This window comes from Falco cherrug, chromosome 3 (genome assembly GCF_023634085.1).
Source record: "Falco cherrug isolate bFalChe1 chromosome 3, bFalChe1.pri, whole genome shotgun sequence".
NCBI classification, from domain to species: domain Eukaryota; kingdom Metazoa; phylum Chordata; class Aves; order Falconiformes; family Falconidae; genus Falco; species Falco cherrug.
In genome coordinates, this window is record NC_073699.1 from 94,925,302 (window position 1) to 94,976,966 (window position 51,665).

At 43.2% G+C, this 51,665-nt stretch overlaps 1 protein-coding gene across 3 annotated transcripts; it reads left to right on the top strand.

Moving 5' to 3' along the window:
* The first annotated feature begins 226 nt into the window (after positions 1–226).
* DSP (desmoplakin) lies at positions 227–40,269 on the top strand. Of its 3 annotated transcripts, none has more exons than XM_055706006.1 (24): positions 227–805; positions 10,106–10,208; positions 11,886–12,034; positions 12,387–12,561; positions 15,290–15,418; positions 16,615–16,665; positions 17,644–17,805; positions 18,709–18,813; positions 20,098–20,193; positions 20,445–20,570; positions 21,437–21,589; positions 23,139–23,293; positions 23,698–23,824; positions 24,350–24,554; positions 25,058–25,275; positions 26,054–26,220; positions 26,541–26,679; positions 28,026–28,219; positions 29,092–29,254; positions 29,869–29,952; positions 30,867–30,974; positions 31,596–31,694; positions 32,531–34,822; positions 36,360–40,269. In XM_055706006.1, exons 1-24 carry the CDS (start codon positions 612–614, stop codon positions 39,552–39,554), a joined length of 8,589 nt encoding a protein of 2,862 aa, XP_055561981.1. In that variant the 5' UTR covers positions 227–611; the 3' UTR covers positions 39,555–40,269. The 3 variants fall into 3 exon arrangements, with proteins under 3 accessions (XP_055561981.1, XP_055561983.1, XP_055561982.1); XM_055706008.1 differs by having other exon boundaries at positions 229–805; positions 32,531–33,028; XM_055706007.1 differs by having other exon boundaries at positions 513–805; positions 32,531–33,496.
* Positions 40,270–51,665: the final 11,396 nt, after the last annotated feature.

Sequence of the window (51,665 nt, forward strand, 5' to 3'; positions counted from 1 at the left end):
CCAGGGCCCGGTACGACCCGGGCCAGCAGGCCGTTCCCAACGGGCTCCGGGCGCCGCCGGCCGCGTACGAGCGCAGAGCACGCAGCCGGGCAGGTGGAAGCACCGTGCGAGGCTGGGGGAGACCCTGCGGGGCGCGGGCGGCCACCGGGGAGCGACACCGCCGCCGCGGGGAGGCCGGGCCGGGCCGGGCCGGGCGCGGCGGGGCGGGGGCCGCGGCCCGGGAGAAACCTGAGGCGGCTGCCGGGGAGGCGCGGAGGGCGCAGGCGAGGCGGTGGCGGCGGCTCCACGCCCAGGAGCGCCGCTTAAAACGGCCGCCGAAAGGTGTGGCTTCGCCTTTCCTCTGCCGGCGGGGAGGGGACGGGACCTTCGCTCTCGCCGCCGCCAGCAGCCTCCGCCGCCCGCCACCGCGCAGCGCTCCGCGGCGCCCCTGCCCTCCCCTCCCTCACCTGCCGGCCGCGCCGATCCCCGGCGCTCGGCCCTTCCCCGGCCCGCGGCGGGCCCTGCCGGGGGTGCATGCGGTTCGCCCCGTCGGGTCTGGCTCAGGCTCCCCGTCGCTCCCCCCCCGGTCCCCTCTCCCCCCGGGCGGCGGCCCCCCGCGCTCCCTCGCCGCCATGAGCATCAACGGCGGCTCGCACCCGCGGATCAACACGCTGGGCCGGATGGCGCGGGCCGAGTCGGGCACCGACCTGCGCTACGAGATGAGCTCCCATGTGGTGGGCGGCGGCGGCGGCGGCGGCACCCACACCCACAAGACCTACTACTACCAGAAGACCTACGGGGGGGACTACGCCTCCGACGGATACGGGTAGGTGCGGGCCGGGCCGGGGCCGCGGGGGTCCCGCTCCCTCAGGCCGCCATCGGGGAGCTGCCCTGGGCCGCCTCGCCGCTCCCTTCCTGAGGTGTGCGAGCTTGCAAGTCTTATTTCCCCCCTCCATGAGGAGACTAACTTCTACAAGACTTTTAAAGGCGAGCAAAGAACTTTGATTTTCAAAAACTTTTACAACAGCCGTTGGTGGGGGACTCTCCGTGAGGAGAGTAACGGGGTGAAGAGCAGAACAGTACCTCAGCATCCCCCCTCGGCGCTGCGCGGGTCGTGGTGCTGGTGCAGGGCCCACAGGTCCCCGCCGGGCTCGGTGCCGCCGGACAGGCCGTGCCTCGCACACCCGGGCTCAGCTCTCACTGGCCTCCCCAGCAGCCACATAACTAGGGCTATAAAATGACTAGTGAAACCCGCTCTCTTACTCGTTTTTGAGTTTGTTGCTAGCTTGTGGAAGGCCTGGGAGCATGGTCTTTTCTGTAGTGATCCCTGACATTTGGTGGCTGGGGAGCAAAGATGTGTGACAAGCAACATCAGTTTGCTTTCCTCCCCTCTGCCTCTTCATTTTCTGCTTGTACTGTTGCTGCAAGCACGGTCGTGGTCCTGTAGGCAGGGTGCTGGCTGTGAATCCTCGTTTGGAGACACAGTCGTGGTCCTGTAGGCAGGGTGCTGGCTGTGAATCCTGGTTTGGAGAATACCTGCTTTCATGAATGCAGCTGTACCCGCAATCTGCGCAGATCAACTCTGGCAAAGACTTTTTGGAGCAAAGTGGTGCTCTGAATGTATGAAAAATAAGTGCAGTGGTCATGAAGACTTCTCCGTTAATCCTCTTGGCTGGGAGTTTATGGGACTGAAAAGCAGGCAGCGGTTACAGTCGCTGAAGGAAACAGCACTGGTGTATGTAAGGCACCTAGATACAATGCTGCTGGTGATTCCTTTTGGTTGGTTGTTTTTTTTGTTTGTTTTATTGTGGTTTTTTTTTAAACACACGGAATGGCTCTATTAAACCTGTTGGTCTGATTATTGATGCTACTGACATAGGAGTTGATTCAGAATGCTGTCCTGCAATTTGTGTTAGAACTTAAGCCCTAATTTTATGGACAGTACGTCATGATTAGGTTGCAGAAGGATGAAAATTAAGCATATCTAGTAAATAAACAGCAGATGAGAAGAGGCGGGCTTTATTATATGAAGCAGATCTATAAATGGCTGTAGAGAATTAGGATTACCCTAGAGGTTACAGGGAGCTCTGTTTACGTATGTCAGACCTGTTGCTAGAGGACCACTGAATGAAAGGCAAAACTTGTATTTTGCCTCTTTTTTTGTTTATTACTTTACCCAGTTCTTAGTTTTAGTTCTTCATTTGACTTTCGGTTTGATGTGTGCACAGGTAAGTTAGTTACGATGAACTGCAGCTATAACATGTCTACATACTATTACAGTAGTATGGGAATACCTATTTATTACTATATAATTAGAACAATTCAATACTTTACCTTGGGAAAATGTACATACTAGGACTCCAGAATGCTGTTTCTGTGGTTTGCATTTGTGAGGATTTGTTTTGCTGGTGGTGCTTCACTGGAAATACCTTTACTGTTTCTAAGAGACAGGCATGAAGAATTAATGGCAGAATATGCTACTTCCGGGCCGTTCTCTTTTCCCAGACTGTACTCTGGTGCAGCTGCATTACATTCACTAGAGTGACTTCCCTACTATTCCTGACTTTCACTAGAGGAGAAATACCTTCTTTTAATTTTGTATTCTTCAGCTTTTGTTACATATTTTAAACCAGCCCTTAGTTTGTTAGGCTCTTTTTTCTTTAGTATTCAGGGGTGGTGTAGCAAGAGTGGAAGGGACAGACGAGACGTTAAGGACCTTGTATCAACATCCTTTCATTTACTCTGTAACATAATATTCATATCTCCTTTTTGGGAAGGCATACATGGCAAGGAGGTTGCAATGAAGGTTCCTGTTCATTTTATTGCAAGGCTTCAGCATGGAATTAAAGAAGCCTGTTAATGAGGTTATAAATAAATAAAATTAAATTATGTATGTATATGTGCATGTTTTTATGTATAAATTTTTTATATGAAAAGATCTGACCATACAAAATACTTAAAATATGGTTTTGCAAAACAATATGCGTGTTTGCACCTTACTGAGTTGCAAAGGTTTATTTTTAACCAGTGCTGATTTGAATTAAAATGTGTCCCAAAATACAAAATGAGGATTTTGTTGCCAGTTAATGAAAACAGAAGTTGTGCCTGATCTTGCACATGCGCTGTGTGCAGAAAATCCACTAAATCCTGAGCATGTTGTTCTTGCAGGATCAGGGCCATCATTTATGGAATTGGTTTTAATAATTGCATTCCACCTGACATCTTCAGTGCCTAAGTTTAGTGGCAGCTACTGAACTCACAAAACCGAGGCTGCTTTTTCCAGTGGTGAAGATTAATGTACCTTAATTTTAAATGCAGTAGGATTCAACTTAGGGCCTAGTCTAGTAAGTTTTGGGGCGTATTCTGCCAAACAAGTCTGTGCTGAGTATTACATTACTCACAGAGCAATAGAAGACGCTCCCTACCCTTAGGGCTCAGCAAGGTGCTTTTACAACATTCCCAGTTTCTTCTGGCTTGGGAACTTGAGATGAGCTTGGCCCTGAGTACAGATACTCAGCTTGATGGTGAGTCACTCTCCTAAACTGCCAATTCATCAATCCAGTATTTATCAATGTCTTTGCTATGGAGAGATGAAATCTGATAAGCTGTGAGAGAATGAGAAGTGGAAAGTTATGCAGTTTTGTCATTGCTGAGATTGGGAGAAAAAATAGCCTAGGATTTACAGTCATTGTGTGATATGAAAATAAGGTAATTTACACAATTCTGCTGAAGAGTTAATTAACTTCTGTGCTTTAAGTTAAAAACAGAGTTAGACATTCACATCCCGTGCCCTGACATTACTTTCAGCGACTGACAAATGGAAGCTGGAGAAAACAGATTCAAAGCTGTGTTTTGCCCGTCCTGTCAGTCTCACAGGGATCTGCAGGGTCCTGGCTAAGCCAAGTGGCGGTAGTGCTGGCAAGGTAACATCCCCTTTGCGCTCCTCTGCCTCGGTGTTGCATGGGGGGAAAAACTGCCCTGGTGACAAACAAAACCGCAGGCAGACAGGGAGGGAGGAATGTGTCTGAGTTGCTGCCGAGTACCTGTCACGATGGCCTGCGCTGTGCTCTAGCTGGCCAAGAAACGGGTTTCAGCAACAGCTGGTGATGCTGCCACGCCATGAGGAGAAAACCAGGTTGTACCTTTCCCAGCTCACTGTTTTGTAGGTACGTGCATGAGATTTCAAGCTAGGTACCTCTGCAGGTGTGAAAAGCTCTGTCAGGCAAAGGGGTTTTGCTGTGTTTCAAGTGACTGCCCTCCGGCAGAGGTGTATTTCCACGGTCCAGGCTGGACCCTGCATTTGGCACCTCCCTCTCCCAGAGCTGGAGGTGGGAGACAGTGTATCTGCAGCCAGCTGCACTGGGCAGGTACAGCCTTTTGAAATGGTGCTTTTCCTCCTGGTGACTAATACCGGTGGGAAAAAGTGCAAGGATTTTCTGCAGATCGGGGCGGCGGGATCCCTTGTGAAACCGTGCTTCCTCTGAAGGCACTTAGCCTCAAGAGTCTTAAGATTTCACCAGTGACTACTAAATTTTTGCACATTTCTAATGTGTTTTAGAGCCTGATCCTGCAAGATGCAGGCATCTTGTGAAGTTTGCTGGTTTTGTGCCTTTGTCTGTGCATACTCAGCAGATGGGACTAGTTTGGCAAGGCAGTGTTGTGCAAAACCCGATTAGTAATAGCAGAGATGTATGGGGAGAACCCAGTTACGAAACTTTACAAATTCTGACACTTGCATTCGTGTTCTTTGAGGGGGGCAAAAAAGTCTGTTTATACTGTTTTAATTTCTGGTTATATTCTTTATGGATGGTGTGATTCACCACCTTTTGCCAGCATATGCCTGTGCATTGTCAGGGGCACACACAGCCAGCTGGCAGGCAATAGCAGCTGGGTGGTGGTTTAACCCTGTGGTATGCGCAGTCTTTGTGCTGGGAATGGAAATTCCAGGTCAGGTTTTTCTTCTGACTTGCCTACCCTGGGCATACCAGGTAATCCCTTGATGAATCTGTTGCTTGTTCAAACAAGTTGGGGGTGTGTGTGTGTATGTTCGTGGAGGAAAAGAAGTACTATTGTGTTGCTCTCATTGTTGAGTTATGGAGTCACTCTAGTACTTTGGATCTGCAAAAAGACATTTTTTTAAAGCTTCCTTTTTGAATGAAAAAAAAATGCTTTGAATTTTTAACAGGTAAATATTTTGTGGAGGAATCAGAAAATCTAACAAGGAGTATTTTAATTTGGTTTAAAACAGATCTTTGGAACAAGAGTGTCCCCTTTGTGCTTCCAAAGCTTTAAGGAGCTGTGAAGCGGCTGGAAGGCTCTGCAGAAGCTGCTGGATGTGCTTCTGTATGTCTCCTTGGCCCCTTTTCTCTAGAGGATAATCGCCCCCCGGATAACACAGCAGCCTCCTGATGTGTACTGACAAAGGCAGAAACCAAAGCAGCCTCATTGCAGGCGCTTAGGCTGGGGTGTGTGCAGGTCTTCAGCAGCAGGAGGCAAATGAGAAAGCAGAAGGTGGCTGGCTTTCTTCCTTGCCTCTCTGGTTCTGCAGTAATGACAACTTGGTTGGCCCTGTAAGGGTGCAAGCTAAGTGTTTACGGAGAATGTATCATTTATTCAAAACATATCACTTAGGAAATCTTTCGATTGCTTGAAGAAGTCAGTGGCAGCAGTAGTCAGCCCTGCTGTGTTCCAGGGACATGGGCACTGCTGCGTTTGCCGTGTGTCTCAACTGTCATAACTCATCATGTGGCCTTCAGCACATTTCTCAGTCCCGTTTACAAAAAGCAGGAATAGTTATTTCTTGTTTCTGTAGAGCTGGGGGTCTCATGAGGATCACCGGTGCTGCTTAACAGTTAAGTACAATCCTAATTCAGAAACTGAGGATTCACCAGTAAGGCAGCAGCTAGTTCGGGTGGGCTATATTTCAGTGGGGAGGTGTTGTCTGAACTAGCATCCTGCCCAGATCCCAGTGCCAACAGGGGCTGGGCTGTCCTTTCATTTCTCTGGGAGAGCAAGAGTGCAGTATAGCAAGGGAGCAATGTATTCCGCCGTGGCATGCAGCAAGCAGGCCGGCTCCTGTACAGACTGACGGCAGCATGAAGATGCTGTGCCTTTCCTAGGGCTCCTCTTCCAATAGAGAGGTACAGGGCTACATTTTAAGATCCCAAATAGAAGTGAGTCTTCTGTGTTTTGAAGTATTCTCATAACTTAAAAACACAGACACTACCCCCCTTTGTTTTCCTTTGTTCCTTTAATAGTTAATGACTATTAAAACTAAGTCATTTTAATAAAGCACTCAGCTTAATAGTATCTTTTTGAAATTAATGAGTTGCCTTCAGAGTAAGTGTCACAGTCTAAAATTTTGAGTTGAAGGGACATATAGGTGGTTAAGGTCTGAGGCAGTCCAGGCTGTTTCACTCAGCGCTGTTCTCCAGGGTTTACAAAACCAAAGCAGTACAGTAAATAATTATTGCAAATGTCTTTTTTTATTAGTAGGAGTCCCTGTACTCTTGTGTTATAAGTACTGCTAGGAGACCAGGCTGCAGTTCTTTCTCTTCCTGCTGGAATGGTTGAAAATGTATGCTGTATTTACACAGGTGCAGTAAAAGAAGTGAAAAACCTGTCCAGATGTTCACTGGGTGGTTTGCCTACAGTGCTTGGTGCAGCAGGATTCCTATTCACAGGTTTGAGCTTTAGATGCTGCCAGAGTTCAATCAAATCAAATCACATTGATACGGTGTAGCAGTAGTAGTTGTTACAATGACCAAACATTACTTGAAACTCAGTTTCATGTAAACAAAATCAGGTGAAGCGAGAGAGACATGGACAAAATATCAGCTATAGTAGTCCACTTAATCTGTGTCCTCTGAGGATTGTTGGGGTCCTATGTCTTTCTAAGGGACATTTTTATATAGGATCTAGGTTACACGGTTGTACTTTAAAAATCCAGCTTCTTCTTGTCTCCACGTTGCGGTGCCATCTAGCATGTTCAGGGTTAGGGTTTGCCTCAGTTTCTTTGGTCCAGTATTTTTTGTGTTGGAGATGGTTTTCCTTTTGCTGGCTGTTTCCTTCTGCCTCAAGGTTGGACGTCTGCTTACTCTGCATTGGGGTTTCTGCTTTGATCTACTCATTCCCATTAAAGGCCTGTTGACTTCAATAGGAGGAATATTCTACTGAGGGCCTTTGAAAACTGCTTATGAAATACTCTCCTGTCACATGGGTGAAAAGCATTGAAGATATGTCCATGTGATGTTGTGTTGCTGCCATCTGATGTATCAACTGATGTATGTTGAGGTATAGTCTTGCTAAGTATTTTTATTTTTTAAGTTCAGAGATGGACTTAGGCCCTTCTTGAGTACATTTCTACAGCTAAATCCTCTTTGGATTTGAAGTCTTTTGAGTCCTGTCGACTTGGTGGAGCTATGCTATCAACATCGGCTTCTGTACTGGCACCGGCACTCTTTGGGTATGCCCCATAACCCTGTGTAGCTCTGTTTGGTCAGCTGACTGATTTGAAAGCCATTAGCTCGGCCAGTGTCATCAACTGACTTTAACAGGCCACTACCTTTTCACCTGTTGTCCTAGTATTGATCTCAGTATTTTGACGAGCAAAAAGTTAACAATTTTTTTTCTGTTAACAACAGAACTGATATCCAAGGTGTTAAAAGCAGCACTGATGAAATACTGTGCTGTTTTCTGATTTCGGTTCGTATTGCTTCAACTTTTGCCATGATTTTTCTGAAGTCTTTATCCACTCGATTGGAGAACCGTAAACACTTGCTGCTTTCCTGCTGTGAAGGTCCCTGTGAACTGTAAACAAGTAAGTTGTGGATCTTTATTTGGAGGTCTGAATAGGGTGCACGTAAACCTCTCACTTCAAGGCAACTGCTCCTGCTTTTGAAACGGTTTTGTGCAACTATATTAAACCATCTTCAGTTTTCCAACTCTAATTATTTGGAAAATAATTCTGGATATGGTATTCAAACATCATTGGGATGAGCACAAAATACTTGCAATTCTGCTTTTTCTATCTTTTTAATTGTTTTAGTATGATTTATTTTAAAATAGCTTTTGTTCATAATTTCTTAGTGCATTAACTATGGCAGCTGCTGTTTAGACCTCCTCTTCCTGTCAAGTAAAGTAATGCCTTTGAGGTGAGTGAAGTTACACTGGAGTCGGTGGAGATACACTGATTTATTACAGCAGAAGTCAGGCCACCATCTATAGTTCTTCTGCCTTTAATGGCTATCCGGCATTTATAGCTGTCAGGAGATGATTGAGAAAGCGATTGAAGAAAAAAATCCTCTTCTGATGTTCTAAAAGGAGAAAATTGCTTGGAAGGTTCCTCTCTCTTCTTTTTTATGTTTCATTCATGAGAATAATTGTGGGTATAATTAAATGTAAATTTTAAATGCAGTCAGATACTTCTAGAGCCAAACACAACAGTGATGCCTAAGGAGAAGGAATGATTTAGAAAAGGAAGCTGATGGGAAGCCTGGCACAAAATCAGACTCATATGCTATTTTTCACAATTGTTTTCTTTAAGCTGTTTCCAAGTTCTACAGGGGTGCATAGCACAGTAGGGTGCAGTGTTTGTGCAGCCAAAAAGCCAGGAGTTGCATGTGTACAGCTTGTTTTAAGTCACCCAGTGATTCTCTAGCCCTGTCTCTGTGTCTTTGACAGTCTGTTCCGTGGTATTGGGGGAAGTTGGTGAAAAGTTACTCAAACTTTTTCCACTGGTTCCAGAAGAGCTGATAGGAGAATGGCAGGCTGCTGGAGCACCAACTGTGCACGCTGCAGAAGAGCTCTTAAAAATACACCACTGAACGTTTCTCACCACTGCAGCAATTTCCCAAAGACAGCTCTGCCGAGTTTTTGACGTTGTCACAATTCCTTTTGTGAAGTATGGTCACATTCTGTTGAAGTCAGTGGAAAGACTTCTGTGAATCCAGATGACTTTACTAGATGATCTGTAAGGTCCCTTCTGACCCAAACCATTCTATGAGTTGCTGGCTCTGAGCTGGACAGGTTTGCACCGTTAGTCTTTTTGATGTTAGTGTTGTGTGGAAGGTTTGAACCTTCAGAGATTTGTAATGGAAAAGATTATCTACTGTGAGCACAGGAATTAGAAAACTAGACAAGGCTTGGAAGCATCTTAGTTTCTTACCGTCTCGTAGTAGTGGTTTATTTTAGTTTCACTGGCAAGTGCTTGGGTTTGGGAGCTGCCTGGGCTTGCTTGAGAGCTCTGATTCCATCAGCAAGGAATGGCACCTCACTTGAAGCACCTCACCCATGTTCAGCTAGCAGTGGCTCGCTTTGGTGGCTGAATCCCAAATGCTGGAAAAGCAACCTTCTGGCAGTATGGATACAGTAGACTATGTGCAGGACAACAATAACAACCCTGTTAATCTGTCCTGGGTTTTTCCCCCCACTAGTGTTTTAGGTCCTGGAGTTTTACTTGAAACCCCCAAACTACCATCTTATTTGTAAGAAAGCATGTCCTCTAACTCCAGGCCCTACATCTGGTTTTGTAATAGCTTGGGCAACTTCGCAGTTCCTTCTCAAGACACAGCACTAGCTTCATGCATTTCTGCTGATAAAAGGGCCCTTCGTATGCTTGTACGGTCTTGTGAGCTCGTGCGCTTGTGTAGCAGAGGATCCTACTTTCCTTTTATGTTCTGACATTTGATGACTGGTGTGATAACACGTACAATAACATCAGGCAAAGGCTATGCTCTAATGTATCGACTTTAACAAAGATTGTGAATAATTCATTCTCACTGTAATACTGCCAGTTGTCGATCAAAGCTACAAATACCTGTGCTGGAAGAAAAACATTTTCCTTTATGGCATGCCAGTTTCCACCTTCTGCTCTATCCTGTGGCAAAGTCAGTCCGCACCTGCTGTTACAGAATTAGAAAGTGGCTCTGCCATGGTGGAATCAGCATTAAAACTTCACGGTGCAGTTGTGCAGGAGGGCCAGATAAAGCACGTGCGTCTCTGTGAAGCTAAATGAGGTGGATCATTCCATGTAACTTCTCTTAGCTGTTCCAGATTTGTATTTCTCATGTCTCTTCAAAATGTGTGATTACTCCGTACTTCATCATCTTCTTCTCTCCCACAACAGTCAGAATGGGACCTGTACAGTGTCCAGACGCCAGAACACCATCCAGGAGCTTTTGCAAAACTGTTCGGATTGCCTGATGCGAGCTGAGCTCATAGTACAACCCGTGAGTGATTCTTGTTCTTCTTATCAGAAGTGATTATGCATATTACAGGGAATGAATGCTGCGTTGTTATCTGGACTCACAGACTCTGCTTTTTCATCTGCTTTCTCCCCTTCCAGCTGTTTGTTTGAGGCAGCTGGGAGTGGAATGGCATACCTCCTTCCTAGGTCTTCCTCTTCCATCTGCACTCAGTGTTCAGTAAAACTGATTTAAATGCATCTGATTAAGAAAAGAGGGACCTCTGGATTAAAAAAAAAAAAAAAAAAGCCCATCCTTCAAACAGATTTTACTGTATCTTATTTTTCAGTTTCAGATCAAGACCCCTGGCCGTTAATAAAGTTACAATCATTTATACTCTTAGTGTGTGCTGAGGATTATCGTCATCATTTTCTGGGCCACAATGAACCCGAACCACCATAAGAAAGACCTTCATTACCTTTATTTTATTTTTCCAGATGATTCCTAAAGAAGTGTATGAAACTAGATTAAGAAATTCTTGGCTGTTTAATCCCAGCTGCACAGAGATAATCTTTGCTGTATGCTACATTGATATAATCCCATAGTGTCTGGGGTTGGGTTACTCACTGATGCTAGGTTCAGTCCTGGTGAAGAATGTCCCCTGTTTCTGCTGAAGTCAGAGGAAGTGCAGGGTGGTTAGTGCATCCTGCTGTTGAGGCCACTGAGATGCAAAACTCGTTCACAGTTCTGGCAGTAGATGTGATTTAATGCACACTTTTGGACCCTCTGTGGACAGACAATTCTTTTAGGAATGAACTCTGTGGTTAGCAGTTCATTTCCTTTTCAGAGATACAGCACGTGTGAGCGTGTTTATATAAAAATCAATGCCAGAGTAAACACTGCCTCTTGTTAAGGATTAATATTATTCCAGTGAAGTTAAAAGAAAGTGATATTTAGTTCCAGCTTGGTGCCACAACATGCACTGCTTGCTTTTTTTTTTTCCTCTTTTTGTTCTGAAGGACAAAGTAATGAGGTCCATTGATATTTTATTTACAAAATCAAATCACAGCTGGGTTATGTTTTGTTCAGCATGGCTGTGTCAGTGTGGGATGAGATCAAAGAGCCATGTCTTCCTGCTTGAAGCACCATGACCATGCTGGTCCACTGCACTGAGAGGGTTCATGGAGAATTTGCCTAGACTTTGGGTGATAAGGTGGGATGCAAATGTGATGGGGCATGGAGCTGGTCCCAGGCAGGCAGGTTGCAGTGTGTGTTTTTGCAGGGGAGGAGTATCTTAGAACCTCAGGGGAACTTCTGAAAATTCTGGAGCAATGTCCACCGACTCCTGCTAGGACAGTGCTTGCTTCTTGCCCTCTGAACACAAAACCGTAAAGTCTTAAAAACTTAGCACACTGTATGAAGCCTTGGCTCTGCTGAAGTAAACATCAGTCAGGATGTGCTGTTCTTTATGGAAAGGTTTGGTTGCTATTATGTTTTAATAATTTTCTTTTGTATTTAATTTGTAATAAGGGCTTTCCAATGACTGTGGGTCCTCAGTTGGCCGCCTGCCAGTTAAAACCGGCAATCGGAGACTTAGCAGTTGAAACCTGCCACGCTTCTTAAAAATAATCAGTTCTCATAACATCTCTTAAAACAACCAAGCTGAAGCTTAGGTGATGAATATCTAATTTAATCTCCCATCTCTTTGTTTGTTTGTTTTAGGAATTGAAATATGGGGATGGCGTCCAGATTAGAGGGAACAGAGATCTGGAAGAGTGTTTTGCACAGGCAAATGACCAAATGGATGTCCTGGATGGGCTGATCAGAGAGATGAGGCAGATGGGCCAGCCCTGTGATATGTATCAGAAAAGGTATTGCCAGCAAAGGGTTTGGAGAAGCAATATGACTGATAGAAGTCTGTGGTATCCCAAGTGTCCATCTTTCCTGGTATTGTAGGATGTGACAGAAATTAATAACGTGGAACTAAATCTGTTTGGGGCATGCTAACGTGGGGAGGGGCCTTGCAGTAATATTTTTCTCACAGAATTTCACACCTTGGTTGTCCCCATGAAATTTTAGTCAGTGTATTTTTTTCCACAGCCTGTGCTTTCAACACTTTGCTTTGTTGAATACTTGGTGGTCCAGTTGGAAAGATGAATTGTATTGTTTTCATGTTTTCTGGGTGTTTTCCTCATAGACACTAAGTGGTTCCTTTCCTTTCAGACTGCTTCAGCTTCAAGAGCAAATGCGTGCCCTGTACAAAGCCATCAGTGTTCCCCGTGCCAGGAGGGCCAGCTCCAAAGGCGGTGGTTGCTACTCCTCTCAGAGTGGCTCAGGCTGGGATGAGTACACGAAACGTGTCACAAGTGAATGTTTGAACTGGATGAGGCATCAGAAGGTAAATCTGTGCAAAACCCCCGAGTCGACGCTGACCTGCTGATGTTTATGAATGTCACCTCACATGTAGTAATGTTTTGGGTGCCAGTAGAAAATTAAAAGTACACATGAATGCTTCTATATTATTCCAAGTTCCTCTTTTTTTATTTTTTTTCTTTCCCCTCCCCCGTATTGTATATACTGTATTTACTCAATATGAGTAATATACTTATTAATATATATAGTGATTTTCCACTGAAATATGAACATGGATTTAGGGTTGTCCTTTGCGGAGGAAAAGGTGTGGAAGTTAGATTTGAAAGTTAAGGGAGACACAGCTGTTAACATAACAAAAGGCATTGGCATGTTTGCATTAGGGATTATTATGCTGGATATTTCCTTCCTTCCTTCCACAGATTTCCTTTATGATTCATATTTGTTTTAACCCTTTACACAGATAGGACCAGCTTCACAGATTTAACCATTGTCCAGTATTTTACAGTTGTTCTCCCCCTCTAATCTATCCTTCTCGCTGTGGGAGCGAGAAGGTAGAGCTGATTGCCACAGGACTAGGCTTTCAGAAGTCACTGCCGAAATGCTGAACAAAAAGCTGAAGTTGCTATCTGTTGCATACCCAGAATAAATTTGCCTATGCACAGCTGTTGATGGTGTAACCTGGAGTAGAAAACACATGTTGAGAGCCCGTAGTCTGTTTTTGTGCTGCTGAAGTGAAAGTTGTGTGTTTGTGGTTGGAAAGGCCTTTCTGAGAGACAGATAGGGAGCATGGAACAAGGTGGCTGAAATTATACTTTGCAGACTCCTTGTAAATTGAAATTGCATTATTTTTATCTTTTTTTTTTATCGGGTTGTTGCTTAGTGATCCTGTCATTGTTATCTGCGTGTGGTGTTTGCCAGGTGGCTGCTACGCAAACCAGATGAGCAGGGGTGAGAGCTCTGTACAGTTCCCATACTTTTATGTGAGTGCTAGTCACAGTCTAGTCTTTCAATACCCTCCCATAGCATGGCATGTTTTAGAGGAAGAAGGGGAAGTGGAGATGCACTCCTTGAGCGGTAGTGTGTATAAGCATCGTGCCCGGACAGCAACAGCAGATATGATTGCTCTACACGTACTGTGGGAGAGTAGGCTAACTGTCAGACCTGCCACGGTTTGAGGAGTGATGTTGGACAGGCACTGGGCATGCTTCCAGTGATGAAAGGCAGTGAACATGCTGCACCTCCCAAAGACACCACATGACACCCCTTGCCAAGCACAGGGAGCATAAGCGAGTGCTTTATAGCTGCATTCCCACACAAAAGCTCCTGTGAAGGTAAAAGGCTCTCTCTCCCTCCCTTTTTCAGTCCCTAAGGCAAAGCTAAGGTGGAGCCAGTAAACATGTGGCTCTCTGTTGGGCTTTTGAGGGGGTTTTTTTTTTGAAAATTTATTTTGAACTTTCCACCATGCCTTTTCTTTCCATTGTGCCTCGCTGTGTCCCATCACCCACTCACACTGGGACTAGGATAATGTTCCCTCTAGTAACATGGTTAAGAAGTGGGGGAAAAGGTCTGAGCAGCTGTAGTTTTCTGCTGGTGTTTTTCTGTTTTCTGTCTCGGTGGTTTGCTGACAGGAGAATCAGGTGGTAGGAAGATTGGCCAAATTTCCAGTGCAGAATTAGGGAAAGTGCAGTGAAATCCAGACAGCCTTTGTTCCTGTGCTGGCAGGCAGCCAGGACTGCCGCTGTTGCTTCAGACTCCTTTAGACTCCTTAAATATAAGGAGAAGGGTCAAAGTCCTGTAACTTTTAGATGGCTGAATGCAAAATGGTTTTGTTTCTTGGATCATTTTCAACATTGCCTTTGAACCCTTATGCTTGAGTGTGGTTTAGGCTTTATTGTCATCTGCTGACTCACAGAGGTTTGGCTCCAGGCTGGTAATTACCAAATTTGGTCCCAACCCACGATTAAGATACCTGTTTCCTTACTGTACACATGCGCAGACAGGCATTCAGGCAGAGATGGAGTGTGTCTTTACAGCATAAGAGATGTTTTGGTGTTTGAGGAGCTGAATTGTGAATTCAGTGACTTTTAATATTTGAAAATAATGAAACAATTGTAGTCAGTTTTTGATTTAGTAATTATCCAGGTGTATTACTGTTTTTCAAAGGCTGTTCCTAGAGATTTTCACTCTGCAGCCTACAATAAATGTTGCCAAAATGCAAGAGAAACAACACGTTCCATAATCATTTCAGTTTATCTTTTGTTTTTTCATTTAATTTGACTGTGTTTAACCGAAGTTGTTGGAGTTTACCTGAGTGTGATTTAAATGGAAGTGTAGTGTACTGGGCTACAGAACTTGACTCTGGGTACTTTCACATGAATTGCATGAATAGCATTGTTTGATAAAGTCGTAATTTCTTTTCAGACTGATAAGAATGTAACTAGACTGTAGAACATAAAAGAACAGTTTGGTCCAAAGAACACAGTTGAAAATACACTAATGAGTGTATTTTGTGTCATCTAGTCTAATTTTAAGCAACTTAAATATTTTCCCCACTTCGTTTCTTCTACTTTGGGAGCCTGTCACACACTTTAAGTGATGACAATTTTAAAAAATTGTAACCCCCTATTCTGAAGTTTCGTTTGTTCAGTTTTACTCTACTGCATCGTCATGCTTCCTGCAGTTCAGTTCCTTTATGCTCTGAGTTAGGTAACAATGTCAGAAATGAAGGTACAAACGCTGTCTGTTTCTCCTAGGCTGAAATGGAGCTGGTGAAATGGGGGTTTGATGCAGCATCCATTGAGCAACAAATTGGTGACCATAGGAGAACTCACAATGCCATTGGAGACTATCGCTGGCATCTGGACAAAGTCAAAACAGATCTGGTAATTACTGTCTTCCCTTACACATTGCTTAGTCTAGACTTGCATCATTGGCTTGCCAGTGTTCCTTTATAAAAAGGAATGCTGAATAGCTCAGCTTCTGTTCAGAAAGTACTGGTGTCATGCTAGTAACCACTTTCAACCCTAATATTTATCATTTCATGATTGTTTTTTGTTCCAGTTCTTTCCCCAGAATTTTAAAGTGAAAATCTAGTAGCTATTTAAAGTTCTGTTGTTGTGTACCAAGGCTGGCAAATAAACATTGCAACATTTTTTGTGAGAAGAATGGTTAAGTGATTATTCTCACTTTCTGTCTAGATACGTTAAAACAAGAAAGTGAAAGAATCATGTGGGTGCTTAGATACAGCCTTGAGTAATGAGGGGGGTTCATGAAAAATACCCAAATTCTGGGCTAAACTTCGAGCTTTTCTTAGGTGTCTTTTTTTTTTTTTTTTTTTTTTTTTTTTCCCCTCTGCGGCTTCTGTCCCCCTTTGGATTTTGTGATTGGAATAAAGAAGTCACTGAAAATGCAATGGTTAACTTCCTCTCCTATCAGCCCAGTACCTAGGTGTAGGAGAGAGGAAGATTATTTCATTCCCATTATTTTTTTCTGTTAATTGGTCACACAGACAGGAGGAGAAAGAGTTGGGCCTAAAGAAAAGGTACTCCATTCTGGAGCTGTGATCTCTCAACCAAGCTGAAGAGTAAATGGGTGTTAACTCCTTTTCCCCTTCTGCTTCTAATAGGAAAGGTGATTGTCTGGCCCTGTGGAATACCAGTTCCCAGGTTGTAATGGTTCCCAGTCATAGAAATGGGAATAAAAATTGGAGCCTGCTGCTCACATTGTAGTTTACACTACTTCATGGTCTCCAAAGCTGGCTCTAGGGCTAGCTGGCTCCTCACAGCTGCCTAGGAGTTTGGCACAGAAGGAGATCCAGTTTTGGGAGCTGTTGTGGTATTACAGGGGTTTATGTGCAACCTCACGTAATAAGCATCCCTGGGGGAAGTAAATTTGTCCAAGCCTTGGTCTTATACTTGCTGTGGTTCCCCAGTGGTGCAGGTATCCTGCTCACCTCTGCCTTTTGCAGGCATTTGGAGGTAACCACCTGTAGTTGTAATGATACTGACACTTTAAAGGGAATAGCAGCAAATGGGCAACTTGTAAAAGGTTCACTAAATATGTGCTGTCTCTCTTCCAGCGTGAGAAGGCTGCAGTTCATCAGCTGGAGGAAGAATATGAAGGACTTCTGGTGAGCATGAGATGTGTTTGTTTCCGATACCCTTTATGATGAATGCTCTTCTTGTCTTACTAACACCAGTGTGATAGTCAAAGGACACTTTAGGTCTCAACAGACTGGCAGATGAATATTTAAATAGTTCTGTTCAGTGGTAAACTGGCAGTGCTTTGTAGTTTCTATAACGTTCAGTTTGCATCATGAACCTGAGATTAATTTATTACCTTGTGTATAATTGACTTACCTTCACAAGGAAGTTTCTAGTTTGCAGCTGGTGAAGGGATTTGGTCACTAAACACATGAAGAGTAGAACTCTACCTCCTTAGTGGATGTAAATGTAGTGATGTAGTTAGTCTATATATGAAGCTTACAAAGTTACTTAAAGGTGGGATTAGAACCAAATTCTGCGTAGGGCTGTGCATCTTCCCTGCTTTGGATCTTCATGTAAAACACAGTGAGAATCTTGTGCAAATGGTAGATTGGGATTGGAAGCTGATTCCTGTATACACATTTCAAGCAACAGGATGTGTATTATGATGCCAGGACAGAGAAGGAATCTTTTCATGAAGTGTCATGCATGCAAAAGGTGCTGATACAACTTCAAGGATGTACTATGAGCAGCAGATGCAAATAAAAGTGGTGCTAAATGTTCAGACATTTCTTAGCTTTTCCCCCATGCCTTTTTGCTTGCCTGTGTGCATGTCTGCTACACTCGTAAGCTGCTGACTTCAGGTTCCTGTTGTTCTGTAAATCCAGACATGTTGTCTGCTCTCTGTTGCCAGCAGGTTTCATATCTCAGTAAACCCAGGCACATTATCTGTGGTCCATTGCCAATGGGTTTTCTATTTGTGTGGTTTTTACTGTTATTTTAGTTGGGTTTGGTTTTTTTTTTTAAAAAAAAAAATAGGACATGCTGTGCACTTGGCTTCCCTTTCTCCACCCAGCACAGGCATTTCTGTGTTTATGGCTTCTCATTTCTGGAATTCCTTACAGAAATACTCCTTTGAGAGAATGGATCAACTCCGTCAGTTCCAGAACCTCATCCAAGCCACCAGCAGAGAGATCATGTGGATCAATGACTGTGAAGAAGAGGAGCTTCTCTATGACTGGAGTGACAGGAACACTGACATCGCCAGGAAGCAGGAGGCCTTCTCTGTAAGACAGCTCAACCTCCCCATGCTTCCCATGGGTCCTCTTTTGGGATGGTGAGGGAGGAACAGCCTGGCTCAGGGGGACTGGTCACAGGACAGGTGTTTCTTCACTCTTTCGAAGTTCCTGGGGATTTTTATCAACACGTGAATTAAATAGCATGACAGCCTTTTGTATGAGTCAGTATTGGACATCTGTTGGAATATTTTGCTCCCTTTCAACCAGTTGTCCTGGGTTCTTTTGACCTTGGAAGCTGGCATTAGCAGTACAGTCCTCTGTGAACTAGTAATCACACAGTCATTGTGTTGGCATGATAAACTAATGGACATAAACAGTTTAATTCTCCCTGTTAGGACTATGCAGGGCTTAGAGGGTCCCGGAATTTGGCTCTGATTGTCTATCACCAGCAAGCAGAGCTATACCAGAGGGAGATGCTCTCTTCCACTAATGGTTTTGCCAGCAGCACATTGAGCCCACCATCAGATGTACTTTGTGTTGCTCCTCGTCTTCTGTGGGTTATGCAGGGAAATTGAGCATGTGCATTTGTTTAACCAATATTGGTGCTGATCACCTAATTGAGAAAGGAATGAAAGTTCACATTATTAAGGAGGTACTTTTTCTTTTTAGTACAGTTCTGGATGTTGCAGCCACTTTTGCTTTAGTTATTCCTAGGAAGGGAGAACTTTGGATGCTTTGCTCTGTGAAGCATCAAGCCCAGAGGCTAGAACTGAGATGACTGTACTTTGATTCTACTTTCTTCATAATTAACTTCAGTACACTGAATAGAATTCAATGTAGTGTTAGCAGGGATAATTTTATATTATCACAACTATCTGGACAATTTTAAATAAATCATCCTGTACAGCGTATGTTTGGGCATTTGTTTGACGCTGTGTTTTGGTGGTTTAGAAACGCATGAGTGAACTGGAGCTTAAAGAAAAAGAACTCAACAAGCTAAAGCAAGAAAGTGACCAGCTAGTGCTCAATCAGCACCCTGCTTCAGACAAAATCGAGGTGAGTCAGACTGTGTGATTTCACTTGCTTGTTTAGCTTCTTTCTTCCCTTGCTACATGGGGAAAGTTCTCGGTGAAAGTCTGCAAATGAAATACTGCATTTTGACCTGAGAAGCATTTGCTTGCCAAAAAGCATGTCCATTTTTATCCAGCTGTATGAGCAGCTCTACTAAACATTACTACCTTCCACTACAAACCTGGCCAAACAACAGCAAGTATCTTAAGAGCTATGAGGAGAGCTCTCATTGCTCTCAGATTTGATGATAGATGCATGTAAAAATTAGTATGAGGTTTAGGGACTTGTCTGAGCGTATTGAAATTGCTGTATCTCTTTTGAGTTGACTACAGTGCAGCAGAATTTGCAGTAGGAAGGCATCTTGTCATTCTCCTGCTAACTTAGTAGACATGTTTTGAAGAAAGCCACACCCTTTGTTGAGGGTTTATATTTAATCCAGGTGCAAATACTTTCTACAGCTGAAATTCATAGTGCATTTCTGCAGCTTAGCCAAGACATTTTTGCTTTCACACCTTGGTGTACATTTACCTTTCAATTACAAAGGCTTCAACAACTGGGAAAATCTGATTTTATTACGAAACGCTGTAGTTCTTTTAGTTTTAAGAGTGCATAAGAACCCTGAAACTGAAAGAAGCTAATAGAAGGAGAGAAAAAAAAAAAAAAAGAGTTCTTTCTGCTCCTCAGTGTCTTTGCTTTGTTAACTGTTATCATGTTGTGTAAAATCACCATTCTTATTTAATCTGTGGTCAGTTTCTGCCTTAAAGGAAAGATCCTTGTAAGCTCCAGCAGTGAAGTAAAAGTTGTGTGTAAATTTCTAAAGAATGTACATGAGGACTACTTAAGAAGTTTGAATTTAAAAACAGCCATCATAAAAGAAAAATCATGTTTAACAGTGTTCCTTGGAAGGAGAACATGACAATTTGCAATTGAAATATTTTATTTATACTACCGTTTGTGCATTTCACCCCTTTTTGTTCATGTACTTCAGGCTTTATGCTGATCAAACAAAATTCAAGTCATGAACAAATTTCTTTGTGCATCCCACAAACAAGTATTTAACTTATCTGAGTTAAGTAGATGCTTAGAAGTTGGGGAACTATTTGCATGAGTTACATTATTCTGGTGTGTATGAATTTGTTTTAGCAGATTTTGCATTTTAGTTTGTGGAGCCTAAATAGTTTTGCTTGAGTCTAGGAGACTCAAGATCACTCAAGATGGGAGAGAGATCAGTGTGGTGGATTCAGTTCTGTATATTACTATTTTTGTTAGGCCTACATGGATACATTACAAACTCAGTGGAGCTGGATTCTTCAGATCACCAAATGCATTGATGTTCATCTGAAAGAGAATGCGGCTTACTTTCAGGTAAGTAGTGATGTGGAGAATTCACACCACTTTTGTTAAAAGTGTGAATCCCATCATAGATTTGTTTTTTTGGTTTGTTTGTTTTTTTTTCTAAATACATACACAGTTAGGCAGAACACACTGTTACCGTGTTGTAAATGCTACCGTTCTGCCAGATTGAGTTGGGATTTCTTATGAAAGGAATCCATTGATTTTTAGCAGACATTTTTAAAGAGCTGTGTACAACTGAAATCACAACTTTTCTCCTGTAGTTCTTTGAAGAGGCCCAAGCTACAGAGTGCTACCTGAAAAACTTACAAGACTCCATCAGAAAGAAGTTCATCTGTGATAAGAGCATGTCACTGCAATCTTTGCTGGAGCAGATAAAAGAGCTGGAGGTACTGTCACACCCACCTGACAGGTTATGTTACGCTTTCTTTGGAAATCAGTTGCTTGCTTCAGACACCAAATGTAAACCCAGGTGTATTGCAGTGTTTATACACAGCACTGTATGAACCTGAAACCATAATGGTGTATTCCTGCCCATTTCTTAGGGAAGCCTACAAATGGTTTGGTGTTATTTTAATTTGTATGATACTGTTTGGGAACTCTGATTTCTTTTTAAATTTGAAATGAACCCCGCGAATTCCCAAGTTTCTGACATGCTAACAAATCAAACAAGGAAAGACTTTCATTCACAGGTGGTAGAATAGATTTTGCCTGAAAGGGTAAGTGCATTTAATAAATGATTCATCATGTCACTGTATCACTGTAGTCTCTTTGAAAGGAATTAACTCAACATTTTTAGCTAACGATTTGCTTGTCATGAATTAGGCACTAGCATTCCAAAGTGAATATACTGAAGAAGAAATGGTTGGTGATGTAAAAGGGCAATTGATTATGTCAAGTTTGAGAGTGTAGTTACTACTTTTTGGTTAGCATTCATGTTCTAATACGTTCTTTCCATTTATTCCTGTTTCTCACACATCCCTTTAATCACATTGCAGATCTGTATGAAAAGCCTGCTTTGCAAGTTTTGCAAACTTTGCAGCTCTGCTGAGCTGCAAAGATACTTAGTTTGATGTTTCTCCTCTCTATTTTTTAAAACTGCAGTTTTACATTATAGGCCAGGCTCATCCCACTGGAGCTAAATGAAGTTTTGCCTGCCATGAGCTCCAGATGTATCCCCCTCTAAATAAAACACTGGGAACTAGATATGGCTTCTTTTTAGGATGAATTTTTAACATACAGTTAATCTTTGCAGAATGAACGAGAGAGAATTCTTGAATACAAGAGGCAAGTGCAGAGTTTGGTGAATAAATCCAAGAAGATTGTACAGCTGAAGCCACGTAACCCAGACTACCGGAGTAACAAGCCCATTATTCTCAAGGCTCTGTGTGACTACAAACAGGATCTGGTATTGTATCCCTTTTTGGCTGGGAATGAACATCATATAAGCTAGAACATGGCAAATGATTTAGTAAACAAACTATTGAGCTGATAGGTATAACCCCTTCGCTTTCAGTTAGCATTTAAATTTCTTCAACAAAAAAGCTCTCACTTTCTTGCAGTTATGAATAAAGAAGCAAGGTTCTGGTTGGTTAATAAGTCTAGTCAAAATTATCATTGTTGGTCCATTAAATAGCATTAATACTTATAGTTCAAATTAGCACAGAAAAGTCTTATTGATAATAGGGTTAAAATTTACACTGATGCTTCCCAGCAGCTATCCCTTTTTTTTGGTGATTGCTCACCTTTCCAGTGTCCCTCTGGGTCCTTAGGTCAACACTTCATCTAACAAAAGGTGAGGAGTGTACAGTGAGTCATGGGTATCCCCAGTTTTTTCCTGGATGGAGTATGAAATTGATGGTGGTGGCTTTTCTTCCCCCTCAGTTCTGGGGCTCCTTGGCTTTATTTCTGTATTTTTTCTTAAGAGTAGGCTTAGATGTGTGTTCTGCTTACATGCTCTTTCTCTTCACTGGTTCCCAATTACCCAAATTTTCTGTTCTTTTAATCTGTAAAACTTATTTTAGCTGATTCACTAGGTTGTGCTTCTGTAGGGACCAGTCATTGACCACTGTGATTTGTGTTTATGATCTGGGGTTTCTGCTATCTGCTCTGTGTCTGCACTCTTCCATACCACATTTTATTCCAGAGACACAGAAGCTGAGTCCACACGGAGTAACTGCTTGTTACTGTAAGCAAAACCAAACAAATTTAGGCAATGGTTGCTTGACTGCTTGGCTATTGCTTTTACTTTACGCAGGCTACATTCTGCTCAGATGAAGGTAGACTCTAGTCTGGAGCCCCCTGCGTGCTCAGATCAGTGCAAAGCCCGTGGCCTTTTACTAGTGATCTCAAAAATGGTATTTGCTGGCTGTAGAGGTGTGATGCAGGTTAGGTCCTGTCAGGATAGATGATAGGAGGAGCCTCCCTGTCTTGGATGTGAGTGGGTTGTAACCTGCATTGTGTCCATAACCATGGCCGCACCGTGTCAGGATTTCTGGCAGTGGGGGCGGGTGGATCTAGCTCTGCTGCATTCACTCCCAGTCTCATCTCAAATACAGATGCAGTACTCAGCATCCTCATGCCTCCAGCTCACTGGCTTGCAGCCATACATGGTTGCATAGCTTACTGTGACCATGTGTCCACATTCAGTCTTTGATGTTTGTCATGGCGAGCCCCAAGTCTGATGATCAGCTGGACTGGCAGCTGCTCCGAGAGTTCTATGGCTCCCAGTTGGTTTTCTTGGGTTTCTTCACATGGAAGCCAGATTCAGGGAGAAGGGATTGATCTGAACTGATCTCTTGCCCCAGCGTGAAGCCAAGATGCATGCTCAGACCTGGCAGCCGGGAAGCCCTCCTCCCATTTCTGTGCTCTAGATGCATCCTCCTTGTCTGTCTCTCCTAGAAACCCCACCTTACATAACTGAATCAAAACAAAATGTTGTTTTGTGTTCCTTACAGAAAACAGTGCGCAAAGGAGATGAATGTATTCTGAAGGATAATAACGAGCGCAGCAAGTGGCTGGTGACCGGCCCTGGAGGAGTAGATATGCTGGTGCCATCTGTTAGTCTTATCATCCCACCCCCTAATCCACTAGCAGTGGATCTTGCTACCAAGTGAGTTGTTGCCTGGGTTTGGACACCTACCACTGGGAGCAGATGGAAAAGTTCCCTCAGAATAGAAGCCAATCACAAAATCTGGTCTGCGCCTTGATCAGAGTGCCCCCCACGCCCCGCCAGGGGTGGGGGATTAAGGTCTAGACCCTTGAATTGAAGAAATTCACTTCAGTGAATCTTGCTGAGAGCTAGGTTGGGATCTAAAAATATTTAAAACTTAACTTTTACAAGGTTTTTCTCATCTCTAATAACGAAAGTAATGAATAAATTAATTTCCAACATTTTTTCAAGTAGAGAACAAGCCTTAACACGTTCCACATCTGGTGGATGTTTCTTGGGCTGATTTGTAGCTATGCTACAAGGGCAGATGCATTTTGACCATGGAATTTCTTTTCTCATCTCAGAATTGAGCAGTACTATGAAGCTATTTTAGCTTTGTGGAACCAGCTGTACATCAACATGAAGAGTCTGGTGTCTTGGCATTATTGCATGATCGACATTGAGAAAATCAGAGCAATGACTATTGCCAAGGTAAGACTCCAGCTGGCCTTACCTGTAGTCCGGGAACATCCATGGACTGACCCTTCCTGTCCCAAAGAGTGCTTGCTGTGTGATGTGCAGATGTATGTTCTCCAACACCATGGGCCTGCCTTTTGCTGGGTTGCACAAGCAGTTACATATGGAAGTTGTTGTTTTATTAAAGGAGAAGCAAAATGCTTTCCCATTCAAACATGGTATGAATAACTGGGAAGATTAGCTAAGGGCATTTATTACATACTTGCTGTACTTGGTCCCATTATGCAAGTGCATGGGTAGACAGAGTAAGAAGTAGAATTTCAAACTATTCTTAAGTGATGAAATAATTATAACAAGAATAGATTAGCTCAAAGGGCACTTTTAGCATCATACCTTTAGAGGCAGCCGGGGTAGATTTTGTTGTAAAATGTGATTCCTTTGGGTTTTTTATATAGGTGTATTAGTTTATTCCTTAATGATTAACTAGTCATAAGCCTTCCCCAATTGCTTTGTTCAAAATTTTCTTCTTCCTCACTTCAGCTGAAAACAATGCGTAAGGAAGATTACCAAAAAATAATAACTGACCTGGAGATCCATTATCAAGAATTCCTGAGGAACAGCCAAGGCTCAGAGATGTTTGGTGATGAAGACAAACGAAAGATCCAAACTCAGTTCACTGATGCTCAGAAGCACTACCAAACCTTGATCATACAACTGCCCAATCAACCACGGCAGCCACAACCAGGTCTGTTTTTTGTAGAGAATGGACTGCTTGGGTTTCTTCATTTGTGGAGTAGGGGGTGGTGGTGGTGCGTTCTTTTTGTGTGAGCCATGTTCTCATAAATATGTGAATGGAAACATGTTCAAGAATTGTACTGCTGTCTCCCAGCATAACAAAACTGGCCCAGCACAGGGAAGAGCATGTTTTGTTCTTCCTTCCTTTAGTGTGAATCTGGGAACAGTTCTCCAAGGTTCAAGAATTTCCTGGGAAAATTAGAGGAATTTAGTCAGTCTGATACATTTTCAGTTATTGGGAAGCAAAATCTCGCTGTTGCATTTGAGGAAGCAAGTTTGTGTTTTTGTGAAGGAGAGATTTCATTCCTTGAAACAGCTGAGGGCCCAGATCTTCTACCTGTTCTCAGTTCTACAGATCAACTCAATGTTTAGGTCACTTGGGCAGTACATTGGCTTCCTATACATAGGTGCTCAGTTCTCTGGCAGTTGACATTTACCCAATTCATTTTACAGTCATCCCAACTGAGAGCTGTCCTGTGGGTTCCTCAAACACCATTATTGTTAATGAGAGAAACCGAGAACATGACAAACAGGAGGCCTGGCTGCTCATGGAGCTTCAGAAACTTCGGCGTCAGATTGAAGCTTCTGAGATTCAGATGGTTCAAAGAGCTCCTCTTGGAGTGGATCAAGGGGCTGTGCATGACTTTTCAGTCAGAATAAAGGATTTAGAGGTAACTGTGGATGTTTTTTCTTTGAGTCTCAAGCTCAGTATGACTGTGCTGCAGAGCATACTGCAGCTGCATTTCTGATCAGCTGGGAAGGACACATATCCTGCGCAGAAAACTCTGTTGGAAGCTAACCATGATGATTTGGATTGAAGTTTAGCTCCTAAGTAGAAAATGTTGACTTCTGGATTTTAGAAGTCACATTCTGTCAAGCAAAGAATACAGAAAGCCTGATGTTAAGTGGACATGAGCTCATATTAAGCCTCATCCAGGTTAAAGCACTATTAAACCCCTTTTTGCATGGACCCACTTTACCACCTGCCTCTGAAGTACTGTCTGTAGGATGCAGAGTGGATATGAGGCTTACAGGCTCTCTCCCTCTCCCAGTTCTTAAGATCTGAAGGAGACTGGAGAGAGAAAAGAGAACAGGTTCAGCATATGAGGAATTCCCCTGAGGCAGTGAGGTTGCAAAGGTCTCCAGAGCAGGACCTTGGCAGTCTACTGAGTGCAGTAAGCAGCTGGCAGTAAAGCGCTCTGCTTTGAGGAGAGCCAAGTTTCAGAGTGGAAGAGGTGCTCAAGGAGTCCACCTGTTGTGGACTGTGCAAAAAAGAAACCACCCAATGTTACTTACCTTGAAGAAAGCAAGCTCAGGCACTGCTTCAGTTCTTAGTCAAGCTGGTTAGATAACAGCAGACTCTTTGGATAAGGAGACCAATTGCATATGTGCTGTAGAATGATCGCTCAGCCACCAAAAATGTGTAAATCAGGCATTCTTTTTCCTTAGGGTGTGCAGAATGACTCTCAAATAATGGCAGAAACCCTCAATAAGCATAAGGACTTGCTGCCTAACTTCAGAGGCTGTGAAAAGTATGTGTACTTGCAGTCAGAGATAAATGCCCTGTTTCAAAAACTGGAAAATATTAATGGTGTTTCTGCTGGCTACTTAGACAGGTAAGAAAATTGAGGTTATAGCAATAAATAATTCACTTTCTTCCATAATTCTTAGCACGGAAACCTGCCTTTTGTTACAAGAGGTGTAAAATTACACTTTTTTTTCCTACAAATGCTGTACATGTGGGTAGAAACAGACACTGACGTGAATTTCTTCTCTTTTCTGGAAGACGTTTTTTAAAAAAACATACCAATCATGGGTATCATTGAAGGTTCTTTTGTGTTGTCTATTCTCTTTAACTAGTGATCTGCAATTAATTAGAAATAATCACCATTCCTGGCCAGTTCATAATGGATTTGTCTTGTATTATTTATTTTAGCTTGAACGCACTGAGGTGTCTGCTCCAGATTATTCTACAAACAGAGGATGTGATCAGAGTTTTTGAAGTCAGACTGTCTGAAGAGGAGACTGTTCCTTTGGATCTTGATAAAGTGGAGGCTTATCGGGCGTGCCTGAAGGTGAGAGGCCAAGGCCCAAGGACACAGTGAGGCAAAATTCATAGCTGCCAGCACTGGTCTATTGAACTGGGGGAAACTCTTCTGAAACCACAGGACATGGAAATGCTGATCCCGTTGTATTTAATCACATAGACATATGATGCTGTTGCAAATTATTGGAAGGAATGTACAGGTTACTACTTCCCCATCCCCTGGATGTTGCTGCCCCTATAGCAGAGCCAGTGGCATGGAAGGTCTCCATAATCCAATTCGGTACAATATTATCTGTGTTTATTTGTATCACTTATGAAACTAGATTGGAAGGCAATGCCTCTTTTTTTCTTGCAGAAAGGCTCTTTAATTGCCCTTTTTGTCATCTAGTTGTAAGAAGTAAATTTGAGTATTGTCGTATGTGCCAGTTTTGCCATAGAGTCCATTTCAAATCTTACAGTGAAAACTGTCCATCCTATACAACGGGAGAAGGCAAAGAGTAACTGCTTTGCTGAGCACAAAGTTGGCATTGAGCTGGTCCTTTTGTGCACTGAATGCTTTGGGAGGATGGGGACTCTCATTCTTTCCTGTTCTCAGGTGTAGTAGGGAAAAAGTGTTTAGTGGCACAAAAGGAGCACAACCAGGTTACCCTTTTGTCATGTTAAATGAGAGCTGCAGTTCAGTTGCTGGGAGTTGTTCTTTCCTGGTGTAAATTTGAGCTACACCAAAAAAAAATGCTTGAGCATATTATTGAAGGATGCAATCATCCCTGTGAGTGGCAAATGCAAGGCCTGCATTGTGTATGCCGTTTGGTGATACCCCACAATATGTATGTGCACGCAAACGTGTGTGGTTAAAGAAACATCTCCATGGAAGATGCTTATAAAAATGTAAACAGGAAAAAAAAAAGTGCAGATTTTTAGATAATATTTAACAATTTAATAATATGCCAATCCTGAGGCTTGATTCCATAGCTGTTGCAAATGCAGGAATCTTTTATACTGCAGTGAGATTTTCTAGTCATTTGTTTCTAGGAACAAGCAAGGCAGGCTCTTCCCTTTCTTTTTGGTAACTACTGTACGTAGTTCTGAGAAACTCAAATGTTAGCTACAGAATATGACAGCAGAGGGCTTCGGTTTAACAAATTATTTATGAGCGAATCTAATTTTAAACACATTCTTAAGTCAAACTGTTTACCAAAGTAGGTGTTTCACTTTAAATATATTTAAAGTCCAGCTGACATCAGTGTACATACCTTACTGAATTAATTAAAAGCAAAATCTTTAGATCCAAACACATTGTGCATGCTGTGGATGGTTAAATTTGAGTATCCTCGCAAGAATAAAATGTATGACAGTATTTTGTTTTTTCTCCAGAAAATGAAAGCAGACCTAAACATGAAGAAGTCACTACTGAATGCCCTGGAAAATGAGCTGCAGAAAACACTTCAGATTCACTCACAGTCTTGCCAGTCATATACCCTGTATGACATGGACATTGGAAAGTTCTGTGATAAAGTTACCCAGCTAATAGACCGTTGGCAGAGAGCTGATAAACAGATAGATAACAGGTTTGCTCGTATTTCCTAATAGTGCCTTCCTTGTTGCTGTTGCTACTAAGATCATGTTAACAGTGTGTCTGAGAGAACTGATGAGCAATAGTCTTCATGTCCTGAGGACAAGTGATGACTTCAGGGCAGTAAGACAGAGCAACTGTGAATAGGTTGAACATACTTTAAAAGGTATCCTGCAAGACCAAGCAGGAAAATGTAGTTAGTTATGTAAATGCTTAACCTATGTGCTAAGGAGTTCTTCAAATTATTTTTTTCTTTATTCTTGCTAATGTTCTTGGATTATGAACTTCCAGTCAGCATTTTCCCCCTCAAACAAAGAAACCCTGCTTATTCTTGAATATCCTATACCTGAGGGTTAAAAAATTAACACTAAGAATTAAGTAAAAAAAATCCCAACATTTTTTTTCTAATATTTATTGAACTGAAGGCATATTCTGATTGTTTTGTTTTTTGGGATGTGGTTTGTTTTGTTCTGTTTTTACTTCAGGCCTTTACTGCAAAATCCAGTGCTATTAAGAGTAACTGACTGATTGCTGGTCATTTTGGTGAAAACTGAGAACAAGAGTACTGAAGTCAGTCAACTTGATTATTACCACTGCAGGGTTTCATCCATCCTTCACTTAGGTGACGAGAAAGTGCCAACCTCTGTGTATTGCAGAGTTACTCAAAAGCGAGGCACTAAAAAAATGTTGAGTGACTAAAACCCAGTACAATTATCATTTTATTTGAAATCTTTATTCAGAACCTTCTTTCAGAGCTTCCCGTAGTTTTACCTCGTTTATTACTGTGTCTTATTTCTGAAAAATCTTTAAAGAGAGAGAAGGAGAATGCACTTTCCATTTTGACAGTTTCCTCTGTTTTTTTTCTAGATCATGGGATTTAGAAAGGCAGATCAAACAGCTGAAAACTTACCGAGATCTCTACCAGGCTCTGTGCAAATGGATCTGTGATGCCAAGCGCAGGCAGGATTCTATTGAATCCACAAAGCTGTGTGACTGCAACACTATCATGAGATATCTACATGATCAGAAGGTATGCAGTACCTGAATTAGCTGTCTTTGATTATCTGGATTTAAAATTGTTTTGCTAGTCAGAAAATATCAGTAACAATGCAGTCTGCAATACAGTGGCCGGTTCTGAATTATAAAGTACGCAAGCTACCAAAACCCACCACGTGTAGAAGGCAGGAGAGAGAAAATATTATTATCCTCATTACTTTCTGTCAGCACTGCTGTAGATTATAAACAAGACCATTTTTGGCTCTTACACGATGACTGACACTTTTACACATCAGCTTTGAATTAATTTAAGGGACTGTATGATGGTGCAACTTATGGGACAAATTATAGCATGAAAATAAACAGCAAGGAAATACATCTAAGCAAAGGAACTCCTCTCTCCTCAGCGCTGGGGGCTGTCCAGTACTAGGTGTTCTTTCTGAGAACAACCTTCTCATGCACAGAGAGCTTGCTGTTGTAAAAACTGCACAGCTACAGGTCATTTCAGGTCTCAGCCTCTGGGTTGCAGTGGTCTGGTACTGCAGGTGCCTACTGATGGAGCCAGCAGGCACAGGAGGAAGTACTGATAAATCTTGAGGGAGTGCCTCACAGCTTTTTTTTCTTTTTTTTTTTTTTTTTTCTTGACAGAACTTGCACAGTGAAATCTGTGGGAAGCGAGACAAAGTCGAGGAGCTTCTCAAGCACGCAGATCAGTGTTCTGCTGCAATTAAGGTACTTGGATTTCAGCATTTTTATGGGGTGTGGTTTTTCATGGTCAGGTGCATCCCATTGTCTCTGCTCTGCTGGCAGGTGAAACGTTGGCTCTCTGATTTGTGTGTGCGGAAACTGCTGGTGTAAAGCACTTGTGTGTACAGAATATAATGAAAACAATTAGTGTACTTGCCATCTGAAGACTACAGGACAACGCAGGAGATAGCAGTGAGAGCTTCTCTTCAGGAGAGTCAAAGCTTCCTTCTAGCCAGACCAAACTTTCCAGTTCACATGTTAAAAAAATAAGGAAGTAGAGAACAGGTTGGTAGTTTAGGAATTGGGTCTGTTAAGGATTTGGTCTAGGAGGCAAGACAAATGCAGATTAGCAGGAGGAGTGATGTGCAATGGCCATGAAAACCAAGAACATATAGGGAATGCTTTATGTGGTCTCTGCATTTTTATGTCACCCCGAGATCCATGTTTTCTCCAGCTCCGTCTTACTTTCTGTGACAAAGGTCTTGCTGTATACATGACGTGGTGTATGTGATATGAGAGGCAGAGACAGTTATTTCTGATGAAGTTTTGGTTGATAACAGTACCTAGTCCAGTTGCTTCCATGAACCTTTTTCACTGCTGGGTAGCAGTCAACTAATGGAAACACAGGTCTTCCCTTTTTTGTAAAATGTTTTTTTTCTCTCTTTCACTTTGTTACTGTCTTCCATGAGTCTCCACAGTGGTACTTGAACTGATGTGCTTCTGTTTATGCTAGAGGGTCCTCTGTACATGGTCAGGGATATAAACAAGGGAAAATGTACCTTTTTTTATTAAAAAACAAAACAACCCCAAAACTTTCTTTGCATTTTGGGAAATCCAGATTCCCAGAGAGTTCCTTGGCACTTGCTAAAGGGGTCTTGACTTCCCCTGTTGTTTTACAGGATTATGAGCTACAGGTTGCTTCCTACAGTTCCGGATTAGAAACATTGCTCAACATACCTATCAAGAAGAGTGTTGTTCAGTCTCCTGCAGTGCTGATTCTACAAGAGGTATCTTTCTTTCCTCCCCGTCAATCTTTTAAATACATTTGTTTGTCCATGTGAGTCATATCCAGCTGTATTCTAATAATTTAACACTGTCACTGGTAATGTGCGCTAAGCACATAAGTACAAGGAATTGGTGCAGAATAGTTGCTGTGCTGTAAAATCATACTTGGGCTTGTTTAGACAATAGATTAGCCCTCAGGAATTTACCTCACTCCTCTTCAATGTCCATTGCATACATATTGTGAGAAAGTAAGATTCATGCCCCAGGTGGTTTAGTCACTTTCAACCTGGGAATTAACCACTATTGAAAGTTTAACTTGGGTTACTTGCGACTGTTAGACAGGAAGACCATGATGAACCAGGGGATGAAGCCTTGGGTTTAATATCATCACTCATGGGGGAAAATAATCTTGAAAAAGGTGGTGTGGGTTTATCAGAAGAGAGAATTTGTACATTTGGAGTCCCCGGAAAGTCATGTGAATTTGCGAGGAGAATTTGCTTTTTGCTTTGTCAAGTGATGTGTTTTCTCAAAGTGGATTGGAATTCTTTAAATGATCTGAGACATCAGTATGTTCATATCTAACTCTGTAGTACAAGCTGCTGACAATCCTCTTTCTTTTCAAGGCTAGCGAGGCTCAGTCTCGCTACATAGAGCTTCTTACAAGATCAGGAGACTATTACAGATTCTTAAGCGAAATGTTGAAGAGCATGGAGGACTTGAAGGTAATCTGACTCTCTTATTTTCTTTACCTTCTGTTACTACCACAGGTTAGCAAGCTATCACTGATCAAAGGCTTTCTGCTTATGTACAGTGCAAAACGCTCCACAAAACTAAATCCTGAGCTCAGTGGTGTCCAGTTAAGGAGGCATATAAGGAATTTCGTGCATCTTTTGTCAAAAAGCATAGTGCTTTGCAAAGTTACCTCCAATGTCATGTGTGAGGTGGAGAACACTTGCCTTCTTGGTAAATAGGAGGTGCTTATCACAGCATGCGAGAGATCCTTCTCTGCATCCATCACAGCCTTGACCTCAGTGAGAGTACAGTTACCTTGCTGCTGAAAACTTGCTCCTCATGGTTAAGAGGCCTCACCTTGTCTCGGGCCATATCTAAAGTGTTTTGAATGGAGTAACTCCTGATTTGATACAGCTCAGTGGAAACAGAGAGGCCCTTTTAAGAGGTCACACATATGGAATATGAAGCACCTGTGGAGGTTCTGAAGATGGCTATTCAATGCTTTGCTGGTGAACTCTTGGTACATCAGATTTCACTATCTGTATTGCATCTCCCTCCCCCCATCAAGTACCATTTCCCCTCTGAAAGTCATTATGCTGATTTCTGAATAAGGTTTGACTCTGGATAAATAAGGATTCCAGAGTTTGCCTTGATGGCATTAAATACAAAAGGATTTTGAGCTCTCATTCAAGCAGAGAAAAAAATACTTTGTAAGTTGTCAATATTAGAAATGTATATTGTATTGCACATGATGATTTTGAAACACTTGCCACAAGTGCTTATGCGGGGGTTTTTGTTTGTTTTTTTTTTTGCTATGATTTTGCAGATGAAAAACACCAAAATTGAACTTCTGGAAGAAGAACTCAGGCTTGCCAGGGATTCAAATTCAGAGACAAGCAACAAACATAAATTCCTGGAACAAAATCTGCAGAAGTACCAGATGGACATTTCTCAGCTGAAGGCAAAGCTGATGAGTTTGGAGGAGATGAAAAGACAAGCTGAAATGGATGGAAATTCTGCTAAGCAAAACCTGGACAAATGCTATGCCCAAATAAAGGATCTAAATGACAGAATAACCAGGCTGACTTATGAGACTGAAGATGAGAAAAGGAAAAGGAAGTTGCTGGAGGATCGATATGAGCAGCAGAAGAATGACTATGACCAGCTGCAGAAAACAAGACAAAATGAGAAAGACAGCCTTGGTTGGCAAAAATTAGAGTCTGAGAAGGTCATCAAGGAGAAGGAGTACGAGATAGAAAGATTAAGGGTTCTTCTTCAGGATGAAGGCACACGGAAGAGGGAATATGAAAATGAGCTGGCTAAGGTAAGAAACCAGTTTAGCGAGGAGATGAGTAATTTAAAGAACAAGTATGAAACAGAAATTAATATTAAGAAGACCACAATCCAGCAGATAGCTGCACAGAAAGATGATGATGCAAAAGGCCTCAGAGCCCAGGTTGACAGACTGACAAGAGAAAACAGAGACCTTAAGGATGAGATTGTGAGGCTGAATGATGCCATTCTGCAAACCACAGATCAACGGAGGAGAGCAGAAGAAGATGCTCTTCAGCACAAGGCTTGCAGTTCTGAGGTGTCACAGCAAAAGCATCAGTTAGAGCTGGAGCTGAAACAGATCATTCAGCTTCGTGGTGAAGACAACTCAAGGTACAAGCAGGCTCTTGAGGAGGCTGCCTCGACTATTCAGGATAAAACTAAGGAGCTGGAAAGGCTAAAGGTGCAGCTTCAGGAAGAGGCTAAAAGCCGATGGGAACTTGAAAATGAATTGGCTAAGGTAAGGAACAGTTATGATGAGGAAATTATTAGTTTAAAGAACAAATATGAAACTGAGATTAATATCACAAAGACCACAATTCACCAGGTCACCATGCAAAAGGAAGAGGATACAAATAATTATAGAACACAGCTCGATAATGCCATGAGAGAAAATAGGAATTTGTGTGAGGAAATTAGGAGACTGAAGAATACAATAAGTCAGACAACAGATAATCTGCGGAAAATAGAAGAGAATGCTCAGCAGCAGAAGGCAGCTGGCTCAGAGCTTTCTCAGAAGAAACAGCAGCTGGAGATTGAGCTAAAACAAGTCATTCAGAGGCACTCGGACGAAAGCATGCGGTACAAACAGTCGCTTGATGATGCTTCTAAGACCATTAAGGAAAGAAACAAAGAGATTGAAAGGCTGAGAAAGTTGTTGGATGTAGAAACAAGTCAGAGAAAAGAACTAGAGGATGAGAACAGTCAGTTAAAAAGAGTCCAGTTTGACCTGCAGAAAGCAAACACGAGTGCTACCGAGACAATTAACAAGCTGAGGATCCAAGAGCAGGAACTGGCCAGACTGAAAATTGACTATGAAAGAGTTTCGCAAGAGAAAAAAGGCAGGGATCAAGAAAGTGCAAAGTTCCAGAACACTGTAAAAGACTTGCAGATTCAGAAACATAAGCTGGAGGAGGAACTTTGCAGGCAGAATAAAAATGTAATGGAGGAGACGTCCAGGAGGAAGAAACTGGAGGAGGAAATAGAAGGCATGAGGAGATCTCTCAGAGAGCAATCAGTTAAAATAACTAATCTCACACAGCAGATAGAGGAAGTGTCTATCGTAAAAAAGAGGAATGAAGATGATCTTAGACACCAAAGAGAAGTATTAGATGGTCATGTGAGAGAGAAACAGAGGTACATGGAGGAGATAAGAAAATACACATCTGATATTGAGACTTTACGCCGTCAGTTGGTCCAAGAACAGGAGCAATTAAAACAGGCTCACCTACGATACGAGCACTTACAGAAAACCTCTGAGGAAAAAAGCAAAAACTTGAACGAGTGCAAAATAGAAATTGAAAGGCTTCAGTCTCTCACCGAGAACCTAACCAAGGAACACTTGTTACTGGAGGAAGAGCTGCGAAATGTTAGATTGGAGTACGATGACATCAGAATGGTCAGAAATGAAGTTGATGAGAAAAATACTGCCATTGCTGAACTAAAGAATCAGCTTCAGATGAGCAGCAAGCAAACCCTGGAACTTCAGGGGTTGATTAATGATTTACAGAAAGAAAGGGAAAAATTGAGACAGGAAATTGAAAAATTCCAAAAGCAAGCTCTAGAGGTATTCACACATATTTTGATCCCAGCTTTACTGTCTCTCAGATATATAATTAACTGCAGTGTCCATTTGAATCGACTTAATTCACACTTCGCTGTTTAAGTTCACTGTACTTGTAACTAATACCCCTTTATGGCCCTTCCCGTTGTTCATTTTTAAACAAAAATGGCAGGATTTGGCCACTTTCTTAGCCTCTTTGTGGGAGCTGTGCTAGGGAGCCGTAAGCTGTCCTACTGTCTAGATGAGCCTTGCCCTCAACCCTTGCCCCAGGAGAAACCCTGGGTCTGTGCCAGTCTCCACCAAACCATTCTAGGGGAAGATGAGAGTACACGGAGTACCACTGTGCTTTAGCTGTACCCTGCTGGCTGGCTGCTTCCCCGGGCTCTTTCAGCCAGGATGGGTTAAAGCAGTCCTTTGAGGTTGACCTGGGTGCTGTCACAAACTAAACCAGCTAAAAACCCCAGAACCAACAAGCTGTCAAAGTGCTGCTTAGCTAGGTAAGGCGTTTACTACAGGTGAGGATTAAAGATCATGTTGTCAGCTGTACTTAAGGTACTTAGAGCCTACATTTCATTGACTGTTTGGGACATTTATGTTCCTAAGTCACTAAGGGCATTTGCAAACTTTACTACTGGCCCTTATTTCTTAAACTTGAGGTGACAGCATAAACAAGTTAAAGAAAACATTTTTTCGTGTTTCATTCTTCTGCCTGGTTTCTTGTCCGGAGATCTACTGTTTTAAATATATGCAAGTGAGCACTTGTGAAAACACTTCTTTGCTTTTCCCTAACTTGCCCTTTGTATTTCTTTTCTTGTTCCCATTCTCAGCTGTTCTTCCCTTTATTCAGTTTTTCTTTATTTTAAAAATCTTAATACTGATTTTTAAGAAAATATTAACATTTAGGATTTTCTGACATCTGTGCATGATATGCATGTATTACAAATATATAAACTTGTATTCAGTTTCACATGGACTGCATACAGATGTGCATGCTTGTAGGTGTTTGTGTACGTGTATAAATATATGAAGACCTTAAGTGAATTAAAATGTAGAACAACACAGGTAAAATTGTTCGGAGTAACGTGATACTAACAGGAAAGCAAAAATTGGGTCCTATTTATCCATGTATGACCAGTGCTTAGATGGTGCAAATTCACCCAGGTGAGCAGGACTACGCCAGGGTACATCTGCTGAGCATCAGGCTTTTAATGAGTCTTGCGTGCTCTTTGTATGTGTACTATGAAAAGTATTAGACAGTTATAAAAAGCTAACTAAATCAGCAGAAAATCAAGACTATGGGTAACAGAATGGAGTTGCTGTCAATGCCAGAGGTGCTGTCAGTGAAGGGACAAGGTACCTTCACTGGTTTATGTGTATCCATGGTCTTGGGTAAGGCACTGCTGTGACTAGAATGTTTTCCGGTGGCAGTTTGCTGCAGGTTAAATGGCAGGCTAAAGATCGTTGTAAGTGGAAAGCATAAGTCTAACCAGCGTAACCTCTAACCATCCTCTCTTGGTTTATTTCTTCTTTAAAATTGTAGGCATCCAATAGGATTCAAGAATCCAAAAATCAGTATAGTCACATTATGCAAGAAAGAGAAACCTTGCTGATAAAAATGAGTGCTTTGGAGCAAGACAAAGCCAGGCTGCAGAGATTAGAAGAGGAGCTGAACCGTTTGAAAGTTACCCTGGAATCAGAGTCTCGTTTGAAGCAACGCCTGGAAAGTGAGAAGCAACAAATCCTGAATGACCTCAATCAGTGGAAGAGCCAGCACTCCCGGACAGAGGAATCCATAAGGAAGATCCAGTGTGAGAGAGAGAAGAGTGAGAGGGAGAAGAACACCCTGCGGAGTGAGATTGAAAGGCTGCAGATGGAGATCAAACGGATTGAGGAGAGATACAGGTGCAGACTGGAAGAGACGGCTGTCAAAAACCAGTCGGAGTTGGAGTCCGAGCGTCTCAGGCTGCAAAGAGAGATTGAGAAACTCAAGCAACGCCCGTATGGGTCCCACAGATCTACGCAGACCGAGGAAGACTTTTGTATTGATGCCTCCAAGTTGCTGTTCAGTGGGCTGCGGAAGAAGATCACAGCGATGCAGCTGTATGAGTGTCAACTGATAGACAAACTCACACTGGATAAGCTGCTGAAGGGGCAGAGGTCAGTGGAAGAAGTCGCGGCTGACATTGAGCCCTACCTCAAAGGGGCAGGTGCTATTGCAGGGGTGTCTCTTTCACCCAGACAAAAGTACTCTTTTGTTGAGGCCAAACGGAACCAGCTCCTTACAGCAGAAAACGCGGTCCTGCTCTTAGAAGCCCAGGCAGCAACAGGAGGTGTGATAGACCCACACCGAAATGAGATGTTAACTGTGGACAGTGCTATCGCCAGAGATCTGATCGACTTTGATGACAGAGAACAAATCTATACAGCAGAAAAGGCTATTACAGGATTTAAAGATCCTTTCTCAGGCAAAACTGTGCCAGTATCTGAAGCCATCAAGAAAAACCTGGTTGACAGAGAAACTGGGATTCGTCTGCTTGAAGCCCAGCTGGCTGTAGGAGGCATTGTTGATCCTGTCAACAGTGTTTTCCTACCCAAAGATATAGCTTTATCTCGCGGGTTGATTGACAAAGACCTCTACAGGATCCTAAACAACTGCCAGGGCACTACAAAGAACTTCATTGATCCCACCACCAAAAAGGCAGTCACTTACATGCAGCTGAAGGAAAAATGTAGGATTGAACCACACACTGGTCTGCTCCTCCTCCCAGTGCAGAAGAGGAGTATGTCATTCCAAGGGATCAGGCAGCCTGTCTCAGCAGATGCACTGCTTGAGGCTGGAATTATTAAGGAATCCACAAGGAATGACTTGGAAAGAGGTGCCATTACAGTGGAAGAAGTGAGCGAGAGAATTATTGATTTCCTTCAGGGCTCTAGCTGTATTGCGGGTATCTACAATGAGGCTACTAAAGAGAAACTTGGCATTTACCAGGCTATGAAAATAGGTTTGGTTAGACCAGGGACAGCCCTTGAACTCCTAGAAGCCCAGGCAGCCACAGGGTTCATAGTGGATCCTGTCAGCAACGTGAGGCTGCCTGTTGAGGAAGCTTACAAAAGAGGCCTTGTTGGAATTGAATTTAAAGAAAAACTTCTCTCTGCTGAAAGAGCTGTCACCGGGTACAAAGACCCAGAAACTGGAAACATCATTTCTCTGTTTCAAGCCATGAACAAAGAGCTCATAGAGAGAGGCCATGGCATTCGTTTGCTGGAGGCCCAGATTGCTACCGGAGGAATCATTGACCCCAAAGAGAGCTACCGCTTGCCAGTAGAGACAGCCTACAAGCGTGGCTACTTCAATGAAGAGCTCAACCAGATCCTTAGTGATCCAAGTGATGACACCAAAGGGTTCTTTGATCCCAACACAGAGGAGAATTTGACCTACTTGCAGCTGAAAGAAAGGTGCATAAAGGACGAAGCAACAGGGCTCTGCCTTCTGCCCCTGAGAGAGAAGAAGAAGGTGGTGCACACCTCACAGAAGAACACGCTTAGGAAGCGCCGGGTTGTCATTGTAGATCCAGAAACAAACAGGGAAATGTCCGTGCAGGAGGCGTACAGCAAAGGCCTCATAGATTATGACACCTATACAGAACTAGCCGAACAGGAGTGTGAGTGGGAAGAAATAACTATTACAGGATCAGATGGCAGCAGTAGAGTAGTCCTGGTCGACAGAAAAACAGGTAGCCAGTATGACATCCAAGATGCTATTGATAAAGGTCTGGTTGAGAGGAAGTTTTTTGACCAGTACCGTTCTGGCAGTTTGAGCCTGACGCAGTTTGCAGACATGATTTCCTGCCGGAACGGCACTGACGAGGTGTTCCGGCACGAGTCGGTGACTCGGTCTCCTACAGTGCTGAGTGTCAGGAGTTCTTCTTCACTGATCAGGAGCGGTTCTTTCTCAGAGACCCCAGAAGAGTGCAGTCCTATTGCAGCCATATTTGACACAGAAAACTTGGAGAAAATCTCCATTTCAGAAGCTATACAGCGAGGCATCGTGGATAGCATCACTGGGCAGCGGTTACTTGAAGCCCAGGCTTGTACAGGGGGCATAATATGCCCTACCACAGGCCAGCGGCTTTCGCTTCAGGAAGCTGCCAGTCAGGGCATCATTGACCAGGATATGGCCACGCGCCTCAAACCAGCTCAGAAGGCCTTCATAGGGTTTGAAGGCATAAAGGGAGGACGCAAGAGGATGTCAGCAGCTGAAGCAGTGAAGGAAAAATGGTTGCCTTATGAGGCTGGGCAGCGGTTCCTTGAATTCCAGTACCTCACCGGAGGTCTTGTGGACCCTGAAGTGCGTGGAAGAATAAGTACTGAAGAAGCCATTAGGAATGGATTGATTGATGGTCGTGCTGCCCAGAAATTGCAAGACATGAACAGCTATCCCAAAATCCTGACCTGCCCCAAGACCAAACTGAAAATATCCTACAAAGATGCAATGAATCGGTCAATGGTGGAAGACATCACTGGGCTTAAACTCTTGGAAGCAGCCTCCGTTTCATCAAAAGGCATATCCAGTCCCTACAATGTCTCCTCAGCACCTGGCTCTCGCTCTGGCTCTCGCTCTGGCTCACGTTCAGGCTCACGCAGTGGGTCTAGGAGAGGAAGTTTTGATGCATCAGCAAGCTCTTCATATTCTTACTCGTACTCAACCTTCAGCAGTGGGTCTATTGGGCGCTAATAACAAGTGGGAAAATATGTCTGCGTTTTAATATCATTTAGATTATTCTGTGTCCCCTTTCCTAAAAAAAAAAAAGCAACCAACTAAACCCAAAACAACAACAAAGTAACCCAAAGCAAAACCCTTAAGTCTCCTGGGTATGTTCAACTTCTCATCTGAAAAAGCTGTAAAATGTTTGAATGCAAATTTATGGAATATATATTAGGGGGGTGCAAAAAGCCGTAATTGTGAATTTTGAGGTTTGGTTCCCATTTTCTGTTAGTGTTTGGATTTCAATTGATCTCTGTATATTTTAAGTACTCTATCATGTGCCTTCTTCTTTTATCTGTAACTGTCAACCCATAAGCTTGTAACTGAGGTTTGGAAGTCTTACAGTAGTTTTTTTCCACATTGACCTTTTTCAATTTGCTGTTATGAAGAAAAAAAGAAAGAACAATATGGACAGAAAATGCCTTTAATATTGGTTTAGAATCTGTACTATAAACATGAAAAGCTCTGTCTTCCAGATGCTCTACTTCTCTATGTTTGGCTAGCCATTTTCCTTAAGTATAACTTGGTGGATATAAAGGGCTATTACTAGGCTGGGCTTTTGTTTTACTGTTACCCATATATATTTTCTACTGTTTTGCTTAATTTCCATGTAACAAAAGGAAAAAAAAATCCAACTGCACCATGTGAACTATTCTGGGCAATAAACTTCTGAAGTTTTAAAGTATTTGTTGTGTGCTTCTGAAATTTAGCTATGGACATTCTTGGAGATTAGAGAATATCTAATCTTGGAGATACAGATTAGAGAAAGAACCATTAAAAAAAGTAGCAAATACTAGCTTTGTCATAAAAAGTGTACAGCACATTATTTTTCATTATGTTAATCCACCATTTTGATGAATGTGGACTTCTGGTTCTGGATTTTCAGTAGGAAAATGAGGGTAGCACCAGTAATAGAAAACACCAGTAGCAGAAAGCCTGTTCCCACAGTTGGTTATAGACTGGAAGGTCACCAGAAGTGTATTTCTTCTGCTTGCGTTCCAGCCCGTTGTCTGCAGCTACAAGGGACTGACACACATTCTCCCTTACCCATCAGTGTAACTTTGGATGATGAACAGAACAAAGATACAGTAACGGGGCTTGGACGGCCAGTGTGGTGGCACAGGAGGATCTTTCAAAACCTGAACAATCACCTCCTGTAATGACTTCCCACCTCTTCTGCTGGCTTCTGGAAGCCTAGGTTGAGAAAATAGCAAGAGTGTATCAGTGTTCACACGATGCCTTGCTGTTGGCAGTTCTGCATAGGCTGTTGGCAGCCTGCTCCCTACTTCTATCTGTGCTGAAGAAGCTCCTGAGGTGAGAAACCAGAGGATTAGAGGAGGACACAAAAGTGGTTTGAAGCCACTTCAGCTGCCATGAATATTCCTTAGCCAGAGCAGAAAACAATTTGTGTACATTGAAACTGTCCTGTCCTCTTCCATTTGCCACACAGTGCAGATGCCTCCGAGTAGGCACTATGTTCTTGGCAGGGTGACCGCTCAGAAGAATTTAGAATGGTTTTAGACAACTGCTAGTACAGAGCCTTAACAACAAAACTATTAGCACAATGCACCAGTAGCTGAAATAAATTCTTCCTGTAAGTCACTGAAAGTGTTGCCTGAAGCACGTACCCGCATTTAGCCCACTGGTCTGTGAATTTTATCAGCTGCTACAGAAAGGAAGAAGTTGATAAGCATAAATGCTAGTCACTATTAATGACACTGCCTAATTTTTATAGCACGTTCCTTTTTTGCAGTAAGGAGTAGCGTGGGGTTTGGTACTGCTGTCTCTGGTGAAGGTGTACCTTCTAGCCTGACAAGCATTTCCAGTGTTTGCTGAAGGTGAGAGCTGTGTATAAAATCTCCGCTGTGTATAAAGTTCCTCAGTTACTGGACTAAGAAATCAAACGGACTGGTACAAGTCAGTGGTGAAGACCCCTCTATAGACAGTAGGTGAGCAAGTGCATCCCATCTCCTATTTTTGTCCACGTTGACCTTTTATGAAATTTAGCTATGCTAAATTCATAGCTAAATAATATAGCTAATATAAATTTATGAAATTTAGCTATGCTAAATTACATAAAGCATATGGAGCCCCACACCTTCAGAGGTTTCTCTCCAGCTGAAGTTCATTAGCTGTACCGTAGAGGAAGAGCCAGTGCCTGTATGGCTTTCTGACTACTAGGGAGAAACAGCTCTGTTAAAAAAAAAAACAACAAACCACCACTGCTTTATTTAATCCCAGAATGTTTCCACCGTTTTAAATGACTAATGAGGTTCCTGAGCTCTACAGCAAAGGTAGAACTGGTCACTGCTGAAGGAAAGCCTGCTCTTGGGTGCACGCGCCCTGCAGCCTGCATGGGCTGAGGAATCCTGCACACTCTTTGCAGCAGAATTGCCGCAGGACTGGGTTTATGTTTTTGCACGAGGCATTCCTGGCGTCTGTGCTAGGCCATTTAAAACTCTTACCTTTACCTATTACCTTTCTTGCTGCTCAGTCAACCTTTTGACCTATCAGAGTGGCCTAAATACAAGATCATCCCACAGAAACGATGCTGACACTGCTTCCTCCTTGCATACCTACCCTCCAGCAGCAGATGGAGTGTGACATTGGTCAGTGGTGGCCTTACACGGCCAGAGGGGTTTGGTGCAGCAGACCCAGGTGCCCAGCACCTCGGTAGCAGCTGAGCTAGAGCAGGCAGCAGGTGGGACAGGGTGCTGCTAACGTGGGGTGCTGAAGAGATAAGTGGAGACTTTTCCTCCACTATAAAAAGGTGCAGAGACAGGAGCTTGAAAAGAATCTGTTTTTCAGAGCTGAGGTTTGGTGGTGGCAGCCTCATGGGGATATCAGCTAGCAGAGAGAGGCAAGGCAGGTGAGTGCACTCAGAGGGGTGGGGTGCTGCGGGACGGAGGAGATGGGGTTTGTGGCAATACCTGGCATCCCTGAGCTAGGAGAGCCATGCCTGGGGTTTGAAAAACAGGCAGGCTGTGGCCTGGCGTGGTGTGATGGGAGCACAGGGGGACCGTGGGGCTGCTGCTGCGGCTTTGAGGCAGGGTGTCTGTAGGCTTCGTAGCTCTTTTGCACCAAAGGCGGGGAGAACTCTGCTCGTGTGTTTTGAAAGAATGACTGGCAGCTTTGGGTGATCTCTGCTGCTGGGATGGTAATTCCTCAGTATTGAAAAGCTGGAATAAACTTGTTGGTCCAGCCTGTGGCTGCAGGCGCTTCCCTGTGCAGAAGGAGCGTTGGCTCCGCATACCCATCAGCAGCCTTGTTGTTTGCAGTTAATCCTCCGAATTTGCTGTCTCCTCCTTCCTCCCTGTGCCTTGGGGTGGGTGCTGCTCGCCCTGTTTGATGGCAAATGGGTGCCCAGCGTGCTGACTTGACTGCTGGGGCTGGGGAGGGTTCGGTCATCTGCAGGGTCAGCTCCCTGGAGAACTGGGCTTTGCTCTGAGCAGGACTGGAATTCCTTTCTGAGAGTTTTATTGACTGAGTTAATGGTCTTGATGTTGTGAATTTGCTGTCCTTTGGCTGGAGGCTGGGGAGCGACTGCTGCTTAGGACCCAAAGTATGTAAGGCACCATATGGTTTGCACAACACAGTGCTGCTCAAGCCAGAGTTTTGCTGCATTATGCTATCTGGAAACGTGCACATGTCACGGTTAACGAATAGTCTGGCCTTATGAGTACGAAAGAGGGGTGGGGAGACTTACAGAATAGCAACTACGTGACTTACTGTAAAATTGTCTGAATTTATAAGTATTTACACAGAGGGTGGGTTTGAGTTGTTTTGGGGTTTTGTTTTTTTGGTTTTTGTTTGGGTTTTTTTAGGTTTTGTTCCACTTTCTATACACTTTTTTAACAGAAATCTGGAAGAGTCAGTTACTTTGAAGATTCTATGAACCTAGGCTGTTCTGAGATGAGCGGAATTTGCTTGTCATGTGTAACACTCTCAGAATAATGCTATAATTGAAAATATTTTTCTTATGTGCCCAGACAATGTGAGACCAATTCCTGGGCACCTCAAGGCAGGCTGTGCATCGACTCTCTGCTTCTTTCTGATCTGTATTTGCTACCCTGGTGTTTAATGATTATGCACCTGGGATTTGAAGTGAACTTTAATTTTTGCCCTCGCAGTTGGTGTGTATATGTATATACATAACTGCATCATATAATAAAGAAAAAGCAATATTTGGGGTTCCATTCATTACCTCTCAAAGCCAGTTTCAGCTTTAGTAGTTTATCAGCAAAAATATTTTATGGTAGCGTTAATCTAGTGGGAGGCTCTGTTGGGAGAGTTGAACATCCATCTGTTAATACATGAGGTGATGAAGTAGCTGATCCCTCTGTCGATTCCTGTTCTGTTGGTGGGTTGGGGATGTATGTAATGCAATCCTTTGCTTGACACAGTCCAGGTGCACTTGGATGCCTGGCGTGGTCACTGTGTCCAGAGGGATGTGTTTTGCTTGGCTGCCTATTTTGGGCAGCCACAGGGTATTCAGGGGACCCTGCTAAGGGAAAATGAGTCTGTATAAAGAAAATATGCTGAAAGAGTGGACTCCCCCACCATGCACCACAAAATCATCTGCTTATATTGCTTTGACCAGGAGTGACTCCATGAGAAGTGGTGAAAATTTGCTAGTGTAAAACCAGAGGAAGTATCTAAGTCCAGCAAATGCTTCAGAGAAAAATCAGTAACACAAGCAAATGGTGAGGATTAGGAGGTCAATTGGAACGAGGCAGCAAAGCACTAGAGAAGGGTGTTCCTTCTTTTAAATCCTCCAGCACGTGCGGCACCTTCCCCCTGCAAATGGGGTAGGGGGTCCTCATGGCTTTCTTGGCACGTGGCTGATGCGTGAATGAGGGTGGCTGAGTTACCTAGCCCTGAAAGGGCTGTGGGAGACAAAGCAGCTCTCTCCTTTCCCTTTAACGTGCCCATGGGCATGTTATTGCCATTTCTCTAACCAGGGTCCTGAGGACACATCCCATTATCTGCCTACGTGGTGGCAGCTGCTGGACAAACTCTGTTTCTTGCAGAGATCAAATAAGCACTGTGATTCCGATGTGGCTGAAATAGTAAATATATAGGAGCTGCTGCTGAATACTGTTATCTGGTTGCAAATAAGCCCTTTACTATATAAAAAGCTTTTCTGCCCCATGTGTTTAATGGCTGAATCGATGGTAAATAGAGGATAAAACTATTCAATCGGAGGTGGCTGTCATTCAACATGTAAGTTACCTCCCAGACCTTGGCAACCATCTAAGCCAGGGAGATTTTCTGCCTGAATTGCCCTTCTACCCTTACAGCCTATGTCTTCTATATGACAAAAGGAGGAGAAGCATGTCAGGCCACTGCAGGTCGTGCTTAGTGAACTGACTGTAGGGGCTTTTGGACTCCTACCTGGTGTCCCAGCTGCTCCCTTCACTCCAGGAAATACCACAGGTCCTCTGGGGCCAGGCTCACCATTAAGTCCAGGCAGACCAGGTTTTTCTTCTTTTAAAACTTTTTAAAAAATGTTGCTGCTTTTTTTTTTTTTAAATTAGCCTGAGAGTAATGTATGTGTTTTCATAGGAGGAAAAAAAAAATAAAGAACAACGTACTGGAAAGTTTTGTGTGTGTAGTAATTTTTTTTTTTTTTACAAGCAACCAAGGACAGAACTGGGATAGTGCTTGGTTTCTTGGCTGAGCAAAGGAGTTTAAGAACGTAACCCAATGTTTCATTTTCATATGGCTTTATTTTTAAAACTTCATGATTAAATTTGGTTCAAATTTAAAGTGCTGCTATAAGCATTTGCATTTAGGAAATATCAGGAAAATCTTTAAACCTCTCTGGCTTTTTTTTTCCTTTCCATCTAGCACAAGTTTTAAAATATCTGTAGTTGATCTGGTCTTTCTTGGTTTTCTGGCAAATACTTGCAGGAGGAGTAGGTGGAATGCACATGTCTACACCCCAGGAATTTTAGAGTCTCCACTTCTTCAGGTTGCTATTAAAGCTTCTGATCCAATTAATCCAATTTGATACAGCTTATCTGTGGACCATCTGCTGTGCAAGTTGGAGGAAGGGTGTGGGTTCCACCACTGTTTGGCAAATATAACAACCTTGGCCTTTGCGGATGGCTTGGTGCTATTAAGTGAATCCTGGGATGGAACACAGAAAAATATTGAAATTTTAGAGGCCTTTTGAAATCCAGAGGGGAAGTGACATGGCTTTACATTCAGCCTACGAAGGACTCTGACATGTTCAGTGGCTGTCTGGCACGGCCAGCTACAATGGGTGGCTGAGCTGCAGGGAACAGTTAAAAGGCTGCGTGGTGTTAGAGGGTCTGAGATGGAGATCAGTGGTGTCAGAACCATGCTCCTGTAGGGGACACCACAGAGAATGAGGCACCTTGGATGGTGGTGACCCACACGACTCTGCTTCAGTCTCCACCCTCCTGCATTACAATCAGGAAGAGAAATGAAGTTTCAGTAGCTGTAGGCACCCAGAAGCAAGGTCTTCAGGGGGGAGCTGTACCAGCAGCACACCATGGTTACTGCAAAAAGAAAAAAAAATTGTGCTTGTAGTGGGTGACCCTGTTAAGGGGCTCTGGGGCACCCACCTGGCAGCCTGATGGAGTCACCTGAGGTGCGCTGCCTTCCAGGAGCGAGATGTTGCTGAGAGGCGGCCACACCTTGGCAAGAGCACGGACTGCTGTCCTTGGCCACTCTTCCACGTGGGCATGAATGGCACCGCAGGCCAGAACCTGAGCAGGGTCAAGGAGGACTATAAAGCCCTGTTGGGGGTGCAGGTGAAATGTTGGTGCCCAAGTTATTTCATTCTTCCATTTTACCAGCAAAAGGAAGGGGCGCAGCCAGGAACAGATGTATAATGCACCCAGGACATGGGTGATGCTGTTGTAGGTGTTGGCTACAGGCCACCTGATGAGGAAGAAGTTAATGAGTCCTTCTATAGATGATTGGAGGTAGCCTCATGATTGCAGGCCCTGGTTCTCATGGAGGACTTCAAGGGTGGAGGTAGGAGTCAGGAGTCCCTATTCTGCCTCTGGCTTGTGGAGCAGCTGAAGAAAAGCCTGGAGAGAGCAACAGAGCTTTGAAATCAGCTTTGCTGCTGGCCTCTTCAGAGGCTGTCAGCAAAGACTCTGATTCATGTCAAATCTGAGGCAGACTCGTGTTACGTCTATCATCCTGCTAGGAAAACCGGATTCTGATAAACTAGCAGTTTTGAATGAGCCATCAAGCACTGTAGTTGCCTGGTTGCATGAGACTAATGTATAGCTATTATCCATGGACTAAGTGTGTGCGAATTGTATGGGAGCTCCAAAGATGTCCTTATGGGAAGTGTATTTGTCTCTGGATTAGAGCTTTCCATAGCAATGGCATAGGAAGTAGGACTGGAAATTACTTTTATCCCCTTCCTTGTCCCCCCCTGGCTTCTGACCCATTCCAGTACGCATTATCATGATTCAAAATGGGGGGATGGGGCTTTACAAGGGTTAGAAATTGCCAATTGCACAAACTTCAAAGAACATTGTTTCTACCTTTTATCTAGCATCCCTGCCTCTTTTTTTCCTACAGCATCACCCTTTTAAAAGAGGGAATCCAGCTCTATGTCCTTGCACCTTCTCAATAAAGAGAGATTTCCTCATTCATTATCGTTTATTTGTTCCCTTAATGCAGAAAATATGAGCCTTTAGAGTCATCTGTGTGAATTGCCTGTACTGTTAGGCTTGAGATCTGTGGATGGAAAGACTTGTTCCCTGCTAGCACCATGTAACTCCATTCCCCTGTTAGTCTCAGGGCCTGGGGATCGGGTGAGCCTCCCTGCAGTCGGGGCACAGCCCAGCTGTCCTTCCAGTCTGTCAATCGCCGGTCGGGGATGCAGGAGAGTTCTCCAAACATGCTTTTGTCTCCAAAGTTGCTCTGTTGCCCCACAGAAATGCTGTGCCCCGCCGGGCACATCAGGTCTGGGGGGAATGTAAGAGTGCCTGGGACTTCCAGGCCTTTGCAGTAAGTACCACCAAAGTCCCAAGAGAAATTAGCCGTCGTGGGGATGCTGCTGAAAAATCCCGTCCTCCATCAGCTGGGAGCACACAGCCCTGGGCGCACACCCCATAAGGGCAGAGTGGCTCTGCAATAGCTCACCTACAGCACGTTTTACAAGGATTTACTTCAAGACCAGATAACCAGCCATACTTCTGGACTATCATCTCCACTCCCACCTTAAGCCCCCCAGATCAAAATTACTTGTGGGTGGGTTGAAGTTGCGTGGTTTTGATCAGCGTTAACAGTAGGGCTTTACCTTTTGGCCTTTTATTCCTGTGAGGCTTAGCCTACCAGGTGGGCAAGGATCTCCCATGTCACCTGTGGTGCCCGGAATGGAAAAGAGAAATGAGCCATTAAGAGAATTCAGGCAGGTTTTTTTAAGTCTAATTAGTCTTTTAATTGACCTCTCTTCCTTTTTTTGCTCTGTAACAGTGGCAGAAGAGGCTGTGGGAAGTGTCACTGCACTGTCAAAGCCTGTCAGCACAATAAAAATAATAAAAAAAATCAAGTTAAAAGCAGGCTAGCTCACATATCATACACGCATGGTGCTGTGGAGCAGGGGTTGTGTGTTCCTTGTCTTCCACAAATAAAAAGTGATTTAAATAATCTCTCTTTCATGACTGGTAGAGTAGTTGAATTACCTTGCCATTGCTGTGGTCTGAGAGCATTTGTGTGTGGCTCAGACTTGCGAAACTCTGCGAATGGGGTTGTGTGCCTGAATCCTAAACTACTCAGAAATGAGACCTGTTCTAGAGGGTATCAAATGCCAGGGGGTACCTGCAGTCCTCCACTAATGTGTGCAGAGGCTGCTTAAAAGCTCAGTTACACATCTGTTTGATTTTACTTAACGATATGTTACCTTACTTGAGTTATTTTTACATGTAGTTAATGAGAGGTTTGTAAGTTGGATATTTTTTTTTTAAATTATTTTTCCCCCATGGAAGATTTGGCTTGTCTTTCTTCTAGAGGGCATTTTTGGGCAGATATTCTCTCTTACAGATTTACCTGCTATACAGTTCTCCAGTTTCAATATTTGAAACACATGTATCTTTAAGACTTAAAGATATTCAGACTTGAATCTTGAGCTCTCTGAAAGTTTTGTTGAGCAGGTCTCCAGAAATATCCAAAACTATTACTACCTTCCCCTCCCCCCACCCTTTTTCCCTCTGGAAACAAAAGCAGCTCCTACAAACCAGGCTTTCCCCTCCTGCTGGCAACCTTGGAAGCACCTTCAGATGATCATTTCTCATTGTGCCATGTTGAGCTGCTGCTGCACATCTGCCCCAGGGATCTGTAGGACCCTGCCTGTAGCAGGGAGGTGACGCTCAGTCCCAGCTGCACCCCAGATATCCACAAAATTCACAAGAAGATTGTAGATGTTTGTTTGTCAGGGAAAGCACAGTTAGACCTTAGCACCGTGGCATCTTTCTGCCATCCACCAGCTTCCCTCCAGAATGCTGGTTTTCTTGCTCAGGCTTTACAGCAGCCTGAAAATGGCATTGGAAGCAGTACAAAAAAAAGATAAAATATTGCTGCATCCTACTGTGTTGGTACGTGGTCAGGTACATGCTGCCACACATGTATTTGTACCACATTGGGATGTAAAACTGGTACCCATGTTCCACCATTGAAGAAGTGGGTTGTGTGGTGTAGCACAATAAAGCCTGGTCTTCCTGAGGAGCATCCTTGACCTTGCTCACCCTTAGCTCCTGCCAAGGCAGTTGAAAACATCTGGGATCACTCACTTCTGGGAAAGGGCGGTTAACAGTAATAAACTTTGATCCAAGCTCACTATGCAGTTAAGGTGAACCTTAAGAGAGTTATTAAGCTGGACTTACGGTTTATGGAACTTTTATTTGTTTTTTAGTTCTGGAGGAATGATAAAATCTCTATTTCTAGCTCATTTTTACAGCAGCCCTGACTTGCAGGAAAGGAGAAGCTGAGAAGGCAGTAGCAATAGCCAAGGGTATTATTGGATTACGTGGCAAGCCTTTTGGTGCAATCATAGTAAAAGTTAGGCTGTAGGAGTCATCTGGAGTGCTTTAGCCACTCTTAGATTTTTGGCAGGGCTTTTAGCTGTAAAGTCAATCATGTACTGTTGGAAGGTAAAGCCCTGGAAGATGCTACTTTCTGCTATCATTTTATTTCCTTGTTTTTTTCAACCCCCCTTGTCCTCATCGCTAGGAGTACTAAAACTGATTTCATGTGCTAGCCACGCCATGTGTTTTTCTGGTCCCAGGGATCTTGCCTTGCCCCCTAGCCCTGCAAATCCCCAAGGGATGCTGAGGAAACGATGAAATCAATGCTCTTTGTGCCTGAAAACTGGCTTTGTTAACATTTTGAAGCGAACCCTAACTCACATGCTTTCCTGGACTGCCATCTACTCCTGAGATCCCACACACCCTTCATCACCCTGGAAGTAACAAAGTACTCCAAATAAAGCTCCCCATCTTGCTCAATATTTCTGTGTTGTGGAGGATGTTTTTGCCTTTTTTTGTATATCTGAGTGAATTTAATGCTCTCCAATAATCTGCTTTGATACCACTAGGCAGTTATTTCCAACACAGAACGTGAACTGCTTCAAAGCTGGAAGATTACACATCATGTTTCACTTACATGCTTTTAGTTAGACATCTTCAGGCACAAGAGAATAAATTTGATTTTAAGCCAATTGAACAACGTATGGAACAGTTTGTTCTCCAGCTCACCACCCCCTACCCAGAGAAAATCCTATGAGCCTTTCAGCAAACCAGGGAAATGACATTTTCTGCACACTATTATGCAGTGAAGCCAAAAAGTATTGCAGTTAAGTTCTTCCAGGAATAAGAATAAGGTGCTGTTTCATGGCAAGGATGCTGGCAACTTCCAAAAAGGGGAAAAAAACAGGGTAAAACATTTTCATTATGAATTCCTAAAAATCACTCTTTAAAAATTACATTTGCCTTTACATAAATTTCTGGCACCATAGATATCAGTGACCTAGGACCAAATTCAAAATAGACCTTGTTTTGTATCATACACTCACCTTCTCCAGTCTGTCCCATACCCCTCCTGTATAACCTTAGGTAAAACAGAATTAAAGGAATGGTGCTGTAATTGAGTTGCCTGGAACTTTGTATGACATCAAAAAGATTGTGATCCTTTGAATAACAAGCATCAGAAAATCACCTTATAAGTGTTTACCAGTCTGCAGTCTCAGAATGGCTGTTTTGCAAAGACCACAGTCAGGACTAATCACCTTGTATAGGAATAATTCCCTTAATTTTTATAGTAATAAATAAAATCTCTTTAAGGCTACAGTGTGTCTGTCTACGACATAGCTGTATATTTGAGTCCTGTCCTTTGGCTGATGAGGTGAGATTGCCCAAGTGCTTTGTGCTCTTAATGACTTCTGTAGAAATCGCAGCCTTGGAGTAGACAGCTCTCCGTAGTCTTATCCTTTCAGCTAAGCCTGCTGAAAGTCAGAGTCCTTCCCTAAGCATGATTTTTGTAGTCTTCTAGGTCCTTGAGTGCTCGGTCCTGCTGGAGTCGGGAGGGCTCATTCTGGGGAAAGGTATTCCCATGAGTGAGCAGAAATAGTGGCCTGGTCCCTGTTAAGGCATTTTTGTTACAGTGGTGGGGGCTAGAATGTATAGCATCTCTATGGGCCTCCTGGGAGCACCAGCACTGCCATAAGCCTTGCCTCATTGCTAATGGTTCTACTGGTTTTATTAATGACTACTTGAGTGAGCACACTCCAAAGCAAGGAGCAGTTCTGTATATAGCGGGGCTTCAGAGCCTAGAGCTGCTGTGACTTCGGTCTGCAACGTTTCTATGAATTTATTTGACCATGAACACACAAAGGATTTATTTGCATGTTCAGGATGTCCGTTCTCGGCATCGATGGAGGCACAGCTCATGGTTTCTCCTGCTGTAGATTTGCAGACTCTCTGGGTAGACAGCTGGGTCCATTAGCACCAGGAAAGCCCTGGGGTGAAGACTGGAGAGCTGCTATTACAACGTAATTGTTTATTCCTCACTAAATCATACTCATTTTGCCTCCAC

Bases quoted from the DNA above. Each gene is read 5' to 3' on its own strand.
- DSP (XM_055706006.1), top strand. From the start codon at position 612: ATGAGCATCAACGGCGGCTCGCACCCGCGGATCAACACGCTGGGCCGG. The intron at 17,806-18,708 runs GTAAGACAGCTC...TTGGTGGTTTAG, and splicing joins GGAAGCAGGAGGCCTTCTCT to AAACGCATGAGTGAACTGGA. The intron at 28,220-29,091 runs GTTTGCTCGTAT...TTTTTTTTCTAG, and splicing joins GATAAACAGATAGATAACAG to ATCATGGGATTTAGAAAGGC.